At 38.4% G+C, this 72,089-nt stretch overlaps 2 protein-coding genes across 2 annotated transcripts; one reads left to right on the forward strand and one right to left on the reverse strand.

Moving 5' to 3' along the window:
* Positions 1–22,452: 22,452 nt before the first annotated feature.
* LOC145126819 (uncharacterized) lies at positions 22,453–23,798 on the reverse strand. Its single transcript, XM_079062108.1, has 2 exons — positions 23,604–23,798; positions 22,453–22,989 (listed from the first exon to the last, which is right to left on the reverse strand). The coding sequence occupies exons 1-2, from the start codon at positions 23,796–23,798 to the stop codon at positions 22,453–22,455; spliced, it is 732 nt and encodes a 243-aa protein (XP_078918234.1).
* Positions 23,799–44,375: 20,577 nt separating this feature from the next.
* Positions 44,376–49,126, forward strand: LOC145123954 (glutathione hydrolase 3-like). Its single transcript, XM_079059143.1, has 7 exons — positions 44,376–44,571; positions 45,016–45,353; positions 46,543–47,061; positions 47,254–47,489; positions 48,061–48,325; positions 48,393–48,530; positions 48,698–49,126. Exons 1-7 carry the CDS (start codon positions 44,460–44,462, stop codon positions 48,959–48,961), a joined length of 1,872 nt encoding a protein of 623 aa, XP_078915269.1. The 5' UTR covers positions 44,376–44,459; the 3' UTR covers positions 48,962–49,126.
* The last annotated feature ends 22,963 nt before the right edge of the window (positions 49,127–72,089 follow it).

A 72,089-nucleotide genomic window follows, 5' to 3' on the forward strand; every position in this document is an offset into this window, starting at 1 on the left:
AAGTGATGAAAATTTCGAAAGTTTCTAGCGGGTGTTGACTAACGAAAGTTTTTGGTGTCGACTGCTTGGCTGGAACCAACGAAAGTTTGTAATTTTCGACATTTCAAGCAAAAAGTTTCGTTAAAATGGAGGTGTGGATTTGGTGATTGAATCTAACGAACGGGAAGGAGAAAATTTTTTCTTAAAAAATGGTGCTGTGAAAGTTTCGTTGCCTGGGAAATGAATTAGGGGAAGAAAGCATAAAGGTTTCGAAAATGGTCCCTGGTGTTTCGACATTTTGACACTTTTGCCTATGGTCAAAATTTGGACATTTTTGGACAAAAGGCAGAATTTTCGAATAGGGTCCCTGAAGTTTTGAAAGTTTGGTTGTTTATACCCACTTTCGAAAATAGCTTCATAAAGCTGAGAAATTGCAGAATTTTCCTTTATGGTCCCTGCAGTTTGTGTGAATTTACACTTTCTACCCAGTTTCGCAAATGGGGGAGAGTTTCGCATATTTGGCTGTTTTTGGCGCAACGGGGCCCTGCAGAATTCAGAAAATGACAATTTCTACCCGGTTTTTGGAAAATCTTGCAACTTTCACCCAAAAAGTCGAAAATTTTCACAAATTGGAAATTTTTCAAGGCTTTTTCGTGATTGTTTTTCCGTGCAAGATTTTTGGTGATTCATTTTTGGTACACATCAAGGGGGAGTATTGTAAAGTTTATTCCTCGGGCGCTTCTCACCCTTAATGGGTTTTATAATCATTTTTTGATTATAAAAAGGGGGAGAATCATGGGTATTCGAAGCGGGTTTTTCGGGTATTCATTTGCGGATTTGAAGACCAATGTTACTTCGAGGGGGAGTTTGGTCTTGATCGCGCGAGCTCGTTGGATATTGAAGCCGTACATCCAATCCTAACCTTGAGAGGGAGAATGTTAGGGTGCAAAGTCATGCTTGGATGTGGCTTACCCTTATTGATGTGTAAATGAGTTGTCTTTCCTATAAATAGGAACTGAGTGACACTCATATTTAGGATGATCATTTTGGAGTGTTAGACTAGAGAGAGAAATTTGTACAAACCCATTTGTATATCCTTTCTAGATCTAATATAAGCTTACACAGATTTATTTACTCCTTGTGTTCTTGAGTTACATGATGATTCACTAGATCTTTTCTTATTTCGCACATGTCATCATAATCAAAACCACTACAGGGATGAGTTTGCGCCGGTTGTGGAGCTTCAACAGCTGGCCAAGGAGTTTATGGATATGAGGCAGACGACTGAGTCGGTGACGGAGATTACCACCAAGTTCAGGGAGAGGGCCTTATTGGTGCCTCAGTATGCAGGGGATGAGGAGATGTGGAAGACCCGCTATCATGACATGTTGAGAGCTAACATTCAAAAACATGGTAGCTACTCGGTCTGTCCGACATTGGATGACATGATTACGAGGGCGAGGGAGAGGGGGGTTGACATTGAGTACATCCGGAAGAGGAAGGAGGAGACGGAGCAGGGTACTAGGGTTTCAAGGAAGACACCCAAGGGATTCGACTCCAGGTCGAAGGGCCAGCAGGGCCGGATCCGCTGTGGGAAATGCGGCAGGTCCCATGAGGGAGTTTTCCGGACTGGGGGGTCAGGCTGCTATAAGTGCGGCAAGACTGGGCACTTTGGCAGGGATTGTATTTCCCCTACACCCACCTTTTAGACATCAGACTTGATTTGCTTTCATTGCAATCAGAAGGGCCATAAAAAGGCCAACTGCCTGATATTGACAGCAGCAGCAGCGCCAGTGGCGGCGCCAACTCCAACGACCCTGCGGATTACGGATGGCCGACAGGGCAAGACAGATGCTCCGGAGGTGAGGAGTCGATCCTTCCAGCTGACCGACGAGGAGGCGCGTGCCGCACCTGATGTGGTGACGGGTATGTTTTCTTCTCCCTAACTATTATTTCATGTAAGTTATAATATTTATGTTCTGTGTTTATGTGTTATATTTAGGATCGTTCCATGTGAACGACATCCCAGTTCAGGTGTTATTCGACTCGGGGGCTACCCGATCATTTGTCTCTCTTGCCCTTAGCAAGAGGTTTTCTGAGTCTTCAGGGATGTTGGATTATCCCTTAGAGGTTGAGATTGTTGACGATCGATCTTTCCGAGCATCAGAGGTTTTCAGAGACGGCGTGTTGAGGTTGTATGACGAGCGTTACCTCGTAGACTTGGTTCCCATTCCATTACGTGAGAACAAGGTTATCATAGGCAAGGACTGGTTGAGCCCTAATGGGGCGGTGATCGAATTTGCGCACCAGCTGGTACGTAGAAGGACCCCAAGTGGGGGAGAGCTGGTGATTCAGGGCGAGAGGCCACATAAAGGACCAGCTTTGTGCTCAACAGTGAGGGCTAGGCGCTACCTTCAGCAGGGTTGTGCAGGGTACGTCGCCTATGTTATGGATACCCGGGAAGCGGGTAAGGCGACCTTGAGCAATGTGCCAGTTGTGCGAGAGTACCCGGACGTATTTCCAAAGGAGATGCCTGGGATACCTCCGTAGAGGCAGGTGGAGTTCTGGATCGACCTAGTCCCTGGTGCGGCTCCGATAGCCAAGGCACCATATCGGTTGGCTCCTCCCGAGATGCAGGAGTTGTCTACACAGCTACAGGAGCTGTTAGACAAGGGATTTATCAGGCCGAGCAGTTCACCTTGGGGAGCCCCGATTCTATTTGTGAAGAAGAATGATGGGTCGCGTCAGATGTGTATAGACTACCGGGAGATGAACAAGGTGACGGTGAAGAACCGTTACCCACTCTCGAGGATTGACGATCTCTTCGATCAGCTACAGGGAGCATCTTGGTTTTCCAAGATTGATTTGCGCTCAGGGTACCACCAGATGCGAGTCAGAGATGAGGATGTACTAAAGATTTCTTTTCAGACTCGCTATGGCCACTACGAGTTCGTGGTGATGCCCTTCGGGCTCACCAATGCTCCTGCCGTGTTCATGGATCTCATGAACCGCGTATGCAGGCTGATGCTGGATCGGTCTGTGATAGTTTTTTTAGATGACATCTTGGTTTACTCCAAGACGCAGGAGCAGCACGAGGAGCACTTACGAGAGGTGTTGGATACCCTGAGGAGGGAGAGCTTGTACGTTAAGTTCTCCAAGTGCAAGTTTTGGTTGCGCGAGGTGTAGTTTCTGGGGCACCTTGTCAACAAGAACGAGATTTTGGTCGACCCGACCAAAGTGGAGGCCGTGATGAGTTGGGAGGTTCCGAAGTCTCCATCTGAGATTCAGAGTTTCCTGGGGTTAGCAGGCTATTACCATAGGTTCATTCAGGACTTCTCCAAGATAGCAGTACCCTTGACCTAGCTGACAAAGAAGGTCGTCGTTTTCGCTGGGGGGCTGAGCAACAGGCAGCGTTTGAGTCTTTGAGGCAGAGGTTGTGCGAGGCGCCAATATTAGCCCTGCCTGAGGGCGTGGAGGATTTTGTAGTATACTGCAATGCGTCCATTTCGGGATTGGGCGCAGTGTTGATGCAGAGAGGGCATGTCATCACCTACGCCTTGAGGCAGCTGAAGTCTCACGAGGCGAACTACCCGACGCACAATGTAACAACCAAAATTTTCCAACCAATTTAAACTTTTCAAAAACAACCCAAATCCATTAATTATTACAAAAAGGTTTTCAATTACTTTATTATCAGAGTATCCCAGAAACATCAACATAAAAATGAGGAGCGGTACGATCACGCCTTCGCCTTGCCACGATCTCCTGAAGTACCTGAAACAATACACTGAAACTGTAAGCCCGAAAGCTTAGTGAGTTACCCCAAAAATACAAACCACATATCCATACACATATCAAATCATATCATAATACAGAACAGCCATGCATATCGAGTTTACAGTGTGACTGGTCCGCCCGCACCGGGCCTTTAGTCCACTTGGTCCACTCTCTGAGTCTACAGTATGACTGGTCCGCCCGCACCAGGCCTTCAGTCGGTCTGGTCCACTCCCCGAGCCTCGGCACGTCTGGACCGCCCTCCTAGGGCCTTCAGCCTATCCGGACCGCTCGTTGGGCCTACGGTCTATCCGGTCCGCCCTGGGTATGTTGGCCTACAGCACAAAGCAGGACCCGCCTCAACCCAACCTCAGTCAAACAACCATGTGCACATAAAACAGTCAATCACATAATAATTCCCAGACAAACCGATCTATCAGATCCAACAGCATAACAACATCCTAACCAGGATACCGACGTAACCGGTCACTAGCATAGCATTACCCTATATACCAAGATAACGACCTTAACCAGGTCACTAACATAATACCATCCTAATTACCAGGATGCAGACATAGCAAATCAATACATATCAAATAAATACCCGGATTCCCATCCGATAAAGGGCCGGCCTTGGTGCCTTAGACCCTGTTGATATAGTGAGGATAACTCACCTACAATTGCCGACTGAAGAGATAAGATCAAGCTGCTCCGACCACCGACACGAACTTCACCACAGAACACTACCAAAGAACCAATTCCATAAATACCAATATTACCAAAATACCCTTGGAAGTCAAACTGGTCAACTCTTGGTCAAAGTCAAAGCCCTCAGTCAAAGTCAACCTTCCTGGTTGGTCTTACTCGCCGAGTCAGCCTAGTGACTTGCCGAGTTCCTGCACTAAGAATCCCATCATTCCCGACTCAATTCGCCGAGTCACCCCATGACTCGTCGAGTCCTTCCATCCTAGTCTTATCCTGTCCAACTTACCGAGTCCACTCGACTCACTGATCCGCATCACAACCTGATGAGTTAGGGTTTGCGACCCAACTCGTCGAGTCCAAGAACAGACTCGCCGAGTCCATTCATGACATCCCTATTCAGAAGATTCCAGGCCATTTCACTGCTTCCAACTCATAGATCTGGACTTCTAGGGCTGGATTCACACGTAAAGTTTCCAACTTTACGTGCATGCAAGGCACAATGGGCTCCAAACAAGCTAGAAGAAGGTTTTAAGACAAGGATACTCTCCATCCATCCCCATGGACGATGCTTTATGCTTTCATACCTCAAAACTAACCTAGATATGAAGTTGCAACCTCAGATCTAGCCTCTAAACCCGAAATGGATCTCAAACAAGCTAAGGAACTCCAAATCAACCACCAAGGATGAATCAAAAGGAGATAGCTTGAGATAATGGCTTCTTACCTCTGAGATGTGCCCAAACTAATGTATATCCCAGATCTACACAAGCCCCTTGATTCTAGCCTCTAATTCCTCAAGCTCCTTATACCAAAATCCTCTTCCAAGCTCCAATCTCCTCAACAATGAAGTCTCACACGAAATTAGGGTTTTCTGGAACTCTCTGGGGGAATAGGGGGGCCGAAATGAGGACATAAGGTCCTTTAAATAGGGTACAAACCCTAAGATTAGGGTTTTCCTCTTCCAGCACTGACTCGTCGAGTCCCGCCACCGACTCAGCGAGTCAGGCCACTTAATCACGTGATCTACACACGCTCCGACTCGACGAGTTACAGCTCCAACTCGCCGAGTCCACCCTTTCCAAGTTACACTTTACACCCCCGGACTCTTGCTTCTGAACTTGGGATGTTACAAATCTCCCCCACTTAAATTAGGCTTCGTCCTCGAAGCCTGCCGCAACAAACAATTTCGGACAATACTCCTACAATACGGCTTCTGATCTCGAACCGACCCAGGTTCCTCCAAATACTACTATCCACCCCTACAACATCCCACTCTTCTCCTGCAGGGTCCTGACAACTGATTCAAGTCGGCCACCGACTTCTTTTATCTGATGACAATACTCATCAACTAAGTACCACTCGATGATTATGCCATATTTTCGAATTACATATTCATTCGCCGCTTGCGAAACTGGATACCATACAAACCATCTGGCCCTGCCCCAGTACAATTTTGCTATCCCTTGCCCAAACTGGCGCTACTTCTATCAAATCACCCTGTTGGGAACTCCCTCTGTTCCCTTCCCGAACCCAATCCCCTTCCGCACTGACAAGATAATGCATCCTTTAGCTTCTGAGCAACTCCCATGGACACCCGTCTATACGCACATACACACCGTACCTGGCCCAATCAGCCTCGGTCTGGAATACCAGGCACACCTCCGATGGGTTCAGACATCCCTTAGATGGAACACCACCGCATACACAACTCATGACTACATCCATACTTGGATCCCAAGGATCTACCCTTGCATCACTTCCGAACTCCTCTGATTCGACATCAGCGCTAAACGTTCCACAACCTTAACTAACATCCAACCCGGATGTGCTTCCATACAACTGGTACAATCTCAGTGCTCACTATCAATAACCGAAATACTTCCGATCATCCATTTATACTACTGCTTTCCCTTCAGATGACCAATACTCCTTCCCGGAGCCACATACCTTTCCCTTCCATTCTTCAAGGAAGTCTACTCAACGACCTTTACCACATCACAAGTGTCATGGTGCTAAAACTCCACTTTACACCACCCATGCAGAGCAACTGCTACTCCCTAACTACCATATACTTTGAATCTGATCACACAGCTAACGAAGCCCATACATAGCCTCTAGCTAACTCCATCATCATGATCAATACTTGGGGCCAGACCTTATCAATTGCTATTTCACGGCGACACACTCACTCATTCTCGGCATACAGGTCTACTAACACATACAGAGTCTTGAGCATGACTGGACCGCCTCACCAGGCCTTCAGCCTACCTGAACCACTCTTTGAACCTTCAGCACGTCTGGACCGCCCTTCTGGGCCTTCAGCCTGTCTGGACCGTTCTTCGAGCCTTCGGCCTGACTGGTACGCCCACCGGCCTTCAGTCTTCCGGACCGCTCAAAAACTGTTGTTCATCACCCTGAACCATTCTTCCCGGGAATCTCTCCCATGCAGTCTGTTCTAGTCCTCTAGGGGTTCCGAACTCTAAATCTGTTCTATGAATTTTCACCCCGGCCTAATCCCAGGCCTCCCGTCGATCAACTACCTTACCAGAAACCATGGTCTGTTCCCTGCCCCATATGTCTATCACCTGCTCCAACCATACCACACTCTCGACTAATGACACTGCTGAATCCAAACAGCTAACCCACCTTGGATGCTTGCTGATTCACCTGAGAATTTGCCAATTCTCCCCACTTAGTGCACCAACTACTAATTACCAATGGCAAAATCGGCATGACTCGATCGACCCCACTTGGTATCGACCCCTTCTCCATGAACTCACTCCCTCTGGAGTGAGCAACCTCCACAGAACAACTCTCCCGTCATCGCACATCCCGAACTCTAAGGAAGTTCGAATATCAATTGAACACCTCTCACATCGCAGTTGCTATTCCTTGCAGCGAGATCATATATCTTATCTTCCGACCATGAATCCTCCTGGACGCTAACCACTAAAACTCCTAACTACTAAGATCCTCAATCATACTACGAATCATGCGGAAAAAGGCAGACATATTTGCAATACCACACAAATAATAAGATAACAATATGGAAACATACCCGCAGCTACATCTGGCTCCGCCCTGGCCTCCTCTGCTATAAGCTGGAAAACGTGTCCCTGAGCCCTCAGAGGCTCCGCTCCACCCTGACCCCCGCCCGTAATCCTCAAATTGGTCGGTGCTGGAGCCTGCACCAGTCTTGCATCAAGCTGTGGACAGTTGGCCCTCAAGTGTCCAACCTGATGGCAATGATAACAAATCCTCATATCCTGCACCGGGACCGACTGACGGCAATCCCTCGCATAATGCCCCTCTCTCCCACACTTGTGACACGCACCACCAGATCTGCAAACTCCGGCATGACCCTTCCCACACTTCTCACAAGTGTGGCTGCTCTGACGCCCAATCCTAGAGTCAACGGTTTTGAACCGTTTCGGCGCCGGCTGCGACTGCACCGGGGCCTGCCTCTGCTCTCGCAACTGCAAATCAATCTCCAACTCGCGCCGCCTGGCGGCCTCCTGCAACTCCAACAAGGTATCACATCTCTGGGTGGACACAAACTGCCGGATATCCCTCTTGAGCATACTCAGATATCGGGACATTTGAGCCTGCTCCGAAGCAAACTCCGGGCAAAACATCGCCCGCTCAGTGAACATCCTGGTGATCTCCGTCACCGTCTCTGAATCCTGCTTCAGCTCCAAGAACTCCTGAGCCAACCTCTCTCTCTCAACCTGCGGGACATAACGAGTACTGAACATTTCCCGGAACTGATCCCACGTAACCGCAGCCCGCTGCGCATCAGTATAAGATCCCGTAGTCAACCTCCACCAATCCTTCGCCCCGACCCTCAAAAGGTTCAGAGCACACCTCACCCTCTGATCCGCAGGGCATGAACACGTGAAGAAACAACCCTCCACGTCTGACAACCATCTCATAGCAATGATGGGATCCTGAACTCCATCAAAGGTAGGGGCTTCGTATTATCGAAGTCCCGATACTGAAAACCTCAACCGGTTCCTCCCCCTGCCGTTGCTACAGCCGTTGTAGCTGCCGCGGCAGCCGTCTCCGCAAGAGCTGCATAGCGCTCATCAAAGTACTCAACCATGGCGGTCTTGATTGACCCAAACATCTCTGGCAACTCAGCCCTGAACATGGCAGCAACCTCATCATGCAGGATCTCGCGAATCCTGGCATCCAACTCATCCGTACTCATCTGGCCAATGACCTCGGGTGGTACTGGTCCATCCTGACCACCCTCTCCTGATCCCGATCCCGAACCGGATCCTACCCTGAAACGTCTCATAATCGCCATACTACAATACACCAACAAGACCCTTAGACACATCACATACCCGCCCGGGGAACTATCTCATAACTGATTCCCTAGAGAGTTGTGACTTCCTTGATACGCGTATGGGTCCTGTGCTTTTAGTAGTACGGGCCCATACTACCTTCCACACCTACCCATATTTGTCTCAAGTATCACCACAACACTCTAACCATATATACACACACATGCTCAATCCTCACTCCAAGAGGAAAGATGAATATCTCATATAAGGAAAACCCTAGGCTAGTAGGCATCACATAATCAGGCAATTCTATCATGCAATTCCTGAAATTCCCTAGCCTAGTACTAGCATGCTGTTCTAACATATCACATAATCAAAATAACTTGTATGGTATTTTGGGGTCAACTTACTGGCTCTGGCTGATCGTACCCTCTGCATCCTCCTTTACTTATTTCGAAAACCTTTTGAAAACCATTTTGAAAATCCCTCCTTGATTTGAGACTGGATTCACACGAATGTTCCTCCAATTCACTCAAACCAAGGCTCTGATACCAACTTGTAACAACCAAAATTTTCCAACCAATTTAAACTTTTCAAAAACAACCCAAATCCATTAATTATTACAAAAAGGTTTTCAATTACTTTATTATCAGAGTATCCCAGAAACATCAACATAAAAATGAGGAGCGGTACGATCACGCATTCGCCTTACCACGATCTCCTGAAGTACCTGAAACAATAGACTGAAACTGTAAGCCCGAAAGCTTAGTGAGTTACCCCCAAACTACCAACCACATATCCATACATATATCAAATCATATCATAATACAGAACAGCCATGCATATCGAGTCTACAGTGTGACTGGTCCGCCCGTACCGGGCCTTCAGTCCACCTGGTCCACTCTCTGAGTCTACAATATGACTGGTCCGCCCGCACCGGGCCTTCAGTCGGTCTGGTCCACTCCCCGAGCCTCGGCACGTCTGGACCGCCCTCCTAGGGCCTTCAGCCTATCCGGACCGCTCGTTGGGCCTACGGTCTATCCGGTCCGCCCTGGGTATGTTGGCCTACAGCACAAATCAGGACCCGCCTCAACCCAACCTCAGTCAAACAACCATGTGCACATAAAACAGTCAATCACATAATAATTCCCAGACAAACCGATCTATCAGATCCAACAGCATAACAACATCCTAACCAGGATACCGACGTAACCGGTCACTAGCATAGCATTACCCTATATACCAAGATAACGACCTTAACCAGGTCACTAACATAATACCATCCTAATTACCAGGATGCAGACATAGCAAATCAATACATATCAAATAAATACCCGGATTCCCATCCGATAAAGGGTCGGCCTTGGTGCCTTAGACCCTGTTGATATAGTGAGGATAACTCACCTGCAATTGCCGACTGAAGAGATAAGATCAAGCTGCTCCGACCACTGACACGAACTTCACCACAGAACACTACCAAAGAACCAATTCCATAAATACCAATATTACCAAAATACCCTTGGAAGTCAAACTGGTCAACTCTTGGTCAAAGTCAAAGCCCTCAGTCAAAGTCAACCTTCCTGGTTGGTCCTACTCGCCGAGTCAGCCTAGTGACTCGCCGAGTTCCTGCACTAAGAATCCCATCATTCCCGACTCAACTCGCTGAGTCACCCCATGACTCGTCGAGTCCTTCCATCCTAGTCTTATCCTGTCCAACTCACCGAGTCCACTCGACTCACTGATCCGCATCACAACCTGATGAGTTAGGGTTTACGACCCAACTCGTCGAGTCCAAGAACAGACTCACCGAGTCCATTCATGACATCCCTATTCAGAAGATTCCAGGCCATTTCACTGCTTCCAACTCATATATCTGGACTTCTAGGGCTGGATTCACACGTAAAGTTTCCAACTTTACGTGCATGCAAGGCACAATGGGCTCCAAACAAGCTAGAAGAAGGTTTTAAGACAAGGATACTCTCCATCCATCCCCATGGACGATGCTTTATGCTTTCATAGCTCAAAACTAACCTAGATCTGAAGTTGCAACCTCAGATCTAGCCTCTAAACCCGAAATGGATCTCAAACAAGCTAAGGAACTCCAAATCAACCACCAAGGATGAATCAAAAGGAGATAGCTTGAGATAATGGCTTCTTACCTCTGAGATGTGCCCAAACTGATGTAGATCCCAGATCTACACAAGCCCCTTGATGCTAGCCTCTAATTCCTCAAGCTCCTTATACCAAAATCCTCTTCCAAGCTCCAATCTCCTCAACAATGAAGTCTCACACGAAATTAGGGTTTTCTGGAACTCTCTGGGGGAATAGGGGGGCCGAAATGAGGACATAAGGTCCTTTAAATAGGGTACAAACCCTAAGATTAGGGTTTTCCTCTTCCAGCACTGACTCGTCGAGTCCAGCCACCGACTCGGCGAGTCAGGCCACTTAATCACGTGATCTACACACGCTCCGATTCGACGAGTTACAGCTCCAACTCGTCGAGTCCACCCTTTCCAAGTTACACTTTACACCCCCGGACTCTTGCTTCTGAATTTGGGATGTTACACACAACCTAGAGTTAGGGGCAGTTGTTTTCGCCCTCAAGATTTGGCGACATTACCTCTATGGGGTCTGTTGTACCATTTACATGGATCACAAGAATCTGAGGTACCTCATGGATCAGCCGAATCTGAACATGAGGCAGAGTCGGTGGCTAGATGTGGTGAAGGATTACGACTGTGAGATCCTCTACCACCCGGGGAAAGCCAATGTTGTGGCTGATGCTCTTAGCTGCAAGGCAGCCCCGATCAGAGATATTTGCCTATGGATGAGAGTAGTGACTCCGCTTTTGGAGTAGATCTGAGAGGCCTAGAAGGAGGCTATGAAGGAGGAACATCGGAAGAGCGAGCGTATTGTGGGTCAGGTTTCCTCCTTCGACTATGATAGCTGTGGGTTGTTGACTCTACATCGTAGGGTGTGGGTTCCATATCATGGAGGCGTGCGCCGGGTTTTGATGGAAGAGGCGCACAAATCCATGTTTTCTCTTCATCCCGGGGAGACGAAGATGTACAGAGATCTTCGTCCTGATTACTGGTGGCCCTACATGAAGCGGGATGTAGCCTGGTACGTCAAGAGATGCCTGACCTGCAGGAAGGTCAAGGTCGAGCACCAGAGGCCTCACAGCAAGACGCAACCGTTGGATATCCTAATGTGGAAGTGGGAAGATATTACTATGGATTTCATCACAAAGCTTCCCAGGACCGGACGAGGGGTGGATTCGATTTGGGTCATCATGGATCTGTTGACCAAGAGTGCTCATTTTATACTGATCCAGGAGAGCATCTCGGCCGAGAAGTTGGCCGATATCTACATCAGAGAGGTAGTAGCTCGACATGGAGTGCCAGTTTCTGTGATCTCTGACCGTGACGTGTGATTCACTTCCATATTTTGGAAGAAATTCCATGACGAGTTGGGTACTCGTCTGCACTTTAGCACGGCTTTTCACCTACAGACGGATGGTCAGAGCGAGCGGACCATCCAGACCTTGGAGGACATGATTCAAGCATGCGTATTAGACTTCGATGGTAGATGGGATACCTACCTTCCCTTGACAGAGTTTTCCTACATTAATAGCTACCACGCGAGTATCGACCGTCCTCCCTTCGAGATGTTATACGAGAGGAAGTGCAAAACCACGATATGTTGGGGTGAGGTTAGACAGAGGGACATGGGGAGCATCGAGGTGGTACTCAAGACGACAGAGAGGATCCAACAGGTCCGGAGCAGACTTCAGACTGCTCAGAGTCGGCAGAAAAGCTATGCCGACAAGCGCCGATCGGATCTGGAGTTTCAGGTGGGTGATAGGGTTCTCCTGAAGGTGTCACCTTGGAAAAGGTGTCATCCGGTTCAAGAAGCGGGGCAAGTTGGGCCCCAGATACATTGGACCTTTTGAGGGTTGCAGCCTGGGTGGGCAAGGTGGCGTATAGGCTGGATCTGCCATCCGATCTTAGTCAGATCCACAGTACCTTGCATGTCTCCTAGTTGCGGAAGTTCCTGGTAGACGACTCTGTGGTGGTGCCTCTAGCGGATATCCAGGTTGATGACAGCCTGAACTACATCGAGCGACCAGTAGCCATCCTCGACATGAAGTCGAAAGATCCGAGGAACAAGAGGGTCGAGTTGGTGAAGGTGCAATGGCAGCACCGGAAGGGCTCAGAATGGACTTGGGAGTCGGATGACGATATTAGGGAGCACTACCCCGAGCTTTTTCCGGATGCAGCAGCAGACTTCGACGACGAACTCTAAAATAAGTTGGAGAGATTTGTAATGCCCGGTTCATGGTACATATTTAAATAAGAAATTATTCACTGTTACTAAGGGACTCGACGAGTTGGAGACCCCAAACTCGTCGAGTAGGAAATTGATATGTTGGACGCGGGACTTGATGTCTACTCGATGAGTAGGCCTACCAGAGTGAAACCCTAATTTTCAGGGTTTTCACCCTATTTAAACACCTTAACACCCCCACTATGGCCTTCCTCATTGCCTCCCTTAATCCAGAAAACCCTAACTCGACACCCTAACCCATTTTTAGTGTTCTTGAGCCATTTTTGTGTATTTTTGGTGGTTTTGAAGCTTGAGAAGGAAAAAGAAGCTTGGGAGTTCAAGAGGAAGCAACTAGATCCAAAGGTTGTGTTCCATTACCATCTCTTTTGAGGTATAAACTCTATAGCTTGACTATTCATTTGCTATATCCCTTCATGGAGTAGTTTGGGCTTTAAGGAACCATTTTTGGAACCATTCATGGATGCAAGCATGTTTGGGGTTAAGACTTCAGATTTGGAAGCTTTGAGGGACTCCACACCATAAAGGTGTCAACTTTATGGCGATGGGAGTCCATGCACCTTGTGAACTTCATTTTAAGGCCTTTTGAGCTAGACAACCCATGCATGAACGTAAAGTTTGTAACTTTAAGTGTGATATCGACCCTAGGAGGCCAGATCTATGTTTTGGATGCGTTAAGCCCGACTAAAATCGACTGTATAGTTTTGGGATCATGGAGGACTCGACGAGTCGTTCTTAGGACTCAGCGAGTCGGGTCGTGGTTCCCCCAACCTTCTCTGTTGCTTAACAAACTTATTGAGTCTAGAAGATAACTCGGCCAGTTAGACGTGTTTTGGACTTAAGGTCAAGAACTCAATGAGTCCAAGGATGAACTCGGCGAGTCAATGAGCAAATGTCCTGATCTGTATGGAGAAGAACTCAACGAGTCCAAGGAGGGACTCGACGAGTTCAAATGGAAAGTTCGGATTCTGTCATAAGGAGAAACTCGGCGAGTTAGAGGGTAACTCGACGAGTCAGATCGTGAATTCAAAATTCTATCAATTATGTAAATCGACGAGTTGATGGACCAACTCGGCGAGTTGAGTCATCCAGGATGTTGACTTTGACCAGAGCATTGACTTTGACTTTGACTTGGCCATTATCCAAGATTGACCCTTAAAGGGGTTATGAAAATGAAAGAGTAACTGAGGGAGACTGTTATGTATAGGAGTTTGAGGAGGGATGATCCCAGCACCGAGGACAGTTCATTTTCTACACAACATTGAGGTGAGTTACCTTCCAGTAGAAGTGGGTCTACGGCCACAATGTCGACCCACTAGTAGGAGTTGTTTGTTAGATGATTGTCTTTGTGATAATTATCTGGTATGTCATTATCTGTTATGTTTGTGTGCTAGGATTCTATGTGATACATGTTAGTAGTAGTAGGGGTGAAATAGTCCTCGGATACCGGTTGAAAGATATCTAAGGGGTCGTCAGTGCCCATGCATGCCTAGCAGTATGTTCATGTTATGTTATTATGTGGTAGTGGTAGGGGTGAAACAGTCACCGGTTACCGGTTGAAAGATACCGAAGGGGAGATCAGCTTCCGGTTACCGGTTGAAAGATACCGAATGGAAAGTCAGCTCCCGGTTACCGGTTGAAAGATACCGAAGGGAAGCTCAGCTTTCAGTTATGCCAGTCAGATATCGATTGAAAGATACCGAGGTATAGGCATTATGTTTTTATGGTATGTGGTATGATGGGGGAACTCACTAAGCTTTGTCCTTACGGTTTTTCAGTTTTGGTTTCAGGTACTTCCTCTTCGAAGGGAAAGGAGTCGGCACGGTAGCAGCGCATCACACACACGATTTTCTGCATATGAGATTTCTGGGATTTGTACTCTGATATCGTTTTATCATGATACAATTTGACCACTGATACTCTGGTTTTCATATGATTTGATGTTATGGATGTTTCCAGATAAATGGTTTTATAATTATTGTATTTAAAAAATGAAAATTTTTTGTCATGATTTTTAGGATGTTACAATATCTCCAGAATCCTCTTGATTAGCTCTACAGCTTTCTTTTAGGTCTCAACAACTAATTCTCAATCTAACTAAAATTCATATTTAGACTAGTTTAGACTGTTAAAGTCCGTACGAAATTCATAACTCCTTCATACGAACTCCGTTTTTTACTGTCTTTATATCGACGGGTTCGTATTCACAAGATCTTCAACTCTTTTCTAGATTGTTTCGGCTAATAATCAATCGTTTTGAATTTTGATATATATATATATATATATATATATATATATATATATGTCCACACTGTTGTGCCGAAACTTTGAAAAATCATAACTTCCTCATAAAAAGTCAGATTTGGACGTTCTCTACATGCACGCTCTCGCTTTTACGATTAATATGAATTTCATTTAGATTACTTAATCTAATAAGTGACTAATCTCCGATTCACTTTTCACAATACGCTTTTGCGTAATGGCTGAACGCAGAACTTTAAACAATCATAACTTCTCCATAAGAAGTCAGATTTAACCGTTCTATATCTACAGAAATCGTATTTACGTTTTCTACGTGTTTATAATGATTACATTGGCTAAAAAGTAATATATTTATATTTTGAATTTTATAAATAATGGTTTATATCAAATTCCATTGGAATGTGAAAACGGGGTGTTACACTCATGGACTCTTAAAGCGGCCACGAATGAAGTTTTTACCAGTAACAAGTTGAGTGTAACACCCAATCCAAGTATGAGTTTATAGTTAATATGTTTAAGTTTAAAGGTTGGGCTTTGTGTTTTAGCCCCTTCTATGGCATGGTGGGTGGCTTACCACGGTGTGGTAATGCCATGTCACCACGACATGACATTCATTAAAGGCCATGATGCGACGCCGCAATGGGATCGAAACCATAGGCCTCAGATCTTGAACCTTATTTAAAGAAGATGGGGCTAGGGTTTACTCTGACCCCTGCCTCTATCTCCTTTAGAGAGATTCCCACCAAATGTTAGCCTCAGTCCTAGGCCTCAAATCTTGAACCCTATTTAAAGAAGATAGGGCTACGGTTTCCCCTATCCCCTATATCCATCTCCTCTAGAGAGATGCCCATCAAACCCTAGCCTCTATTGTTGAGTTTTAAGCTTTTGATCTTGATTTTGTGAAGCTTAGTGTAGAAGAAACTTTCTCTAGGTACAAGGAAATAAAGGTGCCACTTAAATCCAACAATTTCAACAAAGTTATGATCGATTTAAAGTATAAAGTTCATAACTTGATCATCATTTCTTTAAATATAGTTATAGCACTTTTAGGAGCTTTTTGTCCTAAAAACTCTATGTTCTTGTAGTTGGAGTGAACTCCAGAACCTTTAGTGCATTTATTGGCTTCTGAACTTGTTTGATTAAAGAAAAAGGTGTTTGCATGTGCTAGCCTTGAGTGTATGTAATTGGTATAATCATTTTGGACTTAGGGTTTTAGAGAGTGACGTATTGGGATGTCCTAATGGATAAAGTTGGAAACTTTATCCGTTAATACCTTTAGAAGAACCAGATTTGGACTTTTGAGATATGGAGATTAAGGGTTATGTGCTTAACCCATTAAGCTGATTTCGGCTCTGGCCACGACATGGTGATGTGTAGACCATGATGCAGTGGCGGGTTTAATCATGAGTATTCTGTCTTTTAGCCACCATGACGCGACCATGGTTTTGGCCACGACGTCATGACTCGACTGTTGACTTTGACCGTTGACTGTTGACTTTTGACCATGTTAGCTTTTGGTAAACTAAAGGGTTTTAGGTGGTAGACTGAGGTTTGATCATTAATTAATATGTTGGTGGTTTGTAGTACCATCCTTTACTTTTCTATGAGCTATAGTGTTTGTCTGCTCGACTTTGAGGTGAGTTTTCTCACTAGACTATATATTGCAATATATGTCCTAGTGTGCTAGGATGTGGTTAGATTGTGGTATGTTGTTAGATAGGTAGACTTGTAGACCGTTATGTGTAATGCTGAATTCTCTATTTATTTGTGTTATGTATTTGTCGACATATTTGTGATGGGTTGAGGCGTTCAGCTTTGTGCAGATGTCCAGGATGAGGGCTGACAAACTTTATGCTGAGGGGCATAGGGTGAGTTGATGACAAGATCAATATTAAGTGTTGTGAGTGTAGAAATTCATAAGGGTCGAGTTGATGGCAAGATTAACTAAAGTGTTGTGTGTAATGTCACAAAAACCATAGTATTTTTTCATTTTTAAAGGAAATAAAAGTCATTTTCCATAAAACCATAAGTCACCAAATCATTGTTTCACAACATAATATTAAATCAGTGTATCAAATCATAACATCTCTCGAAATGTAACGACCAATGGATGATGTGCACAATCACACCTTCGCTTTTCTACGATCCTCAGAAGTACCTGAAACAATTAAATCCATAACTGTAAGTCAAATCTTAGTGAGTTCCCTAAAATACCCCACACGACAATACACATACAATGCATGCACACAAGACCTACAGTACGAGGATGGACCGCCATCCAGAGCCTAAAACATCCAAGTTAGGCCGCTCCCCTTGGGCCTATAGTACAAACTGGACCACCCAGGTATCTTGGCTTACATCACAAAGCAGATACGCCTAAACCCAACCACAATATGTCAACATATGCAAATAACAATAACAAGCAAACATAAGTAATCATAACAGATCTACCAGTCTAACATATCACTACAATATATCAACTTCCTAACATACAAAGGACATATACTACTATCCAAAGTATATTGACAAAAACTCACCTCATAAACGAAAACATAAATCCCTACGACTCGTCACACGCAATAAACTGGTACCATACCCTCGTAGCCAAATAATGATAAATCCTCAATCTAAGACCAGAACCCTAAAGTTCGACCTCAAGTCAAACTTGCTAAAAAGTCAACGGTCAAAAGTCAACAGTTGAGTCACCATGCCGTGGCCAACACTAAGCCACGTCGTGGTGGCTAAACGCCAAAACATCCGTGAATTCCCTCACCGCTACATTGTGGCAACAACCTTGCCACGTCATGGTTACGTCCTGACCAACTTAATTCATTAAGCTCTTAATCCTTATTCTAGATCTCCAAAGCTCAGATTTAGATCAATTAAGGCCATTCATGGATAAAGTTTCCAACTTCATCCCTTATCTAGCCCCTAGAAGCCTAGATCTAAAACCCTCACTCAAAAGGGACCAAATAACCTAAAAAGCTCATGCATGGTTGATTTGTGACCAAGATACAAACTTTATGGAACCAAAAGGTCCACTAAATAGCTTGGAACTTATCCAAGATCATGAAGTTGATTCAAACTCAAAGGATTCATTTCTAAATCTAAAAAGGGACTTAATCACATCATAAGACAAGCATAGAATGGAATGATATGAACTTCATACCATCTGGAGTCTAAGGATTGAAGTAGAAGCAACCCTCAACGGAAACAAGTCACACTACAAGCTTGAACGACCCTCTCCTTCTTCAAAGAACCTTGAAAAGCCAAGAACACACACTTTTTCACCAAGAACTAGTGGCAACCCTGCGGGTGTGCGAGTGGTTTGGTCGCACGGGGCCTCCGATATAAGGGGTCTTAAAATTTAGGGACAAATATATATTAATGGTGTAGGTATCTTCATAAAATACATTTTTATATGTTATTATTAAATAAAATTAGCAGTTAGGTATATAAACAATGTAACATTTGGTTGCAATCTTAAAATAATTTTAATTGTGAAAAAAAAAGAATGAAAATCAAAAAATTCTAAATATTATCATAAATTATATAAGTTATCAACAATTAAAGGAAAATATCTTTATCAAAATAATACATATACTTTTCTAATATAAGTTCAAGCAAACGTTATAAATTTTTATAAAACTCATCAAAAAGATCAAACCTTAACAAACCTAAAAATGGTGCCAGTAAATTGTCGGTGTTACTCATCTCTCTCGCTAGAAACTGCCATTTTGTTGTCTTTAATATTGATATCTCTTTGAGTCATTAGTAGTCACCTTGTCCTCCTCTAAGTCCTCTAATTGACACTCTAAATATAGTTAGAACTATTATATCTTTAAATTCCCCAAATCCCAACCGTGCTTGACTTCTTTCTCTCCCTTACTAAATGCTCTTTTTTATTTCTGTAATGAAGTTAATGAATAATAAAGTACAGAAAGTGATAAACAATGTTTTTGGTTTGTCCTTTTGTACATTATAATGTCTTAGGAGTTGTTTCTTTAGATTTTCAATGTTGGTAGAGAGGGGTCAGAGTAGGGCATTGGAGGATTTAAAGGTGGGGGTAAGGGAAGGGGCAATGAGTTTCCTATTTTTTGGCTTCTAATATTAATATAATATAGTCTAGTACTTTGAAATATTAGAAAACAAATTTTTGTTTGATGCTCTAATTGTTTTAGACATTAACTTTTTGACAAATATTACTAATATATATTCTTAAGTTATTACAATTGATTTTTTTAGTTAAAAAAAAGATATCTCTAACTCAATACTTGGAATAAGGTTGTTCTAAACGTAAAAGAAAACAAAAAGAAGAAAATTTTATTCAGAGTCAAAGAGAATCTATTAATCAATTTATCATCAAGCAAATGACGAAATACCATCGTAATGAAGAATCAGTCGTGAAAGAACATAGTGAAGAAGATGTTGAATTGTGTGTGCCATAAAACATGGATGAAGTTCATGAAGTTGTGGAAAAACCTAGAGAAGAAGTCCATGAGGTCGTGGAAGAACCTAGCGAAGAAGAAATTGAATTACAAGTTCTAAGATATGTCTAGTGTAGATGAAGACACGGTCACCTTCAATGGTAATGTGATGAAAAAGAAGATATTCCACTGAACATATATGATCCTAGACACTTGAACACTAATGAGTGAAGATATGATATTGTGGTGCTTAATTTACAAGATAGTTGTTACAAAATTTGAGTTTTGAATTTAGTGGTGTCAAATTTACCTAATAATATTTCACAAGAATTTTTTATGGGGCCTCACTATGATTTTCGCATAAGGCCTCCAAAATATCGGGGTCAGACCTGCCAAGAATACACATACACACACACATACAAACACACACTCTAGGGTTTCTCTCAAAGGGATGGAGGCTGGAGTTGAGAGCAAGCCCTAGCCATAATGTTGTTTAAATACGGCTCAAGACCCGAAATTAGGGTTTTTCATTCGGTTGCCACAACGTCGTGGCCATTGCATGACCATGTCATGGTGATTGAAAACATGCGTTCCTTTATAGAGAACTACCACGTCGTGGTGAGCTTCATCACCATGTCATGGCAGCCATAAAACTCTAAGAATTAGAAAGGTTGTGTCTCGAGAGCAATACCTGGAAATAGATGTTACATTGTGAGCCTAGATACTTGTTGGGTTGGTACGGACCTGTTGTATGTATGCTTGTATGTATATTGTTATATGTGGTATTTTAGGGAACTCACTAAGAATTGTCTTACAGTTGTGGAGTAAATGTTTCAGGTACTTCAAATGATCATGGGAAGGCGAAGGTGTGACTGTACACACATCGACGGCTTCATATTTTGTGATTCCGCATTTAGGATCATACTCTGATTTTGGGTGTAATCTTTCGGAACAAATGGTTTTTATGATGTTACTTTATGAAAATGGATTCTTCTATCTAAATTAAAAATCAAAATTTTTGTTTCGAAAATTGGGATGTTACATTATATGACTCAGGTAATTTATTTTTTTTCTTATTATGAATTTTAATCAAATATTATTCGCTTTAATGTATTATATCTTTTTTAAAAGGTATTAGGACAAGGTTGCGATAAAGCAAGCAATATGTGAGGTGCATTCAACGGTTTAAGAGCTTTGATATTACAAGATAATGATTCACCGCATTATATGTATTGCTTTGCACACCAACTTCATTTGGTTATTGTGTGCGTAGCAAAGAAGCATGATGGTGTTGAAGACTTCTTTGAGGAACTTTCTTTGGTGGTTAATGTGGTAGGTGGTTTATGTAAATGACAAGACGTATTACGGGAAAGTCAAAGAGAAAGGGTGTAACAGGCAATTGGAAATGTTGAACTTGAAACCAGAAGAGGGTTAAATCAAGAGAGTTCTCTTATTCGTGCTGGAGATACAAGATGGGGTTCACATTACAAACAATCACAAGTTTGTTGAACTTATTTGCGGAGGTTCTTCTTGTTCTTGCTTATGTCCAAGAGGACGAATTCACCTTAAGTAATCGAAATCAAGCATTTGATATCTTAAGATATTTCAAGATACTTTATTTTGTGTTTTACCTACATTTGATGTATGAAGTTTTACACCTCACATGCATATTGTCAAGACACCTACAAAAAATGATCAAGACATTTCAGAAGCATCTTCTTTGGTTAAAGGGGCAACGGATGCATTGAAGTCTTTAAGAGATATGAGGTTTGATAAAATTTTATCCAATGTATTCTCTTTTTGTCAAAAATGCAATATTAATATTGTGGATATGACCGAAAATTATGTCACTCCGAGAGGCAGTAGAACCAAAGTTACTAATCAACTTCGTTTTGAAGTTGAAATATTCAACACAGTTGTGGATATACCTATTATAGAATTCAAAGACCGATTCAGTGAATGTAGCACCCAATTACTGGAATACATGGGCGGTTTTGAGTCATTGTGATTCATTTACTAAATTTAACAAAAAAAAGTTGTTGAAGTTGAGTGAGTTATACAAAAAAAATTTTGATAACGCGGAGAGGATGCAACTTGATAGCGAACTTTAGATATATTATCACTCTTTGCATAAAGACAACCTGTTCACTACTTTGAAGGAGAATTCCGACCTTTCTCATATAATGGTGGAAACATGAAAACTTCATTCTTATCCTATGGTTTTTAGGTTGTTAAAGTTGGTTTTGATTTTCCCCGGCGGTATCGCGATAATCGAAAGATGTTTTTCCGCAATGAACCTTTTGAAGATAGACTTGCGTAACAAAATAGGTGATGATTAATTTTTTTGAACGATGCTACGGTTTTTATGTTGAAAAAGTAGTCCTTATGAAAATGAAGATCAGAGATGTAATGGACCGGTTTCAAAAAATTTATATACATAGATGTCAAATTTAAAATTTATGATGTAATTGATCGGTTTAATGTACTAGAATTTTCCAAAAAATTTATGTTATTATATTTTTTTTTTAACGGCAGAAAATTAATAAAATAAAAACTAGCAAGGAGCTAGAAAGAATCCATTACAACATAATATAAGCTAAAACGGGATTATGGAGCCAGGGGGTCCAACCTTACTTAGCTTTACTACTTCTATTAGAAATCCATAAAAACGATCAATCAATAATATCATCAAAAAGAATGGATTTCCTAGGATTAGCCGTTCCAAAAACTATGGAATTACGAAAATTCCACAAACACCAGAAAGTCATTAAAATAACCGCATCCAAGGCCTTGCGTTGACCTTCCTTCATTTTAATCGAATCAGCCCAAGAACAAAGAGAATGAATGGTCAATTGATCAGGCAATTGCACATTCCACCAAATAGGGATTCGTCTCCAAATATCATTTAGCTCCATACACCCAACGAAAATGTGGTTAATCATCTCCATGGCATCGTGACAAACTGGACAGAGGATTGACTCCAGATCAATACCCCTATGTGATAAACTCTCCCATGTAGGAATACCAAGATGATTGATTCTCCATATAAGAATATTAATCTTAATGCCCCAATTATTCCATCTTGTCTCCAAACCAGTCACATCAAGCATACTACTGTCAATAAAATCTTGAGCCGACGAAACAGAGAAAGTATCAGAAACATCACCGGTCCATCCCAATCTATCATGTCTAGGCTGAAGCTGAAGATCCTGCATAATAAACATAAAATCTTCCCACTGAGCCTGTTTAATTCCTCCCCTAGGCAACCAGCGAAAGGTATCAGGACCTCAACTAATGGAAAAACGATCTCTGACAGTCTCCAATTTATAGTTATCCAAAGCAAAAATCCTCTGAAAAGTATATGCAAGAGGTAAATCACTCACCCATCTATCCTTCCAGAAGGACGTGTAAGCCTCATCCCCCACTCTAATAGGACACATAGACATTATGTCAATATCATGGTCACACAAACTAGAAAGCATACGAATAATATTATTTCAAGGCCCATTGAAAGAACTGTGAGGCTTTAAAGAAGAACAACCACCATCCGAACCATAAATAGCTTTAACTACTCTCACCCACAATAGATCTGGATGATGAAAGAATCTCCACCTCTATTTAAAAATCATAGCCCTGTTAAAAGCAAACAAGCTACCAACTCCCAGGCCTCCAACACGTTTAGAGGCCAAGATTCTATCCCATCTACTCCAATGCAACCACTTCTCATCCAAATCAGCACCCAAAATTTTTTGGCTCTCATAGACTCCAAGGATCTAAGAACCGTGATCGGAGTAGGGAAGACCGACATCAAATAACTACCTACAGAACCAAGAACTGACTGAATCAAGGTCAGACGACCACCCACCGAAAGACATTTAACCTTCCACCCTGCTAATCTGGAACGAAATCTATCTACAATGGAAGACCACCCATTAACACGTGACATATTTTGACTCACTGGAACCCCAATATGTATAAAAGGAATAGACTCAGAAGCACAACCCATATAACTAGCCATATTCGAAATCTGGGAGGAAGAGACCCCAACTCCAATCAATTTGCTTTTTTGTAAATTAATTTTTAATCCGGAAGCCATATAGAAACATCTCAAAATACGGACCAAATGAGTCACATTATCCAAACTCCAGGGAGAAAGCAGAACTACATCATCCGCATACATGAGATATCCGCATACAGGAGATGAGAAATCTCAATTCCACCAATAGAGATCCCTTTGAAAGCATTAGACATTTGAACTCTTTAGTAGGGGAACCATTAACCAAAACCGAAGCTCTTGCAGATCTCAATAACTCTAAAATCCAACCACACCATTTAGAACCAAAACCCATAATCTGCATGATCTCAATAAGATAGTCCCATGAAAGTGAATCATACGCTTTTTCAAAATCAACTTTAAACACCATGAGAGGATTTTTCGAACCCTTGCACCAAAAAACCACCTCATTAAGAAGAAAAGGCTCATCTAAAATTTGTCTACCCTTAATGAATGCAGACTACTCCAAACTCACCACCGACCCTTATTGGCTGGATTTTATTTATTTATTTATTTATTTTTATTTTTTTGTGTTACTATTATTCAAAGTTCCTGCGTCTAGTTCCAATATTACGATTCAAATAATGTTTTTTAAATAAAGCACTAGCATTGCATGTTAAACCTTGCGCAACAAATAAGAAATCATATGGTTTGGAAGTTAAATATTCATGTTGTTCAAAAAAATTGATTAACAATTAAATTAATGAAGAATCTCAAGGATAGTATATAATAATCTACATAAAAATGAACCATCCAGAACACAAAACCAAAGGTCAAAACACATCTTTTTTTCAACAAAATACATGTGGTTCAAATTTGATAGAAGCATAAAAACAAATATATGGAAAAAAAAAATTGGGATTCAATGCATAATTTGATCAGAGATAGGCGATTTACAAACACCAAAATTCATATATTCGGTTATGATGAGCATTGAGAACATAACTTTGATTAACAAATAAAATTTAGGGTATGAAACAACAACAACAACAAATCAAAAGAATAAGGGTATTTCAATTAACAAAGTTCATATCGTCAGTTATGCAGAACATTGAGAGCATAACCTTGATATTTTTTCACCAATACATGTTCTTATAGTAACAATCAAGGGAAGGAAATAATAAAAATAAAATGAATCTCAACATTTCAATTAACAAAGTTTAGATCAAAATTATTGAGTATACAACCACAAAGAATGTTGAAACCAATGAATACACATTTGGTGATGATGAACACTTTAACTATGCAAATAATTTGGTTCAATGGAGATCGATTCCAACTATTCTGCTTTATAAAAATTGATTTACAAGCTATTTTAAAACGATTATTATTAGATCAAATTTGTTGTTGATTTTGTTGCGGTTCAGGTTGAAGAGACTTTTGAATTCAATTTTTTTTATTTTTATTTTATTATTATTATTATTATTATTTTTGCCTTTGTTTGGATTGATCGTTGCGATGAAGATGATTTCGATAGAAAATACAATGATTTTGCTGCGATATGTATATATATGGAAGATTTCATTGAGATTTTGATGGTTTTAAAATAGATAGGTAAATGTTAAAATATGTATGCTTTTATCATGGCAGGAAAGAAATGAAAAAATAGGGGTTTGTTTGGAATGAAAAATACTCTTATAGAAGAAGGAATCATGTTCCTTATTGAATGAATTTTTCTTTTCCTTTTAGGAACCAAACATACATTTTCTCATTCCTTCTCATCGACTCATTCCATTCCTTAAGCCATTATTGCATACCAAACAGGCTTAGGTCTGCTATGTTGTATGGATATGCATGTTGGTCGACCAAGAAAAACCACAAGAAGAAGATGGAAGTAGTACACATGAGGATGTTATGGTGGACTTGTAGTAGAAATTAATTTGCTAGATAGGATACCGAATACGACTATAAGAAACTCGTTAGGAGTGAAAAGAATCACCGAAAAATTGAGGGAATGACGTTTAAGGTGGCACAAACATGTCTTAAGGAGGCTATCATCAACAACACTAAGAAGAGTATGTCCTAAAAGGAAGTGGAGGATAATGTGAGGTTCTAAAAGGAAGTGAGGGATAATGTGAGGTCGGACATGAAAGAACTTGTTCTTTCAAATGATATGACTCAGATAGCTGAGTGTAGAGGCAAAACATCATGGTTGATTGATAGTCTTACCCCTTGTATGTTTTAATTTCTTATCTTCATTGTTGATACATGTTTCTTGCCCTTATGCTAGTATTATGATTATTCATATGTTGTTTTACTACTCTCATAGACTTATTCCCTGTGGTTGTTTTCCTTTTTGTATGTTATTGTGTTCATATGCTTCTTGATAATGTATCCATGTATATGTTTTTTATGACGTATCTTTATAGAGGCATGACTGTCGACATCTATATTTTCTAGCATCTTCTAACAAGATTCCCTAATGTTTGTTTTTTTGTTGTTGTTATCAACCTTATCAATGATATATCATATATTCAATAAATATAGCATTTGAAAAATATAATCTTACTGTTGGAAAAGGAATCATAAATCATTAATTAAATTAAAATATACGATTGTTCATCATGGTTTGCTGAAAACTACACCTCCTAGTTGTCCTTGTACGGACTAGTGGTATTCACCTAAAAATAATACATTTACTAAAATAGTTTTGACTTTAATATTTAATTTCTCATATTTAATTAGATTGTTTTCAAATATAAATTGGGTGTAATGAATTAACTAATTAAGTTACATAATTCTATAATAAAACTTTTTGCCATGTTTAGTTAGAAAAAATAAATAAATAAATAAAAACAAAAACAGCGCTTTTAATTTTATGGAGTATTTTGTTATGTATTTTAGATCTGAATATTTCGTTATGGGTGGCTTAAAGATGCTATTTCGTTATGGGTGGCTTAAAGACGCAATGAATAATTTTTATATCTAGACAAATATTTCTTATTATTATATGATCATTGGACTATTACTTTTCTTAATTTGTTTCTCATATCACTATTCTATTCTCTATACAGGATTTTTTTGTCCTTTTTAAATTCATGTCTCGATTCGATGTCATTTGTTCTAAAGTAAAACTAAAGTTATCTTTTATTTTTCAAATTTGATATTAGATTATTTTTGGTTTTTTGTATTAAATTAAAATAAACACGATTATGTAGTTCAGCATCTATTTCATAATCAAACTAGTTTAGATTGGTTTCTGGTTAGAGGAAAATTGACATATTAAGGGAATTAACTTTTCGGTTTGTTTATATCTACGTAACTTTTTTTTTGTATATATCTAGGTAACGAATTTTTTGGAAGTGTTTACATATGACCATCATGACCAGCTGTAGCAGGTTACATTCGGTCATAATGGTCATATGTGAACACTTCCAAAAAGTTTGTTACCTAGATGTGTAGAAAAAAAATAGTTACCTAGATGTGAACAAACTGAAAAGTTAATTACCCTGATAAGTCAATTTTTTTCATTTTTATTTTACCTTCTAATTTTGATTTGGTATAAAACTTAACCTAAATGGTAAATATTTTTAAAACCACGTCATTTTGGTAAATATCTTTTTAAAATACACTGATTTGGTAAAAAAAAAATTCTAGATTTGACATGGAAAAAAAACACATCGTCGTTTTATAGAATTTTATTGTTTAAGATATTAAATACAAAAATTTAAATTTACTAGAGACTAATAGTATCAGAAATGGAGACCAATAATATAAAAAAAACATTGTTTGATGATTTAAGTTTAGGATGTTGTTAATAGAGTTTCAGGTTTTGATTTGCATTTCAAGTTATTGTTTTCAGTTGATCTGGTTCTCTAATTTTCTTTTTTATATCAATTTTCTTTTCCTGCAAGGATTGTGATGCATTGAGTTGTGGTTGTTGAAAATTCGATGAAGAGACAATGTGTTGTGTTGTTGGTTCGTCGGAGTTGAAAGACCGAAAAAAGAAGGGATGGTGAAGACGTCGATGTCACTAAAGATGGAAAAAATATAAAAGTTGAGGAAGATGAGAGATAAGATGGTGACTGGTGGGACCCAGATTAAATTTCTCAAATGTAGTTTTAGGTTTAGGGTGATTAGATACAGATATGTGGGGTCTATTAATTTTTTTAAATATATAAAAAATAAATACATAAATAAGAAATTAATTAAAAAATAAATTAATAAGGGCATAATAGTCTTTTTAGGTAAGACAAAGACTAAGAGCGCAACAAAAATAAACAGTAGTGATCATCCGAGTTAAAAAAATAAGTTAGGGACCAAATATGTAAATTATCCAAAACCACAGGGACCATTCGTGTAATTTATTCTTACATTTTCGTTTTGTTCAACTATTTTTTTTATACACATCTAGGTAACGAACTTTTTGGAAGTTATCACATATGACCATTATAACCGAATATAACCAGCTACAGCCGGTCATAATGGTCATATGTGAACACTTCCAAAAAGTTCATTACCTAAATGTGTAAAAAATTGTTACACAAATGTGAACCCGAAAAGTTAATTATCTTAATAAGTCAAATTACATTTGGTTAGAACAAACCGTTTAAAAACATGTTTTCAAACCTATAAAATCCGATTTTCATCTAATATTTCTTCAATTTTTGTTTATACAAGGTTTTAAATGTTTTCTAAGACGGGTTTTCACTAATATCCCCAATACCTAGGAAATATTTTTCTAAAAAGTTGAAAAATACCGTTTTGAACATCCTACTCGGTCCCGAATACCCGAAAAATACCTTAGCAAAAAATACCATAAGAATTTCCTTAAATTCTAACATCGAAAGCAAGTTCTGATAAATATGAAAAACTAACAAAATTATAGTTTTTTACAAACCGATTTCACCCAAACCGATATCAAACCAATCTTAACTGGTTCCTATAAATTTGAATATTTTTGTTAAAGAATCTGTTTGAAATCAATCCAGTTTTAACTTTTGTCGACCAAAACCGATCTGATTTCACAAAAAAAGAATCCGGTTTGTGCTACTGCTAAATATTTCATCTTGTGTAAAACAGGTCTAAATATTTATCCTTTACCAGAGTAGCCCGTGTTCAGGAACACTTGGGCCTTTGTAGTTTATCATGAACTTTGGGCCGTTATAGAGTTTTGACTTTTGATATAAGAACAAGAAAAATGTTATATATTCATTTTTCCTAAAATTGCTGAAGCGTGGAGCACACTTTTAAATTTTAATTTTTGATTTTCAAAAAAAGAAAAAGAAAACATAATATCTGTTTGGAAAACATTCCATTAATTTTTTTTACCCACTAAAACAATCGTTACGTGATGTTCGTGATATTGGTTTTAACTGATTTGACATATATCTTTGTCACTTTGTTCCCTCTCGATTGACTATGGTAAAATAGTTGGAAAATAATCTAATATCTAATATCTAATATTTTAACATGATTATTCTGATATAGCATATAAAGTACTTTGGACTTAAATGTTGGTTTGACAGTTAACGGCCTTTTTCCTCGTTTTGATAACCTCACAACTCTCATATGTCACCGTGTCCCGTTTCCCGCATTTTCGGAGGTACGTTCCATGCTTGAAGTTGAAGAAACATGCCTCCACAATCCCCACCACACTTCTATTCCAGCTCAATCAGACAACTCCTCCTCCTCCTCCATTCGGCTTCATGTTGGAGGAGACCACCGAACGACCGCCGACATCAGCCCAACAATTGTCGCCAGCAACAACTTAACCCTTCAACAGCCGCCAGCAGCTTTCACACGGCTGGTCTCAACAGCCCTTTCAACAATTTTTCTCATCGGCACCAACAAACCAGCCTTACTGTTGGGTTTACTTACCTCCACCATCTCAGCCAAGATGGGGTACGAGACCTTCCAACATCACCAACATCTTTCTCCAAGTCCAAGGTCCTACTCAGACTCAAGCCCACTCCACTATCACCAATTTGGGCAGTCATGAGGGATAGCCCACTATCGCTATTGTGCAGCCCTCTTGGGCATGGTTTGGCCTACAACAAGCAACTACCTTACGCCAAATGTTTTCTTCGATGTCTCTTCAAGACCCGGGTAACGGAGATTGAATAATGGACACGGGTGCAATGGATCATGTCCATGCCAAGGAAGGTATACCCAAAACCCTTTTAGTTGGTAATGTGTCCCAAATACCTCTAATTAAGACCGAACACTCCCATTTTCCTTTAAATAATCCATTTTGTCCTCTCTATTTAAATAATATTCTAATCACACCCAATATCATAAAAAAATCTTATATATGTTCGGAATTTACTTGCCAAAATAAATGCTCTATTAAATTTGATTAATTTGGTTTTACTGTCAAGAATTACAGGACAAGCAACCTTTAATCTGGTGTGATATTGAAGGCCTTTTGTTCCACCTTCAACACATCAAGTTCACGTTTTGCAAGTCACTCCCTTTGGCACTAGTAATTCCATTTCATGTAATAAGAAAAACTTTGATAACATTTTTCATTCTTGCCAACTCAGCAAACATGTTAAACTTCTTTTTGATTTATCTGCTACATATGTTGCAAATTCATTTGATATTATTCACTCAAATGTTTGGACTTCACCAATTGCTAGCACGAGCGGTTTACGTTACTATGTCATTTTTCTTGACCATCATTCTGATATGAACCGAACGGATAAGTGGGATTGGGTCTACAAGAAATGTAAAAAAAGAGTAAGGGTTGTTTAGTAATTTATGATTATTCTAGTATCTTTATTATTTAGTATTTATGTAGTTGATTATGGTTTCCTTATGAAGTTAGGGATTCATTTTATCAGTTTAGGAGAGTCAATAAATAGGGTTAGGACTGGATCTAAGAGGCTAGGCAAAATTTTGAGTTGTTTTCTTTTGTTTGGAGATCCCCTGAGTCTCAAATATAAGACACTTATCTTTTGTTCTTTAATCATTACATTAGATTGAGTTATTTTCTAATCACTTCATATCAAATTGGTATCAGAGTAACGATTCTGGCAACAACATCGGTTCATTAGAAAATATTGTTCACGAGTCATGACCCGAATGATTATTTAAGGTGAAAATAAAAAAGAAACCGAATCATGACCCGAAAACCGAAACAAATGAAAATCACGCGACTAGGATGAGTTTCTACTACATTTTTCATATTTTAAAGCTTTCAAGAGAGAATATACACAACTTTATGTTTATGTTTATATGCACTTTAAATTCCGTCTATTTACGTTTCTCACATTTATGTACGTTATTTATACTTATTTACGTTTACATATCATTTTTAGCCATTTTTGTTTAATCATGTCATTTAAACTTATTTACGTTTGTTAAATTTTATATTTCAATTTTATGTTCATTTTATTTACTAGAAACAACAATAAAAATCACAATTTAAAAATATACCTATAACTAATTTTATGTTAAATTACTACTATTTAAGGTACATATGTATTTTATACATAAAAAGACCATTTATATGTATAAAATAAGTTATATTTATGTTGTTACATAAAGTAGCATTATATATATATATATATATATATATATATATATATATATATATATATATATATATATATATTCAAAAGGTAGCCGTCATGTTGTCCGATTTTCGATAGGAAACTTTTATAGTTTTACATTTAAGGTTTATTAAACTTTACAATTAAAAGTTTTCAAACATAAACAATTGTGGAATTGTAAACAAACCTTGGATCTCTATGTGAGTTCCACATTCGTCAAACTAAAAACACAAACTTAGCAAAACCTTTGTAATAATCGTTAATCTGGGAGAGCAGAGAACGTTGTGTATAGATCTATACGGGTTGACACCCCCATTTGTGGTTGCTAGCTACAACCTTCGTCTGACGAGACAAAACTAACGATAACTTCTTATTTTGTTTATTTACTCAAGACGTTGATGAAGCGTTGTTAGGACTACAACACCACCCTTTTCATTGTGCTTCACAGAGGCAGATTCAATTCATATAGCTCGGTTATAAGCTCCAAACATCCCCAGAATTCACTACAAAAATGCTAATACAAGTTAGAACATGACTCTATATAGTATAAGGTCATACACTTAGATCATGGTTAAGTGTATGTGTTTTATTTAAGTAAAATAAACACTCAAGAGTATACAACACGGAATCATGTTGACTTCAACTTATATTTCATAACTGAATCAACATCCATACTTGTATGAGATTACAAATACAATTACACTTAGGTCAGGACCACACTTCTTATTGTTATTTTACACTTTGAATTATGAAAGTAACATTTTTATATAATTTGATAAATGTTCATATCTATATAAAATTTCTCTTTTAACAACATAAACACAGTCAAAATTTGTATAACTGTAACGCCCGCAGATTCGGGCCAGTCAATTTAGAGATAATAAGCATCAAAAATGACTTTTTGATAGAAGATTATTTAGCATAAATAATCTTCACCAAACTTACAGTATATGTCATAAGGATTTCGTACATATAAAGAATGTTGAAATCCAACTTATAACGAATAAGTTATGACATATCAAAGTTTTGCGGCAAAACTGACACGACACCGGGAATCGTAAAAAGTGAGTTTGCGATAAAATACTTTTTAGCCTTAGTGATCCAAACGAAAGTCGTAGTATACGTTAAACCGAGAGCGTGCATAATAAGAACGTCCAAATCTGGCGTCGTATGAGGAAGTTATGATTTTTCTAAGATCTAGCATAGCAGTGCACAGCCCGGAAATCGAGTTTTAGATTGATCGAATTTTAGCATACACAACCTAAATGAGAATTGAATATCTTATTAATAGGAGTTCAACGATAAAAAGACAGTCGAACGGAATCCGTATGTAGAAGTTATGAATTTTACACAGTCGTTAAACTGTGTAATCTTCTCATACTATTAAATTTAAAATCGATCGAGAATTAGCCGATGGAATCAAAAGGAAAGTTGTAGATCTTGTCAATACCTACGCGTGTATATAATGAACGTCAAAAACGGAGCTCGTATGCGAAATTTATGATTTTTTTTTAAAATTAGTTGTTTTACCTGCGTCCGGCGCCACGTGTTAGCATCGGGCTTCGCCTTGATGCCTACGCAAGGCTCACGACGTGAGAGGCACCAAGACAGCCAATAAATAGATCCGAAATTCACTCTATTCTTCACACCTTTCAACTTCTTTCTCTCCCAATACCCCTAAAACCTCTCTTCCATTCCCTAGTACTTCCTAAGTGCTAGAGGCGAGTCCCGAAACGCCAGAAGGCTCAGATAAGAAGAGCTTTCGGCTAAGAAAATCCAAGTAGTTTTGAAAAAGTGTCAACAATTAAGTTGGTGAGTTCATAAGTGTTTTTGTACTAAAATTTGTATGTCTTTCGGTAAAATAACTGAACGTGTTTTCCAGAAAATCCAATATTTTCTATGTATGTGTGATAGTTTGAAAAAGTACCAAAGGCTGGGATGCAATAGTATCTTTTACGCTAAAATGGTGAAAGTGGCTTTACACATATATAATGTAACACGGAATGCATTTAAGAGTCTCGTAAATCAAAATATTTTGATATTCCATGTGAGATTTATAACCATGCTATTGACCCAGACTGCCTGTAACAACGTTCTTCAGGCGTTGCAGTGTTATGACGGTTGTCACCCCAGACCTGCCGGTCTAACTGTAGCTAACAGTTTAGGTGCGGGGTTGTCAATCCCGTATAGATCTATACACAAGTATCACGCTCTCCCTACAAGAGATTATGGTTTATAATACAGGACTTGAAATGCGTACTTGAGAGTACGGTGAAGCCGGATGTCTCACAAAACTTAGTATCAATAGATTTACGGAATGAAAGGTCCACATTTCTTGTAAATAAAAGTATTTCCTTTTTATCATGTTCATGTAAAGTTGTCATGAATATTTCGTAAACTATACCTATTATAGTTTTTCAAAAGTGTGTTCCATTTGGTGATAAATACTTGACGTAATACCAACTTTGCATGTAAAGTGTAACGTGGGTATTAATGTTGTTTAACATTTATAAACAGGATGTAAGTAAAATATTCGAAACCATATAAAACGGTGCGTATTTGAACATAAGTTTTTCTCGTTTTTCACTTGTATCCCCCCCCCCCCCCTAAAACATGAAAAAGACGTGAAAATGTAGGGGTATGAACTCACCTGATAAGTGGTGAATCGGGCAGCGTGTCGTTTCTAGGAATGATCTTTCTTGACGTAACCGCGGGTTTCTGGTGAAGAAACGAGCTTCAAGCGGGCAGTACTTCGACTGGAAAGAATGTTTTTCTTGGGAACTTCGGGGAGTCGGGACTCGCGTCGTGCTTTAGGGGTGTTACCGGGGCTTCAGGGTAGTCTCGGGATGCTTAACACAGAGTAGAAGTATGAGAGAGGATAGGAATGAGCAGCCTAAACCCGAGACCTTCGATTTCTATTTATAAGGTCATTTTTGGGGTCTCACGTCGTGAACCAAGCTTATTCACGTCGTGAACTTGGTCTTCATCAGGTGAGTAGTCGCGACAGCAGTCTGTCAGGCTCCAGAAGTCGTCAGCACTGAGTTCACGTCGTGAACCTCTTTTTCACGTCGTGAACTCTGACACAGTGTTGGGGTTCGCGCCCCGAACTTTAGAAATTCATAACTTTCGCATACGAACTCCGTTTTCGACGTTCTTTATATCGACGCGTAGGTGAGATTATGCTCTACAACTCTCGTTTAGACTTCGTCGGCTAATTTTGATTTTAATTTTTATTATATTTATTTTTAGTAGGTCGGGACAGAAAAAATCAATTAAAAATTCATAACTTATTCATCCGATGCCCGTTTTCGCCTGTCTTTTTACCATTGTATTACTATTCTCGAGATCTTCAATTCTCGTTTAGGTTGCGTCGGCTAAAAGTCGCTCGATCTCTATTTCGAGTTTTTAGCTGTCTACTGTTATATCCGAAACTTAGAAAAATCATAACTTCCTCATACGAAGTCAGATTTGGACGTTCTTTTTATACACGTTTACGGTTTAACATAATCTACGACTTTCGTTTAGATACCTAAGGCACAAAAGTATTTTATTGAAATTTCACTTTTTACATTTGACAGTGTTTTACCGGTTTTGTCGCGAATCTTTGATTAGTCATAACTTCTTCGTTATAACTCGGGTTTGAGTGTTCTTTATATTTCTAAAAACCTTGATACGATATCTAACATTTTATGTAACCCAATTGAGACTTTTGAACAATTCGTTTTTGACGCTATTTTTATTGATTCCAAAATAGATTATAATATTTGACTTTTTGAACATTATATTGATTCGAAATATCGGGTTGTCACATCATCCCCCCGTTAGAGGGAATTTCGTCCCGAAATTAATTCTTCATTAAGTATTTATGGACTAGGGAAAAGATGCGGATATTTTTGTTTCATTTGATCTTCGCGCTCCCAGGTGTATTCAGGTCCTCGCTTGGCCTTCCAACGGACCTTCACAATGGGTAAGCGACTTTGTTTTGTTCTTTTTATTTCCCTATCCATTATTTCTACCGGTTCTCTTACGAAGTGGAGACTCTCGTTGATTTCGATTTCGTCCAGAGGGACAACGAGGGTCTCATCGGATAAGCATTTCTTTAAGTTTGACACATGAAAGTTAGGATGTGCGTTATTTAGTTCCTGCGGTAATTTGAAGCTTGTATGCTACCGGGCCGATCCTGGCAAGGATCTCAAATGGTCCGATGTACCTTGGATTTAGTTTCCCACGTTTTCCAAAACGTATTAATCCCTTCCAGGGTGAGACTTTGAATAGTACTCGGTCCCCAACCTGGAATTCCAAGGGTTTCCGTCTTTTGTACGCATAACTCTTTTGTCTGTCCCTTGAAGCCTTTAATCGTTCTCGGATTTGGACAATATTCTCGGTAGTTTCCCTTATGATTTCTGGGCCAGTGAGAGTGTTGTCGGGTACTTGACCTCTAGCTAGTTGCGTGTCACCCACTTCAGCCCAGCACAGAGGTAACCTGCACTTGCGGCCATAGAGGGCTTCGAATGGAGCAACTTTGATGCTAGTGTGATAGCTATTGTTGTACGAGGACTCGACCAATGGTAAATGGGTATCCCATGCCTTACCAAGATCGATCACACAAGCCCTTAGCATATTTTCCAAGGTTTGAATGGTCCTCTCACTCTGTCCGTCGGTTTGTGGGTGGTAGGCGGTACTCTTCTCTAGTCTCGTTCCTAGAGATTTTTGTAGTGACTTCCAAAACCGGGAGGTGAATCTACTATCCATGTCGGAGATAATGGATATTGGTACACCATGCAGTCGCATAATCTCCCTGATGTATGTTCTAGTCAGTTTCTCTAGCTTGTCTGTTTCATTTGTTGGTAGGAAGTGTGCGGATTTGGTTAACCTGTCTACGATCACCCAAAGTGGCATCAAGTCCACCTGTTGCCTTGGTAACTTGATTTTTAAGCCCATTGCAATCCGCTACCACTCCCTCTCAGGTATCTCCGGTTGTTATAGTAAGCATGCGGGCTTTTGCTCTGAAGTTCATGATAAGACTCATCCTTGGCTCATCCATCCTCACCTCGTGTATACGAGTTGTATATAATTTAAATCGACAAAACCTTCGGGTTGGTGGCTCTGCCCCAAGTCCACAACCAGACAAGGAACAGGAAATAGTGCGGAATCACACATCCTAAATCTTGTTGAGTCTAAATTATATGCCACTCTTGCATATACAACTAGAAGCGATAGATTAACCTAATGAGTTCTTATACTCTATTCTTGAACTTGACCTGCAGTACAAGTGGCCATCCTCAGAGATCTCTTGGGTATGCTATGGGTGGTTACTGACTTCTGAGACTTCTTTGGTGCTTTCTATTTCAAGCTTTCTATCTATTGAGCAGGCTAGAAGGTGTGGTACCCCTCGCATGGGTACTTCTGAAGTTTTGAAGTGATAGACGATATAAGGGTTTGCGTTATGGATTGGAAGAATTTCATCTGACAGCTAATTAAGGAATAAGTTCTTTTACACGGCATAAAAAAAATTGCATGGTAAGGATTAAGCCAAACCATGTCGGATGAGGATGTCGGAACTTCTCAACGAAGTAGATATTAGGTTATTCTGGAAGAGATGATTACTAGGATAATGAACAATTCTATGTACATAAGTTTTCAGCGCCTTCAGTTTTATTCTATTGTTTTGCTACGAATCCCCTTTTTAATTCAAAATTGGCGGATACTACTAATACGAGGGTTCTGAAAATTTTGAAACTATGAACTTTCATGGAATGATTCCTACTAGGTCTCTCTATCATGGCTTGGTGTACACAAGTCATGTATAATTAAGAGTGGTAAGACAGTTGACTGAGCAACCCTGCCCTAAATCCACAACCAAACAAGGAACAGGAAATGAGGCGGGATCACTCACTTTAAATCTACAAATCTTAATTATAAATGTCCCTAATGTTTACACTAAGCCATCATAGCTTACCTGATAGGGTTCTCAGTTTTATATGAATGTTGTGATTTGGTTCGAATGAGTGAGTAATTATAATTATAAATAAATTATTAGGGTTTGGAAACGTACTAAACTATAGCAGGGTTCTTTTATGTTTCCCCATTCTCTGGGGTCAAATTCTTCCTGCTCCCCAGTCGTTCTTCTCTGTTAGACAGTGCCTCTTGTAATGTCCTTTCTCACCACAAAGATGACATATTGTACTTGTTCCAACGTTGGTAGTTGAAGTGATGAATTTGACCGGAGTCCTACAGAAACGAGCGGTGTGCCCTTTTATGTTGCATCTATTGCAGTGCAGTACTCGGCAGACTCCATGATGATCGTAGTTGCACTTGCTGCAGTATGGGAGGTTTCCTAAGTACGGTGTGGTCGGTGTTGGGATAGCAGGGCTGATGGGGGTATTGACTGTCAAATCTTGTTGCCCTTTTGTAGGTCCTTGAGTTGAACCACTCCCTTTCTTGTTCTCGAACTTTCATTTCAGAATATTAGGTTTGAGGTTCGGAGTGTCTTTACAAGTAGGCACTTGTTGCTGAAATTGGTTATCACCACGATCGGGATTGCAGATCACATTTACACTAACATTTGTGTTGTTAGCATTAAGATGAGCCATGACAACTGCTACGGCTGAGGTGACCGCAGCTTGAAACGTAGCCGCATCTATCTGAAGGATTGGTGTTTTATCGGAGGGTTGGTTACGTTTCTTCGTAGGCATGATTCTGTTACAAGATAAGAAAATGAGCTCGTGAGCGATTATGGTTGGCTTTAGATATATTCCAATCATTTATATTAATATAAATTTTTTGTTTCGCTATACTGATCTCAAAGATTCGACTTACATCCCTATGATGCAGTCCTGGTAGAAGAGTAGAATGAAGTTTCTAGAATGGTTACCAGACGAGTGTCATCCGAATGAAGTTATCTTTGGTTGGTGGATACTATGATTCAATTTTCTAGAAGATTTGAAAGTAATTCATAATAGAGTCTACAATAAATCGACTTATGAGTTTGAGAAGTAATCACTCTCGATTGAGATTTCGTGATCCGAATTATTGTTATTAGCCAATACAGGAAAAGATGATAAGTTCGAATCCTAATGTGAGTAATGTATTCATTAACTCACTAGGTTGCATTATTTATTAGTTATTACTGTGACGAAAAAAATGCACTTAAACACTTCGCATGTAACACGCGTGGTTCTCCTCCGTTCTCCGTTCTATTTCGGGTGAAAATGATTTGTTCTCTCCTGGTATTTATAGGGTGTCCTTCTCCTTCCTAGGTATATTGAATTCTTGTGCCGTCTTACTTCCGATTCTTACACTGATCTCCATTACTTCATAACGAAGAGTTCGAATCCCGGAAGTTCATGTGAATGTAAGTTTTTCGTTTGGTTATACTGTTCTCGATGATTCGACCTACATATCTGCTACGTTTCTATAGTACTGTGAAAGCATTTAAGTTATTAAGACAAAATATTGACGTTAACATCTTAAGTTGGTTCGTGTTTTACGTGGAGGCATCTTTTACTATGAAGATTAAAAGATGAAACGATTATAAGATATCAAGAATGAACATGAATTTGATATCTCATAACCAAAACACTTAGTTCGATAGGGATTTTGTAAGGAATTGGAATTAGGAGTTCAATATAAGTACGACTTGTAACAAAATAATGTGAAATTGAGTGGTTATTTTTCAAAATGTAAGAAGTAAATGTCGATTATAGGTGTATTAAGTACATAGAGTTTGGAAAATTTGACCTTAAACAGGTCTATAATACGCCACGATTCTGGGAAAAACATCGACATTAAAATGACCTACCGAAAATGAATTTTCGCGGTCGAACTAAAAAAGCATGAAAAATAACTCTAAGATATCTCCGAAGACTTAGACTATAACTAAAAGAGTTAACAGAGGGAGAGTAGAGTATGATCTACTTCCTACTAAATTCGGCCCTGGGTTTGGCTAACTGGCATTCTATTTCGAATATACGCCTATCTTGTACAATCTGATGTTCTCGCAATTGCTGCACTTCGGCTTGTGAAGCCGCCAGTTCTCCCTGTAAGAAGTTGGTACGATCCCTTGTTGCGTTATGATTGTCTTCCAGGTTGCAAAGACGAACAGCATCAACACCAGTGGTAGTCTCAATTTGTACCACTCAGTCGATGATAGCTCTTCCCTGTTCCGTGTTGCGAGAAACGCGACGAACCAGTACAGGAAGTGCTCTATCTGCTGAACCTCCAGCTTCTAGATTGTAGAAGCTTCGGTCTCCTTGGTAGGGGTGATTTTTACCTTGTTCATGACTCCACCTGTCTAGGTTTATGGCCCACCGAGGCGTCGGGCCTTGAAAGTTCTGATGAGGGTTAGGGTTCTGAGTAACTGGAGGTGGATTGTAAGCTTCTGATCCGGAATCATCATCTTCGAGAAAGTCTTTAGCAAAATCATCGTCTAGGGGAATTGCAGGCTCATCTTCTGGTTCGGCACTGAGCCAACCAACATTCCCTTGATTAGGAAAGTACGGATCTCCGGGAGGATGGAATCCATCCATTGTTATCCAAGCGAGAGTGGGGATATAAGAATTATCTAATATAATTAGTAACGATAATTATTCATTAGTGTGACGCGTAAGATGTTTTAGTTTCTCTGGTTGATCACTTCTTGGAAATCTCTCCTTGTTTCTCCTTGTATCCTCTACTGACTGCTATGATGGAGTGGTTACACCTATCTGGGTTTGTCGTGCGAGAATGGAAGTGTCTAACGAATCTATGAGATTAAGGGTAACATTATGGGGCGATCCTTACTGGGTCCTCCTATAACCGCGCAATGTATATAAGTTGTATATAATTTAAGATTAAATAGACCTTCGAATAAGTGATCCTACTCCAAAACCACAACCAAACAAGGAACATGTAGTGAAGCATAGATCACAAATTCTAAGTCTATAAAATCTCACAACCATCATAAATATAATTTAAAAGTTACATTGTTGAATACAATACATGTCTCAAAATAAATTACAATATGATGATTTAATAAGTTTTAAGACCGACGTCTTAGCGTCCCTTCCCAAAAGCTGATGATTTACCTGAATTACTGAATCCCTGAGAAATACAAGTAGTTTTGAAAAAGTGTCAACAATTAAGTTGGTGAGTTCATAAGCGTTTTTGTACTAAAATTTGTATGTCTTTCGGTAAAATAACTGAACGTGTTTTCCAGAAAATCCAATATTTTCTATGTATGTGTGATAGTTTGAAAAAGTACCAAAGGCTGGGATGCAATGGTATCTTTTATGCTAAAATGGTGAAAGTGGCTTTACACATATATAATGTAACACTGAATGCATTTAAGAGTCTCGTAAATCAAAATATTTTGATATTCCATGTGAGATTTATAACCATGCTATTGACCCAGACTGCCTGTAACAACGTTCTTCAGGCGTTGCAGTGTTATGACGGTTGTCACCCCAGACCTGTCGGTCTAATTGTAGCTAACAGTTTAGGTGCGGGGTTGTCAATCCCGTATAGATCTATACACAAGTATCACGCTCTCCCTACAAGATATTATGGTTTATAATACAGGACTTGAAATGCGTACTTGAGAGTACGGTGAAGCCGGATGTCTCACAAAACTTAGTATCAATAGATTTATGGAATGAAAGGTCCACATTTCTTGTAAATAAAAGTATTTCCTTTTTATCATGTTCATGTAAAGTTGTCATGAATATTTCGTAAACTATACCTATTATACTTTTTCAAAAGTGTGTTCCATTTGGTGATAAATACTTGATGTAATACCAACTTTGCATGTAAAGTGTAACGTGTGTATTAATGTTGTTTAACATTTATAAACAGGATGTAAGTAAAATATTCGAAACCATATAAAACGGTGCGTATTTGAACATAAGTTTTTCTCGTGTTTCACTTGTATCCCCCCCCCCCTAAAACATGAAAAAGACGTGAAAATGTAGGGGTATGAACTCACCTGATAAGTGGTGAATCGGGCATCGTGTCGTTTCTAGGAATGATATTTCTTGACGTAACCGCGGGTTTCTGGTGAAGAAACGAGCTTCAAGCGGGCAGTACTTCGACTGGAAAGAATGTTTTTCTTGGGAACTTCGGGGAGTCGGGACTCGCGTCGTGCTTTAGGGGTGTTACCGGGGCTTCGGGGTAGTCTCGGGATGCTTAACACAGAGTAGAAGTAGGAGAGAGGATAGGAATGAGCAACCTAAACCCGCGACCTTCAGTTTCTATTTATAGGGTCATTTTTGGGGTCTCACGTCGTGAACCAAGCTTATTCACGTCGTGAACTTGGTCGTCATCAGGTGCGTCGTCGCGACAGCAGTCTGTCAGGCTCCAGAAGTCGTCAGCACTGAGTTCACGTCGTGAACCTCTTTTTCACGTCGTGAACTCTGACACAGTGTTGGGGTTCGCGCCCCGAACTTCAGAAATTCATAACTTTCGCATACGAACTCCGTTTTCGACGTTCTTTATATCGACGCGTAGGTGAGTTTATGCTCTACAACTCTCGTTTAGACTTCTTCGGCTAACTTTGATTTTAATTTTTATTATATTTATTTTTAGTAGGTCGGGACAGGAAAAATCCATTAAAAATTCATAACTTCTTCATCCGATGCCCGTTTTCGTCTGTCTTTTTACCGTTGAATTACTATTCTGGAGATCTTCAATTCTCGTTTAGGTTGCGTTAGCTAAAAGTCGCTCGATCTCTATTTCGAGTTTTTAGCTGTCTACTGTTATTTCCGAAACTTAGAAAAATCATAACTTCCTCATACGAAGTCAGATTTGGACGTTCTTTTTATACACGTTTACTATTTAACATAATCTACGACTCTCGTTTAGATACCTAAGGCACAAAATTATTTTATTGAAATTTCACTTTTTACACTTGACAGTGTTTTACCGGTTTTGTCGCGAATTTTTGATTAGTCATAACTTATTCGTTATAACTCGGGTTTGAGTGTTATTTATATTTCTGAAAACCTTGATACGATATCTAACATTTTATGTAACCCAATTGAGACTTTTGAACAATTCGTTTTTGACGCTATTTTTATTGATTCCAAAATAGATTATAATATTTGACTTTTTGAACATTATATTGATTCGAAATATCGGGTTGTCACATGAATGATAGATGATTCTTAGGGTAGATCCTTAAGAAATAAATAAGATAATGGGGATGAGTAATTGGGTTAATTGTTTGATGATGAAACATAATAACTCTATTATTGTGGGTTGAAAACCATGTGTACTCATCAGGTTTCCCAACCTGACCCACTCAGTTTATTTGTATCACAGATATCGATACGAAGATACTTTACACTGAGAGATTAAAGGAGATGTAGATCACTAGTGTAAATGAATGTAAGGTCTGTTTATGCTTATTTTTCTTTATTGACGATGACATCCCAAAGTTTTAACATAAAGAAAATACATTTCTTCGGAAATGCTTTGATAATATATTTATCATGTTTTTTCTAGGAACAAATTCCACAATATTATTCTTTAAAAATGATACTCTGATTTTGAAATAAAGCATAAACAAATCGGTTTTTTCTGGCCGTGAAAATGGGGATGTCACAATAACTCACCAACAATTTTTGTTGACGTATTTTTAAACGCATGTATTCTCAGGAAATTAGAAACTATATTTCAAGCCTCATAAGTTATGGAATAACCTATTCTTTCTTGTCTTTTGTTGTTAGCCAACCTGTTCAGTCCTTTTGTTTATGTTAATTTACGTTTTGCTGAACTTGTTTTGTAACTTTTGTTTTCAGAATTCTTGTCGATGAAACCTTTGTAATTCGATATTTGAAAGTATGTAACATCATATAAGTTTTTGTATTGTTCATTGTATGTTTGTTAATTGTGATCCAACATCGACGTCGCACCCTCGACGCTTCCGCCGCGGTCCGGTGTATGACAGACGCCGATGACGGTGCACATTTGACTAAACGCTAGCTGACGGATATCGTCGGCAACACACATATAAGGAGGCGATGTTTGATTGGAGGCTATAGTGGCAGATTGGAGTCGATGATGACGATTACTTGCAGGGGACGAAATCGGTGGTGTGAAGGGGACGATGTCGGTGTTTTGAAGGATACAATTGACGACTTAAGATGTACCTCTGGTGGCCGAATTTTGACTTCACAAGGGAGGTGAGGATTTTAGATACAGATAGAGAAACAAGAAGGAAGATTTAGGGTAATTCTAGCTAAAATGGGGTGTGGGGTGGGTAAGGGTGAGGTACCACTACATTTTTTAAATATTAACATATTATAATCAAGGTTGTAAAAAAACACTCATCATTAGCTATTTGGTGAATGGAGGTTAATGGATTAATTTGTTAGGCGTTGATTATCAGGGACCCTAAATTGATAATTAATAAAATTAAATATGACTAATATAATAACAAAGCTCATAAATACCACTAATATCATAACAAAATAAGTTAATATGATTAATACAACACTACTCGTTCATCAAATCGCTTCTATTGAGATAACACTTCTTCAAAGTGTTAAAGTTTCATCGTGTGCTACTGCTTCGCTCATTGTATAGGGATATATTAATCGATAAACGCCTTTTAGTCGGTTGGATAGCGCCTAGGAAGTAATCGGAGATTAATCGGGACCTAGTCGAGATTTTTACAACACTGATTATAATTAATAAAAAATTAAAAAATCCAAAAAGAAAATAAAAAATGGCAATATAGTCTTTTCAAGTCTCACAAGAGATGAAGTGTGCAGATTTCAACTAACGAATGATGAAACATGTAATTTTTAACAAAACAAATGTCAATCCGAATTGATTTTTGAAAATAGAAACCAAACGTAAGGGTTAACAACACACGAAAGATTATTACGTGCAATTTACTCAAATATTAAATATATATACAATCTAAAAACTATATCACCTTGCTAAATTGTTTTTTATTTGAAAAATCAGCATTAGATTACATGTATAAAAGTAACTTTTTATTATAAATATAGAAAAACTAAAATATTAAAAAACTCCACACGTTGCATTATCGGGGGAAAAACAGGTAACTTTTTTATTGGTATTGAGCCAAGCTCGATATCAGTTGTCAACTACCACCAAAATATCACCGGTTTAGAGTGAGAGAAAAATGGGGGAACAGAGCATAGAAACTCCATTTTTGAAAGCAGCAGAAGATTGCAAAAGCAGGAACAGATGGAGAACAGCAATTTGGTTCTTCATTTCACTTACAGCCCTAATTTGTATGTTTTTCTCGTTTAATTTGATTGCTTTACGATATGCCTTTTTTTTAATCCAACAATCGAACTCTGATTAACTTTGATTCAACGAATTTCACCATGATCACGATGGTAGTCGCTATGAGATTGTTGTTTCTTATCAAGTTCAATTCGTAATCAAATAGTAGTGTAGACGAGATGAATCGGATTTTCAGAACTCGAAATCTGGTGATTTATTAGAGTTCCTAAGCCAATTCTTCAAAAATCTAAACGAGTTGACTTGTTTTTTCATTTGAGCTGAGGTTGAGTGTAGTATGTTCTAATCTGAGGTTGAGTGTAGTATATTCCAAGTAAAGGAACCAATCATGTCTATGAAAAATATAATTTCATATTTTGTAGTTAAATACGAGTTGATCATTAGTAGTAAGTACTCTATGCATTAACAGTGGTACAAATCCTTTTTTTCAGTTATCTGCTTCGCATCGAGTCTAGATTGGAGAGTACAAGTAGGCGATGCGTCGAAGGGACATAAAGCTACCAATAAGGTACAATCGAGCGATGAAGTTGAGTCATGGAAAGCAGTGGTTGCTGCTGATGATGCCCGGTGTTCGGAGATTGGTGCATCCGTCCTTAACGACGGAGGTCATGCCGTCGATGCTGCGGTGGCGGTTGCTCTGTGTGGTGGCGTTGTGAATCCGATGGCTAGTGGTATCGGTGGTGGAGGGTTTTTGGTTGTTCGATCTGCAGATACGTCGGAAACTCTCGCGTTTGATTTCAGGGAAACCGCTCCGGCGGCTGCCACGCAGGTTATTATCTCCTTTCTCTCCGTCGGAAACAACCATATAAAATTTCCTAGACTTAATCGCCCATAAAAGAATTAACTATTTTTCTGTCATCAATTTCACTATATTAAAAGTTTATTATATATTTCATATTGTTTAATCGTTTTTCTCACATTAATTTCATTAGATAAGGGTTATTATATTTCAAGGGTATTGAAAAATATATCTTTGATTTATATCAATGATCATATAATAAAACAGTATGACACGTAATACGAGCGAATCATTTCATTTTTTTATTGATTAAAATATTATTTAATTTTATTAAAATAAATTTAGTCACACCACTGACACCACATCTTAAAATCGTTTTTTAAAAGCTCTGTCCCTTTCATTAAATATGAATCCCATTTTTCAGTGGTATAAAATAAACAATCGAATAACGTAGAGGGCATTAAATTTCATTGTACTTTACTACACTTTAATTAAGTTTTTTTTTAATCTAAATAAATAAAACTATCAACCACGATATTCTTTGTAAAAGAAGTTACAGACTATAAATAGTAACAACTTTTAGAATTTTTGTATTTCAACGAGAAATACAACAAAAGTTTTAAATGATCTAACTATATATATTTAAAATTTTAATTTTAAATAAGAAGCATAAAAACAGTAAATTAAATTCTTGATCCTTTTTTTTTTTGGAAACGGCAAATGATTAAACGGAAACTTACTCGCATATTTCAACGAGCACCCCGGGTTCGAGCTCCTTTACAGGGCAAACCCAGCCCCCATAGGGGTTTCCAGGGAAAATTTCCCCACATGTGGCACAAGTTTAAGAGGCACCCAAATTGGGTTTTGCAGGGATTAAACTCCCGACCTCTGACCCCACGTGGGTATTAAACCCGATACTTCTTCCCAGCTAGGCTTGATCCCTTTAATGTTGATAATTTTGGTCTCGAAAAACTGTTCTTTTGTAATTTTGTTTCTTATTTAAGATTTTTATAATGGTTTGTCCTTCCAAGTAAAATTACGTACTTTTGTCCAAAAAATATAACCATCTCACATGGGACAGTTTTAAAGAACGTTACAAAAATCTTAAATTAAAAACCATAATTTCAGCTATATTAAGGACCCAAAAATAAAAATTCAAGCAACAAAATATAATTTATCTTTATTATTATTGACCCATGACTCTCTAGTTTCTACACAGAACATGTATCAAAACGACATAACAACCAAATATTCCGGACCACTATCCATGGGTATACCCGGTGAGGTGGCGGGTCTACACAAAGCATGGCTAAAACACGGTCGATTACCCTGGAATTCCTTATTCCAACCCGCTATCCACCTAGCCAAACACGGGTTTCAAGTCGCTCCATATCTAGCCAATTCAATCTCAAGCAATTCCAATTCAATCAAAAAAGACCCGGGATTACGATCCGTGTTTGCGCCAGGTGGCAAGCTTTTACAGGCCGGTGACACGTGCTATAATATTCAACTTGGTTTGAGCTTGGAAGCCATAGCAGAAGGAGGTCCCGAGGCGTTGTATGATGGTTTGGTTGGTGAGAAGTTGGTTGATGATGTTCAGTCTGCTGGTGGGATTTTGACTATGGAGGATTTAAGAAATTATGAAGTCAAAGTTACGAATGCTGTTGCGGTTAATACAATGGGGTTTACTATTTTTGGTATGCCACCTCCGTCAGGTGGTACACTCGGGATAGCTCTGGTGAGTTGTTTCATACAACTCCACCACAAATGCAGTACTGTGTTATATTAATAACACAGTACTGCATTCAGGATCTAAAAATCTTAGATCCTTTTGTTGTTAGTTCTATCCCAACTAAAAGTTGAATACGTGGAAAAGACATAAGTATCCTATTATCATGATAACTTGATTATAATGTTGCTTAAAACACAGGTTTTAAATATTTTGAACGCCTTTGAGAACACAAATGATGCAAAGGGAGCATTGGGTTTACACCGATTAATTGAAGCAGTAAAACATATGTTTGCTTTACGGATGAATTTGGGTGACCCGGATTTTGTGGATATAAGTAAAACCGCATCACAAATGCTTTCCCCTTCGTTTGCTAAAAAAATTCAAAAAAGAATTCTCGACAACACTACTTTCCCTTCGGAATATTACTTGCCCAGGTACATTATTATTATTAGAGTAATTTACATTTTTGGTACTTGAGTATATCAATTTGTTTTTTAATTTTAGTCCCAAAAAGTATTTTCTTGCAATTTTGATCGTTTTTGGTCATGAACCATATTAAATAATTATTTTTTGTCGCAAAGCATAACTGATTTTTGCAAATTTGGTCCTTCAAATATAGTCATTTACTTGTAATAAGGACCAAAAATGTCACAATGACCTCAAATGAGGACCAAAACTGTAACATAAAACTTTTTTGGACCAATTTTTTTAAAAAAATCAAAACTCCAAGGACCAAAAATATAATTTACTCAAAATCACAATTTTAGTACTTTTTTTAGAGTAAAATCACAAATTCCTATCGGACAAAATATAATTTACTCAAAATCAAAAATATAATATACTTAAGAATGACATCTAAAAGATTTCAAAACTGGACAAAACTCGTAACTTTGAGTAAAGCAAAGGGGCCAAATTTGTAATTTACTCTTATTGTTGTTTTCTGAAAATTATTGCTTTTAACCTTAAAACTAAAACAGATTGCTACTTGTACATTTAACACAATAGGTGGAGTCAAATTGAAGACCAAGGTACAAGTCATTTTTGCATAGTGGATGCAGATAGAAACGCCGTATCGATGACCACCACCGTGAACTACCCATTTGGTGGCGGTGTTTTATCTCCGGCGACCGGAATTGTGTTAAACAATGAAATGGGTGATTTTTCGGTGCCTACAGAAATATCAGCCGACAGCCTCCCGCCTTCCCCTACAAATTTTATTAAACCTAACAAGCGGCCATTGTCTTCCATGACTCCAGTCATCATCGCCAAGGTAAAAATAAATAAATAATAATCAAATGTTTGACTCTAAAAAGTCAAAATTTGACTTTTTTAAACAGGGTGGTCAATTGGTTGGGGTGATTGGAGGGAGTGGTGGGATGTATATAATTCCAGCTGTTTTAGAGGTGTTCCTTAATCATTTTGTATTAGGAATGGAGCCTTTAAATGCTGTTCAATCTCCAAGGGTTTACCACAAGGTATTGTTTTTTTATTTTTGAGTATTTATGTTTTTGGTCCCTGAGTATAGCTGATTTTTGCAATTTTGGTCATAAAATGTTTTTTCTTACAGTTTTGGTCCTTATTCGAGATATTATTTTTCTTGTTAAAGTGTGATCTATTTATTTATTTTTTGTGTTGAATGTAGTTGGTACCGAATGTGGTGTACTATGAGAACTGGACAGTGATTGATGGTGATCATATCGAGTTATCAGATGAAAGAAAAGAATTTTTAAAAGAGAGAGGACATGTATTAGAACCAAAATCAGGGGGTGCTGTGTGTCAATTAATTGTTCAGAATTTAAAGAAAAAAAGATTATTTTATAATAAAAATGATAATAAAGAGGTTTTGAGAGGGATGCTTACGGCTGTGAGTGATCCAAGGAAAGATGGTAGGCCGGCTGCTTGCTGACGTCATCAACCTGTTCTTGTGACAATGTAAAATTATAGATAATGAAGAAAAAAAAGTGACATTTTCCACTAAGGTATGTTAGTAATATTGATTATTGTCATGTCATTTTCATGATGAATTAATTGCTGTGTATTATTGGTTAAGAGGAATTGTTTTTTTTTTCTATCTTTTCATGCCTTTACTTTTGTTCGATGTGGTGTATGATGAGAGAGTATACGCAAGAGCCAAAAGATGGAAAAATTGTCACGTTAATTTCATCAGTCAACTTTTTGATTGATTGGAAGTTGGAATCCTATAAATAGCACCACATTTTATATCACTTTTCCTATAGCATATTTGCATAAAAACTTGTATCTAATGCAAAATGACCATATATATAATACTGTCACTAAATGCAAGAATGTTATAGCATATTGGGGATAACTAAATGCTTCATCACTTGATCCTACCAGCTACAAAAATCAAATTCTGTCTTGGAAATTTGATCTCTTAGAAAATGATACCATGTATCTATATGCAGTGGCGGAGCCAGAACTTAAGGTAACAAGTCTCCATTTTATTAATTAATATAATAAAAATTGAAAAAATAATATTTAACTAACCCATTAAACTATTGTTGTTTATGGCAAAGAAAGTAGGGTGAATTTGGATAGAAAGCTTGACTAGTGGTTGCCAAATAAAGAACTCTCTGATTAAAAAAAAAAACTTATGTATATGTGTTATGTATATATGTTGGGATCTAATTTCAAGTGGGGTGCATGGAACCTCTGGTTATACACTGCAACCGCCACTCTTTATATGCTTGCTTCTTCCAAGACTCTTTGAAAATGGCAAAAAAATATGACATTAGACCTAGTTTCTTCATTTCAAACTTATTAACCTTAGACTTCTTAAACTCATAAATCATTCTAGGATCATTGATTGTATATACCAAGTTATCAACATAAAAACAAAACAACAATATATCATCGGAATTATCAACTTTGTTCATACTCTTTTGCAGAAAAATGAATTGATTTATTTCTTCCATGCTATTGGCGCTTGACCTTATTTTCTAACAGTGTTAGTCAGATGCAATTTCTTGAAACCATAGGAATCATCTATATCAAAATATTTCCATAAGGACTATTTGTGGTACTTTTCGCGAACCATATGAACCATTTTTGTAATTTTGTATGGTTATCTTTTGTTTATTTCATTTTAATGTGTTTTGGAGTGATTATTTTATGATAATTTAACACTATTTATGAAGTGGTGTGTTTTGGAGTCATTTATCTTGTAAAATAATGAAGTTTTCACTACTCCTAAAGATGTATTGTGTAATATCTTTTTTTTATGGAGTCATTAGAATTGTTTTTTTGAGTCATTGGTTTTATTATAAGTTGGGTTTGTTTGTGTTGATGGGTTGGGGATATGCCCATATTTTAAAGGGGATGAGATTTAATTCCATCTCTTTCATTGATCAATATGGCAAGCACACACACATACATGTAACCATAATTTTTTTTTTTTATCTAACGGTGGTTCTATGTAATCTTAAATATATCATGCTTGAGTCTTCTTGTTCATATCGTATTTTAAATGTAGTTTCTTGAGTTATCTACCTAACTATAAAACTTTTGAGGCATGCCACCTCAAGAATTATACTATTTTTAGTAGGATGCCATAAAATGAAATAATACTCTAAAGTATGATTTACATGGATTTATTTTATCGCTTTCAATAATGTTACATCAAGGTACATAAATATGTATCACGGAAAAAACAACAAACATGTTATCAACTAAACCAAAACGTTGTCATCCAATGTGGTTGTTAGCCAATATTTTGGTTAATAGTACCATACCAATTGATTAATCATGGTACGATAACAATACAATATTTTATCTGTTGATAACACTATAAATAGTGTTGCAACATAGGTTACGTAAAACGTTTTTTTACAGTTCATAGATTCACTTGTAACCTTGTTGCCTTCGAGATAATATGAGTTGAACCAAATTTATTTCTTCGTGTGTTCATATATCTGTTTGAAATCAATACTTGATTGAATTCTTGACTCTTCAAATGGTATCAGAGAAGGAATCTTCAAACCGTTTGAGGAATCTCTTTCTTATTTGGACAATCTGAGTATTTGTGTTTTGGGCTAAGTGAAGGGATGGACTTTAGGGTAAGGCCCAAGTAGGAGTTTGGGGCCCAATTTGGAAAATTGGTCGAATGTGGGCCTTGAGTGATTTCTTAGTTTTGGGTCTTAGCCCAACTAGGGAAAGGGTAAAGTGGCCTTTTACCCTAATTATGGACTAATAGCTAAGGGTTGTAATCCAATTATTAATTGGATGATTATTTTATTGTGATAGCGCGGAGATTTTAGTGAGCCGGCAACCAGATTATTTTAGTGTGATTCAGCAGTGTGAGGTGAATTTTCCTCATTGTACTTATGGGTCGAAGGCACCAAGGTCGGCCCTTTGGATTGTTATCCTAATTATCGCATGATTAAGTACTGTAGTGATCTGTTGGATTTGTATCCTGGTAAATAGGATGATGCTATGCTTAGTGATCTGTAAGATCTGTTTGCTTGTTATGGGCTGGTTAATTGTATGATTATTTGTTATATATGTTTCTTAGCCAATCATCCTCTCCAGAAGATTTCAATCCATACTTCGCTAAAGTGCCAAGAGAAATCAAATTCTTTCGAAGTTCCGGGACGAACCAACAATCTAGTTTCTTGACCATACCATTATGCATCTTGATCTACACCATGCCACTGCCCTTGATATTGCTCACCCATTCATCACCCAACTTGAATATGCCATTGCACTCTTTAAAGGAGTCGAACCAGTCGCGATTGCATGTCAAATGATAGGATGCTCCAGAGTCCAAGACCCAACTTGAATCTGCCATTGCACTCTTTAGGGTTAACAATTGTAACCTATTTGACGTAATAAAGAAGAGTTATTTGAATATTATATGTTTCATGATTATTATAATATAATAAAATAGGAAAAATCAGTGGAATCGTCTGTAAATCGTAAAAATAAGTGCGCCAAAACATATATATATTATTATATATTTAGGAAGTACACGTCGTCCCGATCAAGAAAATATAAATTTCGTCGAAATCCGAATCCGTAAGAATTAGATATGATTTTTATAAGATATAAAAGTCAGCCGCGCACAACGAATGTATGACATAAAAAGCTACGAAGAGAATGGTTGACTTTTAGCTAATGCGACCAAAATGAAAATCGTAGTACCCCTTAAAATAGGAATTTTGAGAAAAAGAATGCTAAAAACGGAGTCCGTACGAGAGAGTTACGATTTTTGCAAAATTATTTAATTTTATAAAAATATGGACAAAAATATAATTTCAAAATTAGTTGACGGGGTCTAAACGGAAATTGTAGATCTCATCGATAGCTACGTGTGGATATAAAGAACGTCAAAAATGGAGTTTGTATAAACGAGTTATAATTTTTCATAGCACATTTACATATTAAAATAAAGTGTAAATCATATATACGTCTACATATATATACATATGTATATATCATTAGAAAGGTATCGACGATGTGGTTGTTATAAGACTAGTGTTGACTACTTTTGACATTAGTTTAATACAAATATCATTAAATCTATTTAAAATAGTATTATAAAGGGGTGTTTGATCATTTAAGTAAATATAGAGGGTGGTTTTTGAAAATTCAATTACTATAAATAAGAGTCTCTAGGCTCTCATATTTCTTGCACCATTCTCTTGATTCAAGAGTCTTTCTCTTCTTATCCCTCGAGCATTTCGGTCCCTTGTGATTCGACTTCTCTTTCTGTAGTTTTTAGTATAGTAAGGTGAGCGTTGAAGCGCTGCAAGAATCTTTCTTAGAAAGATACAACGACGAAGTTCTGCCCCTGCAGAGCCCGACTCCTAGCTAAGTAAGTTATGCTGCCCTACTTTAAATATAGCTTATAATATCGTTATTATGAACCTATAAATAAAATTTATCAGTGATTCAAAGTCGTTATACTGATTGATCTACTTACGGGGATGATGTCTAGGCTGTGATTTAGTGAGGTGTTTAAAGTGGGATTTCCAAACAGTATACTTCATATACCAAACGGACCCTACCTCCGATATGATCCCACCTGGTTGTTCCTTACTTGATAGACAATGAAGTAGACTTTGAGTTAATGATGAATCTAGACTAATAATTAGTCGCAATAAAGATTAAAATAAAACTTAGCGATAATAATGTTAGGTTTCGTCGAAGGAAAATACAATCGTTAAAAGCGAAGCGCTGCCCGAGTTTGGAATCATCACTTTAATAAGTGAGTGCATAGTTACTTTCATCTTACACATAGATATGAAGTATTTTATATAAATTACGTGCTATGTGTGCATATTATCTATATACTTGTTATCTATGCTGGATGAACACTATTATACATGTTTTAAATGATTTAAACTGTATATGTATTTTATACCTATAAATTACAAGGGGTAAAGATGGGTAGATGAAAGATGAGTTGGATGATGAAATGAAACGTGAAATAGATCATGAGATGAGGGTGATAGGTGAAAAATGAGAGAAGCCTTTACCCAAGCGTTGGCTCCATCATCTAGCAGAGTATGGATGACAACCACGGACTATTCTAGACAGTCCGATGGAACACTAGCAGGCTCGCAATCTGTAGGTGTTGTGAACGAGACGTTCACCCGGTGTACTCTAAAAACCCACTGACATGTATTACGAGTGGACTCTCGAAAATAATACTGTCAATAAACAAGATAAACCCTGGCGACTATGGACTCGGTGCCTATTATATAAACCCTGGCGACTATGGACTTGGTGCCTATTATATAAACCCTGGCGACTATGGACTTAGTGCCTGTTATATAAACCCTGGCGACGATGGACTTCGTGCCTATTCCTTAGGACAATCCTTAGGAATAAATAATGAGGAGTAGATGATTCATATAGAAGATACTTAAAAATAAAAACGATAACGGGGATGGGTAAATGAGTTAATTGTTTGATGATGAAACATAATAAATATATTATTGTGGGTTAAAAACCCTATGTACTCATCAAGTTTCCTAACCCGACCCACTCAGTTTATTTGTATCACAGGTGTCGATATGAAGCTACATTACACCGAGAGATTAAGGAGATGTAGATCACTAGTGTAAATGAATGTAAGGTCTGTTTATGCTTATGTTTATGTATTGACGATGACATCCCAAAGTTTTAAAATGAATAAAATACATTTCTTAAAAAATGATTTGATAACATATTTATCATGCTTTTCTGGGAACAAATTATGCACCACTTTTCTTTAAAAGGTTACTCTGATTTTAAAATAAGCATAAATAAAATTTTTAAAATGACCGTGAATTTGGGGATGTCACAGTTGGTATCAGAGCATTAGTTTAAGCGAACTAGGAATTTTAGGAAATTTCTAGACTTAAACTTAGAATGCTAAGCGATGATTGTGAGATGAGTGTCTGCTATATTTATGATGTATGCCTGAATAGACACGGGCACTAGCTTATTTTAGGAAAGATGCATAAAATGCTATTATATGCTAATTGATTTATGTTATAGTTATAAAGATGCCTTATATGATATTATTTGATCGGATCTATGGTCTATTGCCGACCGGATCTGTAAATTTTATGTGTTCAGATTTCTAAACGTTTAATTACGGTATTAGAACTGGCATGTAACTTTTCGGAGTGATAAGGAGATTTATACGTCAATCGTAAATAAAGTTTCCCTATTTAAATTCTCGTCACTACACACCGAACGTCTGATTTGGTGTATAGATCAAAATGACAAGAACCCGAAGCGGAGTTGGAAACACGAATGGAAACAGGAATCAGCAGCCTCAACCCCAAGTGATTGAGCAAGTACCAGTGGTAGCAGCTTCACCTGAGCCAATCACGATGGCAGGAGTGCAAGCAATGATCCAGATGATGTTGGATCGTCAAATAAAGGAAACTAGGCGGTTACTTCAACATAATCGGGATGAACCTACGATGCCTGTTGAACAGCCCAAACTGAATGACGGACAGTCAGAAGAAGGGAACTACAGTAGGACTGTTGGTCAAGCTGAACCGCTAGTGGTTAGGAGGAACAACCAAGACAAAGGAGTCGAGAGGAACGACTGCAAGTATAAGGACTTCACAACTTGCAAGCCATCGAATTTCACTGGGAAAGAAGATCCGATTGGAGTTATGGACTGGATCTCGGAGATGGAGTTGGCCTTTATAACATGTGGTTGCAAAGGCAACCTACAAACCACATTTGCAGTGTGCCAGTTCAGAGGTGGCGCTGTTCGTTGGTGGAACACTCTGGGGAGGACTTTAAGTCCCAATGAGCCCTTGCAACTGACCTGGGCAGAGTTTTTAGTACACTTCAAGCGCAAGTACTGCTCGGCCCAAAATCTACTAGAGCTAGCGAACCAATTTCTGACATTGAAGAAGGGAAGCATGTCCATCGATGAATACACCAATAACTTCACAGAAAAAATGGAGTTTGCCTTGCGTATTGTCCCAGACGAGCTGACGAAAATCGACAAGTACGCAAAGGGACTTCCATGGGAGTACGTGGTGCCAGTATGTCAGGCACCTACCCTGCAGGTAGCTATCTGGGCTGCCAAGTTTGTTGAGGAGATGATCAAAGGAAGAGCCGCCAAAAAGGTTGAGGTTGGCGAAAAGAGGAAGTTAGAGGGATCTGCAAGGTCCAATAAGAAGACCAAGTCTGGTTCAAGGAAGTTTGGAGGAGGATGGAATGAAGTTAAGTGGTGCGAGAAGTGTAAAAAGAAACACTTCGGGAAATATAGCGAGGAGGTGACTTGCTACAAATATGGAAAGACAGTGCATTACACCAGCGAGTGCGCATCCAACAAGTGGATGTGCTATGGATGTAATGAAGAAGGGCACATTTCAAGGGACTGTCCGAAGAAAAATGAAGCAGCAAGACCAAATGCCGCTAAAGCCAAAGGCAAGAGCATTCCAAATGATCCTTGACAAAGAAGGTGGCAATGCAAGGGATCGGGAATAAGGATCTATGAAGTAACTACGTGGATAGTATCACGTGGTGTAGCCTATTAGAGGCATAGTATAGGTTGAACCTGAACATCTATGTAACCGTTTCAAGAAATAATATAAAACCTTGATTTTGTTATCTGATGTGTTAAATGATTATGTGAAATTCTTGTATGGTGACTTGGAAAACTGCGAGGTAATACTTGGGACAAGTATGAGTAGGTGTGAATGGTAGTAGAGGCCTGTACTACCGGAAGCACAGGACTCACGCTTGGATCAGGGAAAGTCACAAGGTTACCAAGGCACTAGTAATTGATTCTGTTTTGTTCATGTCTGTCGTTACCATCGTTTCGGTAATGACTAAGAAGATGATTGTTGATCCGACCCTAGTGGTCATATCAAATCGAGTCCGACTAAGATGAATATGTTACATGGTTTAAAGTACCAAGATCGGTGAGCATCTGACTTAAGTCAGAAGATTGAAGTGAAAGATAATCGAAGCGATCAATAGAAGTATCGTAACCGTTGTTAAGGTAAGAACATTGTAGCTAGAAGTGCTACATGCTAGAATGTGGTTATATCACGTTAGATCATGAAGGGAGGTATATTCCGTTCTGTAATTTGACTCTAAAAGACCTGAGTCTAAGCGTTGTATCATACGACGAGATCTCATTAGAACATGTCCCATCAGTCTGTTACAGTAATCGAAGTAAAGAACTTATCTTAATTTAAGTCTGTTTAAGAAAGAGCAGGAGTCTCCAATAAGGACTGAGTTTGTAACTCGAAGGTTAAGATTGAAAGTCCAACATAGGATAAAGAGCAGGTGCAAGATTGCGCACCGCCAACAATCAAGGAGTCCTAGAGTTAGATACTAATTTGAAAGGACATAAGAGTTACGATTACCACCTAGGATGGAAAGGAAATGAACGGAGTCAATATACGAGTCCTGTTTTTTTGATGATTCCGGGACGTAATCATCCTAACAGGGAGATAATTGTAACACCCGCAGATTCGGGCTAGTCAATTAAGATATATTAAGCGTTAAAAATGATTTTTTTATTATCTAGGATAAATAATCTTAACCAAAGTAATAGTTAGAGTTAACAATTGTAACCTATTTGACGTAATAAAGAAGAATTATTTGAATATTATATGTTTCGTGATTATTATAATATAATAAAATAGGAAAAATCAGTCGAATTGTCCGTAAATCTTAAAAACAAGTGCACCAAAACACACACACACACACACACACACATATATATATATATATATATATATATATATATATATATATATATATATTAAATTATATATTTAAGAAGTACACGTCGTCCCGATCCCGACAATATAAATTTCGTCGAAATCCGAATCCGTATGAATTAGATATGATTTTTATAAGATATAAAAGTCAGTCGGGCACAACGAATGTATGATGTAAAACTACGAAGAGAATGGTTGACGTTTAGCTAATGCGAGCAAAATAAAAATCGTAGTACTCCTTAAAATAGGAATTTTGAGAAAAAAGAATGCAAAAAACGGTGTCCGTACGATAGAGTTATGATTTTAGCAAAATTATTTAATTTTCTAAAAATATGGACAAAAATATAAATTCAAAATTAGCCGACGGAGTCTAAACGAAAGTTGTAGATGTCATCGATAGCTACGCGTGGATATAAAAAACGTCAAAAACGGAGTTCGTATGAATGGGTTATAATTTTTAATAGCACATTTAGGTATTAAAATAAAGTGTAAATCATATATACGTCTACATATATATACATATGTATATATCATTAGAAAGGTATCGACGATGCGGTCGTTATAAGACTAGTGTTGACTACTTTCGACATTAGTTTAGTACAAATATCATTAAATCTATTTAAAATAGTATTATAAAGGGGTGTTTGGTCATTTAAGTAAATATAGAGGGTGGTTTTTGAAAATTCAATTACTATAAATAAGAGCCTCTAGGCTCTCATATTTTTTGCACCATTCTCTTGATTCAAGAGTCTTTCTCTTTTTATCCCCCGAGCATTTTGGTCTCTCGTGAGTCGACTTCTCTTTCTGTAGTTTATAGTATAGTAAGGTGAGCGCTGAAGCACTGCAAGAATCTTTCTTAGAAAGATTAACCGACGAAGTTCTGCCCCTACAGAGCCCGACTCCTAGCTAAGTAAGTTATGCTACCCTACTTTAAATATAGCTTATAATATCCTTATTATGAACCAATAAATAAAATTTATCAGTGATTCAAAGTCATTATACTGATTGATCTACTTACGGGGACGATGTCTAGGTTGTGATTTAGTGAGGTGTTTAAAGTGAGATTTCCAAACAATATACTTCGTATACCAAACGGATCCTACCTCCGATATGATCCCACCTGGTTGTTCCTTACTTGATAGATCATGAAGTAGACTTTGAGTTAATGATGAATCTAGACTAATAATTAGTCGCAATAAAGATTAAACTAAAACCTAGAGATAATAATGCTAGGTTTCGTCGAATGAAAATAGAATCGTTAAAAGCGAAGCGCTGCCCGAGTTTGGAATCATCACTTTAACAAGTGAGTGCATAGTTACTTTCATCTTACACATATATATGAAGTATTTTATATAAGTTACGTGCTATGTGTGCATGTTATCTATATACTTGTTATCTATGCTGGATGAATACTATTATACATGTTTTAAATGATTTAAACTGTATACGTATTTTATACCTATAAATTACAAGGGGTAAAGATGGGTAGATGAAAGATGAGTTGGATGATGAAATGAAACGTGAAATAGATCATGAGATGAGGGTGAGAGGTGAAAAATGAGAGAAGCCTTTACCCAAGCGTTGGCCCCGTCATCTAGCAGAGTATGGATGACAACCACTGACTATTCTAGATAGTCCGGTGGAACACTAGCAGGCTCGCAACCTGTAGGTGTTGTGAACGAGACGTTCACCCGGTGTACTCTAAAAACCCATTGACATGTATTGCGAGTGGACTCTCGAAAATAATACTGTCAATAAACAAGATAAACCATGGCGACTATGGACTTAGTGCCTGTTATATAAACCCTGGCGACTATGGACTTAGTGCCTGTTATATAAACCTCGGCGACGATGGACTTCGTGCCTATTCCTTAGGAATAAATAATGAGGAGTAGATGATTCATAGAGAAGATACTTAAGAATAAAGAAGATAATGGGGATGGGTAAATAGGTTATTGTTTGATGATGAAACATAATAACTATATTATTGTGGGTTGAAAACCCTATGTACTCACCAAGTTTCCCAACCTGACCCACTCAGTTTATTTGTATCACAGGTGTCGATATGAAGCTACATTACACCGAGAGATTAAGGAGATGTAGATCACTAGTGTAAATGAATGTAATGTCTGTTTATGCTTATGTTTCTGTATTGACGATGACATCCCAAAGTTTTAAAATGAATAAAATACATTTCTTAGGAAATGCTTTGATAGCATATTTATCATGTTTTTCTGGGAACAAATTCCGCACCACTTTTCTTTAAAAGGTTACTCTGATTTTAAAATAAGCATAAATAAAATTTTTAAAATGACCGTGAATTTGGGGATGTCACATGTATTCTTTATGTCAGATTTCTCAAACAGAGGATACAAGTACAATTCACCAGAGATCCATCCTACTCACTAAGGATACAAGATACAAGACACCTCAAATGACTAAGCAATAATCTCTATTTATACATGAGGGATCGGACCTAAAACCCTAATGGGCCAAGCCTATTGGCCCATAGGTCCATGAATGGTGAAAACCAATCATATTCCACCATGCAACATCTTCTAGAACATTCTTCCATGTCATACAACCCTTGAGCATCAACAACACATATGATGGACCACCTTGACCATAGTGGAGTAACATGATGGACAGGTGGAGCATCATGATCACTAATGGTCTAACATCCATCATAGTGGCACAACATGGTGTATTTCTTGAGCATGATCATCTTCTAAGAAAATATGGATTAATATGGCACAACAAAGGAATCAAGACGGCACATCATGTACCAAGATGGTCCATGATGGCACAACATCTCCTTCATGGTGCAATTTCCCTTCTTGATGTAGCAACATCATCTTCATGGCTCAACATCGCCTTGGCTCAACATCACCTTGGCACAACTTCAGACATGATCGTGCATCATGTTATCATTTGGCGCAACATCCCCAAGGCTGGTGCAGCTTCCTTCTACATGGTAGAACATGATGTTCCATGTTGCTCCAAGTGCTCCAAGTTTGTCCAAGCCACTCCAAGTTGCTCCAAACCAGTCCAAGTTGCTCCAAACCTCCTTTTGGAAGATCCGTTCCTTTGTCACATGATCCGTTCCTTTGTAAGATGATCCAAAGCCATCTCAGATGATCCGTTCGTTTGCCACTTGCTCCATGAACGTCAAGTGCTCCATTTAGATCTAAATGATCCAAATGTTCTATAAGCATGATCCAAATGCTCCATGAGAATTCTCTAAATGCTCCATGAGAATGATCCAAATGCTCGAGTCACATTTAACTACATGAAACCATAAACATAAACTGTAAGCATAAGGCTTAGTGAGTTCCCCAAAGTACCACATTCCAAAACATTCAACTAGGCTTAACCCTAGGGTATAACCAACCTGATATACATATATGGACCCCGCTCAGGGGTGCATTTCCACCCTATCAGCACATATGGGCCCCGCCCTGGGGTACCTTTCAACCTAATCATATAATAGTGGGCCCCACGATGGGGTCTATTTCAATGCAACAAACAAACACATATAATTCACATAGCAGCTGTCATCCTAGATACACAATAATGGTCCGGTATTGGTGCCTTCGACCCATAGATATAGTGAGAAAAATCACCTTACAGACAAATGAGAAAACTGGATAACACGTTGCTCCGAAATCAACAACACCAGTCACCTTTAAAAATTCAGTGACACAATCTCATAATACAAATGAAAATACCCAAAATACCCCTAGGTCAAATCTTGGTCAAAATCTAGGTCAACGTCAACCGATTCAACCCGATGAGTACGTTGGGCGTGCTTAACACATACGTGGGGCGTACTGCACCTTTGACCAACTACAAAGGGCTGACCATGTACGCACACCATACCTTTCCCCTTTGGTACGCCCAACATACGTAACTTCCATCAACTCAATCCATTAAGTGCTTAATCCTTAAGCACTTATGTCCAAAATCCAGATCTAGACCCTAAAATGTGTCCTTAACTATAAAGTTTTACAACTTTATGGTTTTGCATGGCTATTAAGACCTTAACATCAAAAACCCTAACTTCTTGACCCATTAAGACAACCTAGATCATGCATGGAAAGATACTAATGTCCAAGATCACATTTTTATTACTTAACACACCCTAAATCATCTGAAATAAAAACTCAAATGTCTTGGAGTATTCCATACTCACAAAGATCAAGATTTGGGACATAAAGGTGCCAACTTTTAGCTAACACTAGATCTAAAGAAATATTTATCATTGTTGGAGCTTTATACATCCACAAGGTGCACAAGGGAGTGTAGATGCTGGAACCAAAGCCTTGAGTGAAACACCACCACTTCTAGGTTCTTCCTTGACCACCAAGAGTACCAAAAAGGGACCAAAATGACACTCCAAGCTTCAAAACACACTCACGCACTTTAGGGTCTCGAAATGAGGTCAAGGAGAAATGCAGGATGGAGTTAAGGAAGAGTATAGGGGCTATAATGATGCTTAAATAGGGTCCAAACCCTAAAATTTAGGGTTTTCACTCTGGCCACGTACTCCCAACATATGCAAGCCTTGACCAAAAATTACAAAATTGCCATTAGAGACCAACTTTGCAATACAATCACCAACCAAGGGTCAAAAATAAAATACCTGGAAATCAAGACGTTACAAAAAGTGTATTTGTGTTTTTGATAATAGAAGTGATGACTTGAACATTGATTCTTCTAAAAGTTTAGATAAGATCATGCTTGTGGCATAATTGCCTTTGACCACATTAGTAAGAATCACATCACCAAGCTACAATTAGACCGAACATGGAATCATTCGACCTTGAGTTGGATGATGTATGCAAGTCTTGTATGTTGGCAAGACGAATTAGTCACAATTCACATTGACATTTAATGGAGATAAAGGATTGTTGGATCTTGTATACATTAATGTGTTTAGACCCATCAGATCCACCATAAGGGACGACATATGCTACTATGTCATATTTATTGATAGTTTCAGTAGATGTGACTGTGTTTATATGATTAAGCATGATTTTGGAACTTTGAATAGTTTCAAAGAGTATCAGAACAAAGTACGAAATCAATTGGGCATGAAGATAAAGGATCTCTAATCATAAAGGAAAAGAGAATGCCTTAGTATCAGGTTTTACAATCATCATAGAGATTATGGAATAGTTTCCATAATTGGCTTCTCCAAGGACACCATAATGTAATGATGTTGCTAACGCTATATGGTTCAATCTATGATGAGTCATGCTTCGCTAACAATTACATTTTGGGAATATACACTTGAAATAGTAGAGCATATTTTAAACCTTATATCCAACTATGTATGTTTTGAAAAAATACCTCTTGAAATGTGGAGCTGGAAGGTTCCTTTTTATTTAGATATGGTGTTGTGAGGTTTTTTTTAGACGAGAAACCAATGACCAACTTGAATCGAGATTTATGAAGTGTTACATTGTCGGTTATTCGCTAAAGACTTTTGATATTTTTTTAAAGACCGATGAAAATGTGGTGCTTATAGTTCAAAAGGAATCAAGAAGTCAGTGGAAAACTAATAATGAACCTATAATTGGCAGTATCTCTCAAACTGAGGTTTATAAACCAGTTGAGTTAAATGACATTGCCTTACCTTTTCGCAAGATATAGTAGAGTTAGAGCACCTCCTAAGTTTTATGAGTTTCATATGACTATGGTAGGAGATACGTTGATTAGTGATAAAACATTGATCAATTTTGATAAGCCTAATAGCTACTAGGAAGCAATGGTGGGTCCTATGGTTACCATTAGAAGAGTCTATAGATAGCAAAAATTTTGCCCATAAAGGATAATTAATTTTGAAATTGGTTGATCCAAAGCCTAGTCTTATTACAGTGGGTTGTGATTAGATCTTCAATGTGAAGACTGACATGGAAAGGAATATACACACATTCAAAGCTAGTATGGTATAAATGGGTTTCGCTCAGAACTCAAGAAATAAATTATGAGAAAATGTTCTCACTAGTAGTTGAGAAAGGTCTATTTGGTTATTTGTTACCAGTGTTACCTTCTTTGGTTAAAGATGTGGTAAAGTAGATGTTTAAACAACTTTCCTCAATAGGAGACCTTCAAAGGATGTATGACATATTTTTAAAGGATTTAAACATACAAAGTATCCAAATAAGATGTGTAGGCTTGAGATATCTATTCATGGATTTAGACAAGCATCGGGTAGCAGGGAATCTGTTCTTCCATGAGAAAGTAAAGAGTGTTGTCTTTTTATGAGTTTAGATTAGTCTTGAGTACATATCAACGCTAGTGGAAGTGTCTTTGTCTTCCTGTTATTGCATGTTGATGACCAAACTGCTCATAGGAAACATTGTCTCTAATTTGCAAAGTGCAAAGGCTCGAAAATTGTTCCGCTATGATGAATAAGGGAAAGCGTCATTAATACTTGGTATTTTGATCTAGGAGTATATAGCAAATAGTTTAATAGGATTCAGTCAAAGCATAATGTTTTGGAAGGTTTCAACATGAAAGTTCCAAAGGGATTGTTCATAGCAATGAGGTTAGTGAATCTCAAATGTCCTTTGTACTAGTCATGAAAATGACAGGATGAGTTGAGTCCCATATGCTTCGGATATAGGATCGATCATGAATGCTATGAAGTGTGCTTAATCTGATGTCTTAGATGGTTTGAGCATCGTGAGATGTATCAAAAATTGGCTACACTAAATCGCTAGATAACTATCAAGAACATTCTAAAGTATTGAAAGATACCAAGAAATGGTTGCTTGTGGACAACAAAGAATGTGATTGAGAAGAGTTATAGTGACATGAATTTTAGAGATAACTTTGAATCATAGTCTAAATGGATATTCATTTTGAATTTTACCATGAAAGGTTTCATGTAGGATATGGTGGTAGATTCGACAATGCGGGTAAGACCACATTAGTGCAAGTGAAGTATCCAAGGAGTGTACCTGGACTAGAAAACTTCATAGTTGACCTTGGATTTGTTTTGAGTTACAAATTGCCATTGGAAATATTTTGTGAAAGTACAATCATATTGACTAAGGATTTTTGAGATTAGAGAATGTCAATGCATAGAAGGAGGAAATTCCACTACATCCAAGAATACGTTGAGGACGGAGATCTAGTTGGGAAGGAAATATATTTTCAATGATTTGTTCACAATAGTGACAACCAAAGGAAAACATGATATGCATGCTAAGAGCATATGCATAAGAAATGTTGACAAGTTTAATCATCAAGTCGATTGCCCTGAAACATTTATACGATAGATAAATTTGAGATTGTTATGGTGATTAAACAATATGGAATTGTTTATAATCAAAGAGTATGATGCCATGGAACTATTGTTTTATTATTGTGTTTCATCTTACGTGTTACTTATTGAATATTAATTTATTCAAAATTTCATAGTCATTCATACTTCTGGGACTAGGTACTAATTTAAGACTGTCATGAATTGATTGTAGATTGTCCATAGAGATTGGACATTGAATATGGATTGCTGCAATATTCATGAGTACTTGAAAATAGGGATTTTAAGTATTGGTTAAACCCGCACTTAGAGATTACTTTATGGATTTAATCACGAGTAATTCTAAGACGATAATATCTTCTATTCTTCAAATGGAAATATATAATTCATATTTTGCAAATGAGTTGTGTGTTGGTTTACTCCAATGCCTCTCGTAACTGAGTGTTATAAAGTGTAACTTCATGCATGATTTGGTGAGTAAAATGTATGATTATATAGTGAAAATTTATTCGTTCATTTTGCCTTAACAGGAAAAGTGATATCTGTTGAATATAGTGTCTAAGTCCATAACTATATTTGGTATGTACTTGACCCGACCCAACATGGTCCATTTGGGTTGCATGGCATTGCAATACTTGGATAGACAAAAATGAGAGAAAGGACACTTAAGGTTTATTAATATATTATAAGTGCTAATATATTAATAATATTATTTAATTAGTATTGATCAAAGAATTAATCTGGAATTAATTACGTGATCAAAAGGAGACTAATTAAATATATGGGGTTGATTGTGTGAATAATCTATTCTTGTATAGTGGGCTAATGATCCATGGTTTGTATGGATTGGGTTAAAACCCATAAGGTGCTCCATGGATAGTCCATGGAGGTTACAAACCCATGGATCATGGAATATGGAAAGCCATGACAATTAGGGTTTACATGGTGTAACCCTACTTGTGCCACAACTATATAAAGACCCCTAGACTAGCAAAATTGGCACTACTACAAGCAAGTAAGAGGGCTAGCCGATTTTTGAGTATATTCAAATTCTCTCAAGGTTATTCCAAGAATTGTGGTGTTGTGTGAAGCATTTGAGGCATCACATTTGGGGTGCTAGGCTCACAAAGTCATCAAGGAATCCAAGCTACTAAAAGGTATGTTATTCTACTTGAGTTTTGTATTACAAGTTCCCCATAACATGCTAGATAGGAAGTAAACCTTGGAAAATCAAATTTGCATGTATTTAGAGAAAACATAGATCCAAGGTTTCTAGGGTTGCATGTACACCATAGGAGTGTTAGGATGCTCAAAACCCAACAGTGGTATCAGAGCCTACGCTTGTTTTCTTGATACTTGATGCAAACTTGTTGAAAAAGCTCAAAAATCTGGACTCTGCAGCATGAACTCACTGAGTCCATGGGGGGACTCGACGAGTCCATGTGAAAATTCATCCTACTCATCGAGTAGGTTCTTGCACTCGACGAGTAGGAGCCCCTGAATGCAGATTTTCGAGTTTTGCTGCTGGAAATGGACTAGAAACATTACCCTAAACTGTTTTGGTGTTTTAAAACTTGTTTTAGATGGTGTAATGCTTATGCTAATCCATTTACAATGGCTAATATCAAAATTCCATGTTTTATATGAGTTAATATGATTCTTGAAATTTTGATATGAATGTTCATGTTCTTATGAGTTTTAGAAGATCATAGGAATTATGTGTAACTTGCTTGTAAGTATGATTCTTGATCTTAATGGCTAATGATGGAGTCCATAACTTGTCCTCAAGTTATGGATAACCAAAAGTCACTTCTTTAAAAGTGTCATTAAAGAATAAGAGGTTACATAAAATGAAGAGTCTTCATTTTAATGGACCATTAAACTCATAAGTTATGAAATGAAAGGTCTTGAATAGTTTCAATACTTGCCCTCTAGTTTTGGAATTTGTAAAGTCTTACACCCTAATACTTTAATTTCCAAATTGAACCTAAGAATTTTAAAAGTTTAAAATTCAACCCTTATACTATTATTATATTAAAAGTTTAAATATATAGATATGTATAAGAATAAGTCAGTCTTACCGTTAGTAGGCCTCATTCACGAAGCCGCTCTATAAAGGGGGTATAAGGTTGTTGCCTATAAAATGACAGCTTAATGGGTGTCCACTCTCACCCACCGCTTCCTTGACTGGTGGAGGGTCGTTAGCCGAACGGGTAGGACAAGGACTTTAAATCCTCATTAAAAGTATAATGAAATTATAAAGTACCTACACTTTAATAATTCCCAATCTTAGTTACTTTAGGAAAATGTGAAATAGGTGATAACCCATGAAATTACACTTTGTACCTTACCAAGTCGTTAGTGGAGCGCGTGTGGTTAACCGACACACTAACAAGGACTAGTAAGAGTGGCAAAGGGTAACTTAATTTATCATAGATCGGTGGAGCGCGTGTGGTTAACCGACACATCGATTAGGTGATAAAAGTTAAGGGTACCAAGTCAATTTACATGGTTATACACACCTTGTTTGTGATCCTCGGCATCCCAGTCACAAACTTGAGAGGGCACAATCGAGATTCAAACATGCCATTGAAAGTTCAATGTATCTCAAAAGAACTAGGAATTTCAAATCCAATAAAACTTAATAATCTATTTCGTTTTCATGGTGGAAATTGGTAAATTGTCATTTACCTACCTTCAAATATTTTATAGCTTGGATTACGGCATCCCTCTTCCAACTATAAATAGTTTGTTGGGCCTTAGCCTTAATATTTCATTTGGGTGACTTATTAAGGACTCTTTATCTAATAAAACTTGTCTTTCTTTCTTTTCAGATGTCTTCCAACACTACTACGGGCTCAAACCCTACAGGCTCCTTTTCCCTAATGAACTTGTGTCGGAAAGTCACTTTTAATGGTTCAAATTTCAATGAATGGATTAGGAACATCAAAATGATTACTCGCTATGAGGGCAAACAGTATGTCCTCGATAAGGAGCTAAAGGTTATCGATGAGTCAACTGCTACTCCTGAGGAGATTGCTGAGTACACTACCCATGAGAAAGATGCCACTAAGGTGTCTTGCATCATGTTGGCCACAATGACAGCAGAACTCCAGAAATCCTATGAGGATTTCTACCCTTTTGAGATGCACCAGGATCTGATCGATAGGTACCATCAGAGTGCTCGTCAGGAGAGGTATGAAATCATTTCCTCCATGATAACAGCTAGGATTAAAGAGGGAGAACCCCTCACCGGTCACTTGCAGAAAATGCAAAGGTTCGTGGACCGGTTGTTGAAGCTTAATGTGGACTTTCCTGAGGACATGGCGATTGACATCATTCTCCATTCCTTACCTCCAAGTTATGATCAGTTTTGTATGACTTATCATATGAACAAGGATGAAGTCACACTAAGTAAGCTTCAAGGACTTTTAAAGACCGCTGAAAGTGGCCTTAAAAGTAAATCAGCTGTTATTCCTACTCCTACTACTGCTCCTATATTGGCAATTGGGCAGGGAAATGGGAAGAAGATAAAGACCCCTTCGAAGGGTACCAAGGGAAAGTCTCTTGATGGCTCCTCTTCAAGTGGAACCAAAAAAGGTTCCATTCCTCCTTCTTCAAACCCAAAGGAAGCACAATGCTTCTACTGCCAGGAAAAGGAGCACTGGAAGCGAAGCTGCCCCAAATACTTGCAGGATGTAAAGGATGGGAAAGTTAAACCCACCCATGCAGGTATTTACACAATATTGTCTTGGGTGCTTGATACAGGTTGTGGTATTCACATTTGTACTGATTTGCAGGGCCTAAGAAGAAGTGAGAAAGTGGAGCACGGGAAGATAAACTTAATCATGGAGAACAGGAAAGCATCACCTGTTACCAAGATAGGAGTTTATTCTTTATTGCTTAATAATGGGTTAATGTTAGATTTGAATAAATGTTGTTACTCGTCTGAAATGGCGAGAAATATTATTTCCTTTCATGGTTTGTACAAACAAGGTTTTTCCTTTTCATTTGATAATGATAATGGTGCTATTAATGTTTATTACAATGATGTATTTTACTTTAAAGCATTACCTTGTGATGGTGTATATGAAGCTGTGAATGTTGTAGATAATCTAGGAAATAATGTGTTGTGTATTGATTCTTCAAATAGCTTAGACATAGCATCCTTGTGGCATTGTCGTCTTGGACATGTCAACAAGAAGCGCATAGGCCAACTCCAAAAGGCTGGAGTTGTGGAATCATTTGACATAAAATCAGATGATAGTTGCGAGTGTTATGTGACTTTTATTGGTACTTGTGAGAGGGGTGAGGGTTTGTTGGACCTCATACACACTGATGTGTGTGGACCCTTCAAAACTGCCATAAGGGATGCTAATCGGTATTATGTGACTTTTACTGATGATTATAGTAGATATGGATATATCTATTTAATCAAGCATAAGTCAGAAACCTTTGAGAAATTCAAAGAGTTTAAGCAGGAAGTGGAGAATCAACTGGGCAGGAACATCAAGATGCTCCGATCCGATTGGGGAGGAGAGTATCTTAGTATCGAGTTCCTTGACTATCTTAAGGAATGTGGGATTGTCTCACAATTGACACCTCCTTGGACACCATAGCTGAATGGTATGGCTGAGAGGCGCAAACGAACCTTGTTGGACATGGTTCGTTCCATGATGAGTCGAGCTTCGTTACCAATCTCATTCTGGGGGTATGCCTTAGAGACTTCCACCCATATCCTGAATCTAGTCCCTACTAAAAAGGTTGCCAAAACACCTCATGAGATGTGGACTGGGAAAGTTCCCAATTTGGACCACATCAAGATTTGGGGTTGCGAGGCGTTCGTGAGGCGTGAGTCTCATGATAAGCTCGAACCTCGAAGTGAGAGGTGTATTTTCATCGGCTACCCACAAAGATCCTTTGGTTATTTCTTCTACAGACCTAGTGAGAATGTGGTCTTTGTAGCTAGAAGAGGAGTCTTTCGTGAGAGTGAGTTCATAAGCCAAGGAGACAGTGGGAGGAAAATTGACCTTGCAGAAATTCAAGAGTCAAGTGGTGAAGGAACCTCAAACACTAGCGACCAACCTGAGGAGGAAACTCATGTTGATCCGATAGAAGAGCCCATACCTCTGAGGCGTTCCACAAGAGTTAGGAATGCACCTGAGCGCTATGGTTTCCTTATTTCTGCGGAAGGTGATACACTTATTAGTGATAGTACACTGGTAAGTCTGGATGAACCTAACAGCTACACGGAAGCCATGGTAGGCCCTGAGGCTGCTAAATGGAAAGAGGCTATGGACAGAGAGATACAGTCCATGTATGACAATCAAGTTTGGAACTTGGTTGACAATGTACCAGGTCGTAAGACAGTCGGGTGCAAATGGATCTTCAAGAAGAAGACCGACATGGATGGTAATGTACACACTTATAAGGAGCGACTGGTTGCAAATGGCTATTCTCAAACTCCGGGAGTTGATTATGATGAGACCTTTTCACCAGTAGCAAAGATTAAGTCTATTAGGGTTATGTTAGCCATTGCTGCATTTCATGACTATGAAATATGGCAAATGGATGTCAAAACCGCTTTCCTCAATGGAAAGTTGGCTGAGGATGTTTACATGAGTCAGCCAGAGGGTTTTGTCAGTACAGAGAACCCTAATAAGGTGTGTAAGCTTGAGAAATCAATCTATGGGTTGAAACAAGCACCTCGCAGATGGAATCTTTGCTTCGATGAGAAAGTCAAAGAGTTTGGCTTTTCGAGGAGTGAGGATGAGTCCTGTGTATATGTTAGGGCTAGTGGGAGTATAGTTAGCTTTTTGGTGTTGTATGTGGATGACATACTACTCATAGGAAATGACATCCCAACCTTGCAGGAGGTTAAGTCCTGGCTTGGGAAGTGTTTCGCTATGAAGGACCTTGGGGAAGCTGCCTATATCCTAGGGATAAGGATATTGAGAGACAGGAGTAAGAGACTAATTCGACTTAGTCAGAGTACTTACTTGGATAAGGTACTGAAGAGGTTCAGTATGCAGGATTCCAAGAAAGGGGAATTACCGATTCAGAGTAACGCCAAACTGAGTAAGACTCAGAGTCCGAGTACAGAGGCTGAGATGAGTCATGTACCATATGCTTCCGCTGTGGGCTCAATCGTGTATGCTATGATTTGTACTCGCACTGATGTGGCCTTTGCTTTGAGCATGGTCAGTAGATATCAAGGGAACCCTGACAAGGCTCACTGGACTGCGGTAAAGAACATTCTCAAGTATCTGCGAAGGACTAAGGACTGGGTCCTTACCCTTGGTGGCAGTGATGACTTGAGAGTGGTAGGATATAGCGATGCTAGCTTTCAGACTGATAGGGATAATTTCCGCTCTCAGTCAGGCTGGGTCTTTATCCTAAATGGAGGAGCAATTACTTGGAAAAGTTCCAAGCAGGAGACGGTAGCTGATTCAACTTGAGAACCAGAGTATATAGCAGCAAGCGAGGCAGCAAAGGAGGCGATATGGCTAAAGAACTTCATTGGAGACCTTGGAGTTGTACCAGCTATAAATCAGCCAATGGAAATTTTCTGTGACAACGAAAGTGTGGTTGCCTTAGCTAAGGAACCAATGGATCACGGGAGATCCAAACACATTGACAGAAAATACCATTTCATTAGACATCGAATAGAAGAAGGACTCCTCGTGGCTAAGAGGGTATCATCAGATGAGAACCCAGCAGATCCCCTCATGAAGGGACTGAGTAGGGTTAAGTATTTACAGCATGCGAGACGCATCGGGCTGAAGGATGATATTAGTTTTAATAATTATATAGTTTTGAAACTTGTAAAATGTAATTGACATTTGATGATTAAATAAAAGTTGTTGTTTATTTATGAGTAAAGTGTTACTATCCTATGTTAATCGTTTACTATTGTTTCAATTTTGCATGTTTTGACTTCCAGGATAATTAGATTATTCAAACTCTCCACAGTCAGTCATACTTTGGAAGTAGGTATTGAATTAAGACCGTCATGAATTGGGTGTGTAGATTGTCTAAGGTGTATTAGACATAGCAATGGTTGCTGCAACATTCATGAGTGCTCATAAGTTTTGAGTATTGGACTTAACCCACGCTCACTTGTATCACTTCATGGAATTTATCTCGAGTGATCGTGAGATGGTAATATCATATAAATATTCAAACCTAGAGATATGAGTTGTTGAATATGAGTTGGTTATACATTGATTGTACGAAAATGCATTGGTAACTCGATGTTATAAAACGTGCTTTTGTGCATAATTCAATAAGTAGTCAGTACAAGCATATGAGTCAAAGTTTATCTGTTCCTTCTAGGATTAGAAGCGATATCTGGTCCCCTCGATGATTTTGTTTTGACCTATGTACCGGGCCCGGTCAGAACCTAATTGATGAGTTCAATTTAGTTCTATGTCAAACAGATCAGAGATCGAGAAACAACTGCTGGATAATAAGTACGACATTGTTCCATGTATTTGTCCGACTGATATCTTGAGAGCAGAGGATTATACGATCACTTATCTTAAATGGCG

This window comes from Lactuca virosa, chromosome 7 (assembly GCF_052849685.1).
Source record: "Lactuca virosa cultivar CGN04683 chromosome 7, Lactuca_virosa_CGN04683_v6, whole genome shotgun sequence".
NCBI classification, from domain to species: Eukaryota; Viridiplantae; Streptophyta; class Magnoliopsida; order Asterales; family Asteraceae; genus Lactuca; species Lactuca virosa.

Coding starts and splice junctions, on each gene's coding strand:
- LOC145123954 (XM_079059143.1), top strand. CDS start 44,460: ATGGGGGAACAGAGCATAGAAACTCCATTTTTGAAAGCAGCAGAAGAT. Junction 45,354..46,542: donor CTCCGGCGGCTGCCACGCAG/GTTATTATCTCC, acceptor GTTTCTACACAG/AACATGTATCAAAACGACAT. Junction 48,531..48,697: donor CTCCAAGGGTTTACCACAAG/GTATTGTTTTTT, acceptor TGTTGAATGTAG/TTGGTACCGAATGTGGTGTA.
- LOC145126819 (XM_079062108.1), bottom strand. CDS start 23,798: ATGGCTAGTTATATGGGTTGTGCTTCTGAGTCTATTCCTTTTATACAT. Junction 22,990..23,603: donor TTCAGTCAGTTCTTGGTTCT/GTAGGTAGTTAT, acceptor TTTATTATGCAG/GATCTTCAGCTTCAGCCTAG.